The 72,089-nt window shown below is 45.7% G+C and overlaps 1 long non-coding RNA gene across 1 annotated transcript; it reads left to right on the top strand.

The window, feature by feature from the left end:
- The first annotated feature begins 19,382 nt into the window (after positions 1-19,382).
- LOC122231833 lies at positions 19,383-49,431 on the top strand. The gene is made up of 7 exons (XR_006209086.1): positions 19,383-19,696; positions 21,900-22,153; positions 22,285-22,391; positions 22,628-22,759; positions 23,863-24,040; positions 33,950-34,119; positions 49,335-49,431. It is a non-coding gene; the product is annotated as an uncharacterized LOC122231833 (long non-coding RNA).
- The last annotated feature ends 22,658 nt before the right edge of the window (positions 49,432-72,089 follow it).

The raw sequence follows: 72,089 nt of genomic DNA, 5'->3' as shown, positions 1-72,089 counted from the left end.
TTGAGTAGATTACAAATTTCTGAGCCCAGATTCCTCATCTGTAAAATGGAGGTTAATGATTGTACCTACCTCACAGAGCTGTGAGGAGACATAAATAATCCAGGTATACTGCTAACCAGTACTTACAAAACTTAGCAGGTGGTAGTGAAAGAAAGTTTTCCTAAAGGGAGTCTTTTCCCTGAAAAGATCAGTCTATTAGAAGATCCTGCCTGTTGTTACGATGAAGGGACTCACCAACGGACTGCCTCTTGCTGAGGTTAAATGCTAAGTCATTTTCTGGATATTCCAGTTGCCAAGTGCCTAAGGAAGGCTGGTTGGTAAACTAAATTCTTTATTTTCTAAGTCTGCTTTGAATACAACAAGCTGCTCAAAACTGTTTCCGTATAAGCACCTGATAAGACACATTCTCCTAATAAGATAGCATGTTTCATGTCAGTGACATTTTGGATAGCGAGAATGATATTGTTCGGAAGACGCTGAATATTTTTAGAATCTAGTCTTCAGGATCATCAACCACGGTGCCCCAAACGGGGTCATGGGTTTTAGCATGAATAAGTCCGACCCAGCTGACATCTTTTAAACACTCTGTCTGCCCCTAGCCTTCAACTGGAGCTGAGGTTGAAAAAGACATTTTGTTTCACATATTAACGTATACATAAAAGTGGATTTACACATAGGATGAGAATCTGAACTATTTGGAAGAAAGGCGCTATTTACATTGAAAGTATTCTTATACTTCCTTGCTATTCTTTTGAGAATAGCAAACATATACATGTCTATATTGAACAATAGTCTAAGGGAAACCACAACTTAAACTATTTTGGAATAAGTCATTCTCAAGGCTCACACTTAGAGGGTGTGGATGTTTCATGAAGCATCATGGAAAGCATACATTGGGATAATTTATTTTAATGACAAATATCACTGAAGATGTGCTGTGCTGAGTGGCATAGGCCGAGCACAAAGCGTGCATCGAGGGAAGTTGGTGCCATCAGAGGATACACGTACACACACACGCTCTCTCTCTATGCAAATTTTGTGCAAAAAATATCTCGTGTGTATATATAACTCAGACAGTGGCGTAACTGCATACACATCCCAGACAGTTACTGACCCCCGAAAAAATATCAATGGACTGTTGTCATATATTTCTAACTCGGTAATGGGATTTTCATTAGGTGAAACAATTCTCTTCCTCCTCCCCCTCTTTATTTATTTTTAAGCTCCTGCTGTGATTATTTTAAAGCTTATACATTTTGTGGGTTTTGGTATCATGCTAAAGTTGAATTATCACGAACCCTGAAGGCCAGCTAAATCTATGAGCTAGTTAATTTCTACCACCATTGTAAAGATGACATTGTATTGCTATGAATTTTAATTAAAATGGCAGACTTTGTTTAATCCTTTTATTAAAAAAGCTCCCTACAATGCAAGTCAAAAGTTTATGGAAGAAAGCAGTTAATTTTGAGGATGTTTGAATATCTTTTCTGTTCAAATCTCATAAACGTAGCCCTCCATCCATCCACTTTTCCTTTCCGAGACAGTTTTCCAGCTATTTTGTACAAAAAGTAGAGCCTGGAATTTGCTTTGGATATAATTAGGGCCCTAAAATGTATGGTTGCTCTCTGAAAACTCTATCTCCGAGCTCTTTTGCAATACAAGTTAATTAACTGGATTTAGATATTTGCAAGATGATATATTTAATGGGATTACTGCTCATATAATGTTCTCAGTGACTGATTTGCAATCTAAGCTCACAGAACGGAGTGCTGAATTTCCAGCTCTTTGAGAGTTAATGTTGTGTTAAAGAAAAGTACAATTTGAACCTCATTGTTCATGAATAGGTGAGTTATTCCCGTGAAATGGAGCCGGGCCCTACAAGGGCTGCAGCAGGGCAGATGCGTGTTCAGGAGCTCGCAAACCATCACATTCCAGCCACGGCCCCGGGGAGCTCGATCCCCACACCTGAACTCCTGACAAGTTCAAGGCAATTGTGTGTCTCGTCAAAATATAATGGCCCATTATTCAGCGTCCGTCTCCCAAGTGGGATCAATTAGACGCTTCTGCTCCACAGGCTTAAAGATGAACACCCGTGTTTTGGTTGGTTGAGGGTTAAAATGAAACCATACATAACCATCCTGCCCCCCCAGGTCTGACCACTGTGAGCTCCGAGCGTTCCAAATCCATCTTTCAGTGCAGTCATTCCAAATATTTGTGATTATTTTATTCGACTGTGCGGAGAGGTAAGTAATAATTCGCTCTGAAGGAAGATCAATAGGAAAATGTCAGCCTTTCAAAGGAAAAATCCCTTTCCACGCATGTCCGCCTTTGTCTTACTCTCGCTCTTTTTCTTAAGCAAATATACTTCTGCCCATGAGTTGCGTTCACTCCAATGTGATGCCTTCAGCCATTGAACGTGACATCACTAATGAATATAATTCAAATCTCTCTGATCAGAGAACTACTGTAAAAATAGCATTTTAGCTAAAATGTTGAGACTTTTATTAAATGTATAAATATTAGCTCAGTCAAGAACTATTAAGAGAAAATTTAAATTCTCCCTTAGTTGGAAGGCTACATAATAGTATATCCAGCTTCTCATTTTCGTTGGAACTTAGTAAGTGAAATGGTTCTTTGTACTTGACCTAACGAGATAATTTCCAGGGATCCGTAGACACAGTCTGCGCCTGGTATCTGAGCCCTGGATTGCCGCTGAACTCTCTCAAACAAAAGAATGTCTTTAAAAGGAAACACCTTTCTAGAATAGAGACAGGACAGCTTCCCTCGGTTTTTAGCTAGGTATTCATGAAGGGGAGCTGTTGGGCAAAAATAAAAGTATAATTTGAACACGGGTGCCAAAAAGTCAAGAGACCAGAATCACCTAATGCAAGAGCTGAGTCAGCAGAGACATAATTTGGTCTAAATTTACTCTATGAAGGAGAAGGCTGTAGTCCAAAGAGGGGAAGCGATTTCCTGGATGGGGTCGTTGGAGCCTGGACATCATTGAGCTTTGGAGAGCCCCTGGGTAGATGGCTTAGGCTGAGGGGGTGGGGGTGATATGGGAAAGGCAAGGCACATGAGTCAGGGGAGGAGTCTGACTTTTACTTTTGTTGCTTCCCGAACACTCCACGGAGTCAGAAGCCACTCACGGGGACACACACCAGTCACGTGGCTCCCTTGTACTCGTCTCAAACACTCGTGGATGGGAAGTCCCTTCCCCCGTAGCGGATGGGCTCACAGGAATTAGTACATAAGTCAGTAGTCCTGCAGTGATTCTGGGTCTGGCTCCCAGGGCTCCTGACATGACCCCTTGGGAGGCACCTCACCCCCTCCCATCCCCCTGCTCTCCCAGCCCACTTCAGATGAGTCAGTCCCTGATTTTCCCTCTTTTCCTATTCCTTTCCTCTTTGGAGGTTCATAGAAAGAACTATTTTCCTACCTTATTGAACTTTTCCTAAGTAAAGGGAGTTGGATTCAATCTTCCAGCCCCTTTCACCTTTCTTTCAGACCTCCGCTCATTTTCCAGCCTTTTCTGACCTTCACAACCAGGTCAATCCCTCCAACGTGGCTTTCGTAACGTCACGGATGTCTCCTCCGTGGCCCTTCGTATAATTGTCATTTTATGGGCATTTGTGTGCTGTTGCTAATAGAACTTTTTATTTTGAAATAGTTAAGACTCAAAAAAATTTGGAAAATTAGCACTGATAATTCCTGCATACTCTTTACTTAGTTGCCCCTGTGGTAGCCTCAGTGAGAATCTTGGCGATAACCACAGTAAATTGTCAAAAGTGGAAATTGACATTGGTACAAATACTATTAATTCAGACGAAAGCCTTACTATGATTTCAACAGCCCTTATATGAATATTGTGTGTGTGGTTTTATGAAATTTAGGGGCACCTAGGTGGCTCAGTGGGTTGAGCGTCTGACTCTCGATTTAGGCTCAGGTCATGACCTCAGGGTTGTGGGATTGAGCCCCACACAGGGCTCCGTGCTGAGTGTGGAGCCTGCTTAATAATCTCTCTGCCCCGGGACACCTGGGTGGCTCAGTCGGGTTAAGCGTCCGACTTCAGCTCAGGTCATGATCTCATGGTTTGTGAGTTCAAGCCCCGCGTGGGGCTCTGGGCAGATGGCTCGGAGCCTGGAGCCTGTTTCCGATTCTGTGTCTCCCTCTCTCTCTGCCCCTCCCCCGTTCATGCTCTGTCTCTCTCTGTCCCAAAAATAAATAAAAAACGTTGAAAAAAAAAAATTAAAAAAAAAAAAAAAAAAGATTAAAATAAAATCCAGTTATGAAATTTTAGATTCGAGTAGCTATTGTTACAGTCCAGAGACAGAGCTATTCCTTGACCCCCAAGACCCCCTCACGTTGTCTCTTAATAGCTGCACCCTATGCTACCTCTAACCCCCGGCAATCACTGACCTGTCCTCCATCACTATTTTCTCCATCACAGTTTTACAACACCGGAAATGTTATAGAAATGAAATCCTATGGTATGTGATCCTTTGACGGCGGCTTTTTGCACTGAGCCATTCAAGAGATCCATCCAAGCTGCTTGCATGCATCGGCCATCCGATCCCTTTTATTACGGAGTCACATTCCCTGGTGTGGATGTTCCACAATTGCTCTTCCATTTGGGACTCTTGCAAATAAAGCTTCTATAAACATTCGTCTGTAGGTTTACGCGTGAACATACCTTTTCATTTCTGCTGGACAAACACCCAGGAGGGCATTGCCGGTTTGTATGATAAGCGTATAAGAAGCAGCCTACCCGTTTTCTAGGGCGGCTGTACCATTTACATCCCCCCCACCCCCAGCAAAGTATGAGAGACCAGCTGTCCCACCTCCTCGTCAGCACTTGGTATCGTCCGTTTTCTTCACTTTGGCAATTGTAACAGGTATGCAGCGGTCCCTCATTGCACCTTTCATTTGCACACCCGCGGTGGCTAATGGTGTTGCACACCTTTGCACGTGCCCATTCGCCAGCCGTAGCTTCTGTGGCGAAGATCCGTGGCAGTCTTGCCCATTTTCTAACTGCCTTGCCTGTTTTCTTCCTGTTGCATTCAGAGTGTCCTTTCTACATTCTGGATACAAGTCCTTCGTCGGATATTGTGATGTGCAAATATTTTGTTCCGGTCTGAGGCTGATCATTTTCTCTTCTGGAGAAGGTATTTTGCCGAGGAAGAGTTCTTAATTGTGGTTGAGTCCAATCTGTCTAATGTTTTCTTTTATGGATCATGTCTTTGATAACATGTCTAAGACACCATGCCTAAGAAAACTTTGCCCCATCCTGGGTCACAGAGTCTGACTTGGGAACACTAGCTGGTATGGTGTGTGAGATTGTTCTCAGACTGGGGTGGGGGAAGAATGCTCGTTCTACAATAGCCCAGGTAACCAACCCTTTCTTTGCTACTTTTGGGGGATGGTTACTGACTCGGTACCACTTCGTGGAAAGAGGAAGAATTCACGTAAGGCTTGAAAATTAAATGCTCCTAATAACCATTTGTTATGCGAATGAAAGATGTGTTTCTCAAAATAGATTTGTATCTGTCCAAATTATCAGTTATCCAAACAGGGTTTTGAGCAAGAAGAAAACTTGTGCGTGTGTTATAATGCCATTTGAGCTCGCTTAGCAAAACAACAACAACAACAAATGATGCATAATACATGCAAAAAGAGATTGGCTTACCACCGAAGACCCTTAATTGTACAGCATATCCCAACTATGTAAAAGCCTCCACATAGAAGAGCTAATTCTATTTCCCCTCCCCACTTTCAAAACCAGAACAATATGGCTTTTCCAGAAACTGAAGGAGTTTATACTTGAGATGAGATCACATTCTGTTTAGGGGAAAGGTGGCTACGTGTATGTTATAAAGAGCGTAGTCCCTTCTGGTGATCTTGGCAAAGGGTGAAAGTAGCCCATAGGAACTTCGGCATGACTCACACCAAGTTGAACTGCAGCCAAGATCATTGGATGAGGAATCTTTTTCACGATTTGAAATCTAGGAAATTACTGAAATCCAAAGACAAAATTCTGAATTTAGTTTCTAAGAAAAAAAAGAAGGAAAGAAGAAAAGGAAGGAAGGAAGGAGGGAGGGAGGGGAGGAGAGAGGGAAGGAAGGAGGGAAGGAGGGAGGAAGGAAAGAAGGAAGGACGGAAAGATACCATTAGGCTCATATATTTCAATAAATTGTATCTGTACTCTACCAAAGTTCACATGCTTGGATGGCTTTAATGAAAAGTATGTACTTATTCATCTGGTTACTTGTGGGAAGTCAATTGAGTTGTGCTCACCACTTGCTGAGAGGCTCACACAACCACACATATCTGAGCAGTGCTGTCTTCACTCTCTGGCCATGTTTGCTTCATGACTCGAAGCGAATTCCGTATCTTAATTCCGAAGAATCTAAAACACTGGTTCCTGTATGATTCCCCCCCCCCCCAAATCTCATACCACTGAGCTTTCCTACCTGTGAGAAAGATGCTGATTCCCAACATCATCAGAGATGAGGATTCCCGGCCTCTTAATGGACCAGGAGAGGGGACTCGAGCGTGGGGACTTTTAGGAAACCAACTCATGAGAAACAAAATAACCCATTAAATGTCAACACAATACCCTGAATTCCTGTTAGTCATTTTTGAAAAGAGAAACGGGCATTGGTTACACCAAGATAAGGCTAAGATGCTTAACAGCAGGTAACTGAGATGCTCTGTAGCAAGTGGAAGGAGGAAATGGGGGCCCCGTAAAGATGCCTTTAGATTTTGCCCGGGGAAACATGTCATACCCATCCAGCGTGCATTCCGGCCTGTCTCTCTGTCGCCACCAGTTTAAACAAACTCTTAAGTGTCCTTGTGAATTTGTATCATGAGATGTGAGGGCAGAACAGTCCTTCAGTGTATTAATGAGCCAGTGGTCAGGTCACCTCTGCAAGCAAATACTTTAAAAAATAAGGCTCCCGGAGCTCTGTCTCTGCCGGAAGCAGGCACGCGTTAACTCCTTCAGAGAAGGGGCTGAAAAGCTTACATTCAGGACACGTTAGCCTGAAAACAAGTGTACTTTTGTGTCCGGGAGGATTCTTTACATCGCTGTCAATTTAGTACATCGATAGACAGAGATCGTACTCCATTCGGGTTGCCCTCCAAGTTGAGACCCCTCCGCAGGCCACGCTGAGTGGAACCGTGGACCCTCTCTGATTTCCTCCCTCTCGCCACAGACACTCTTAGTTCCCTTTCCCCAACGGTGACCCCCTCCAAGTGTCTAGGGAGGAGAAATGACCTCTAGGCCACGCAAATAGTTATTCGGGTCTGTTGATAGCATGTAAACTGGGGGCAAAAGAAATGCACGCGTGTGGGGCACCTGGGTGGCTCCGTCAGTCGGGCGTCTGACTTCCGCTCAGGTCATGATCTCGCGGTCTGTGAGTTCGAGCCCCGCGTCTGGCTCTCTGCTGACAGCTCGGAGCCTGGAGCCTGCTCCGGATTCTGTGTCTTCCTCTCTCTCTCTGCCTCTCCCCAGCTCATGCTCTGTCTCTGTCTCTCTCTCTCTGAAAAAATAAACATTAAAACATTTTTATAAAGAAGTGCACGCGTGTGCGCACACACAGACACACACATCCCCATAACAATAAAAAGTTAGCCCTGGTACACCAATACACCACGGTATGGTGTCACCGATTTTGGCACTCTAGGAGTGACCCCTAGGTCCCTGCCAGCCCACCGGTCTTTTCTACTCTGCTGTGAGTTTTCGGATGATGCTACTGTGCTTTGAGCTATTGAAGTTGGGGAAAGAGATGATTTTCTTTTGGCGATGTACTTGTTGGGTTCCCAAAAATCTGCATGGACATCAGGTGTTTTTGTTTGTTTTAATGCCTTTGATTTCTTAGTAGTTAGAGGAGGTAGGGGTTGGACATACCTCCGGTAGATTCCCACCTTTTTACTTTTGGAATATTCTGGAGGCAAACGTCTCCCTCCTCAGGAGGAAGAAATGGAGGAAGAGGCAGCGTGCACTCCTCTGCTGCTGTGTTCTGAGTGTCCTGGCCTTTCTTCTCTTGGTACCTCCAGGTTCCCCACGTTGTGCTAGGGTCTGTCCCCTGGAGGGTCAGAAGGTGGCCGGGGAGTAGACTCCTTCCCATTGCTTTAGTTCATTCACAGATTTAATAAATATTTGCAAAGCGTCTTCCAAGTTCAGAGCATCGTGGCAAGTGCTGGGGAACAGACCGACATGTTCATTACCCTCATGTGTTCTAGAAAACTCCTCCCAGAACTTCGGCTACCTATCCCTTCATTAATTCTAGTCCTTTGGTTTGCTCTCCAATCACTCCTTGGGCACCTAATCTTTGATTTTCAGAGAGGGCGAAGGAAATGGAGGTACATTTTTATTTTTCCCCACACACTGCCTCCAGTGCTGGGATGTATTTTCAGTGTCAGGGAAGGAGCCCCTCTATCCCCCTCCAAAATCATTTTGCTTGACTGCTATGGATAAATGTTTATGTCCTTTCCAAATATATATGTTGAAACCGAATCTCCAGTGTGATGATATTTGGAGGTGAAGCCTCTGGGAGGTGACTAGGTCATGAATGGGATTAATGCGCTGATAGAAAGGATTCCAGAGAGTTCCCTTGGTCCTTCTGCCATGTGAGGACACAACATGGCCATCTATGACTTAGGAAGTGGGTTCTCACCAGACACTGAATCTGACAGCGCCTTGTTCCTGGACTTCCTAGACTCCAGAAGGGTAAGGAATAACTTTCTGTTGTTTCTAAGCCACCCAGTCTACGGCATTCTGTCAGAGCAGCCCAAACAGGCTAACACACTGCCATTCCCTGATCATTCCCTGCCATTTGGTTTAATCCAGCCAACATTAAGTACTTTCTGTATGCAAGCCAGCTCTGTGCAAGGCATTCTTCTGCTCAGCCCTGTGGTTCAAAGCAAGGTCGTGCTGCGCACAGAGCCCTGAAGCCTTATCCAAGTGTTCCGTGTCAGGTGACAAACGGGCAATGACTGAGCACCTAGATGTGTCCCAGGCACAGAGGGTATGGCAGCGAATAAGACAGACACAGTCCCTATCATGGTCTAGCTCAGTTCCCAGGTAAAGTCCAGGCCTCCATAATCTTTTTGCTCAATGGAATCCATGTAACCCAGTGGAATCCATTTGCCCAATGGAATCCGTGTAACCCAGTGGAATCCATTTGCCCAATGGAATCCATTTACCCAATGGAATCCATCTGCCCAATGGAATCCATTTACCCAATGGAATCCATTTGCCCAATGGAATAACCAAGAAATGGGCAGCATTTCAGAAGCATCTTTTCTTAAAATTTTTTTTTTAAGTTTCCCAGTACAAAAGTAATAGATTTTTGGTGGGGGTGGGGGAAGGTAGAAGGAACCCTCATCAGCTCTAATATACCTCTTTTCTGTCCAGTCTCTTTTCTTTGTATTTTCATGTAGCACGCTCAGAATAGCAACAACTTTCATTTTCAACGCTGCATTTTTAGAGAACGTTGTAGCGTGAACATTTTTCATGTGATTACAAAGTCTTGTTGAATATTTTTAGTGACCACACAATATGGTAGGAAATATCTCAAGGCTCTTATGGAAATACGAGTTTCCTGTTGCTGCTCTAACTCATTTCACCCAACTCAGTGGTCTGAAAAACAGAAATTTCTTCCCTTACGGTTCTGGAGGCCAGAAGTCTAGAATCGGCACCAGCAGGCCCAAATCAACGTGTCAGCAGGACTGTGCTCCCTCCAGAGCCCCAAGGGGAGAATCCGTTCTTTGCCTCCTCTAGCTTTGGCTGCTGCCAGTGTTCCTTGGCTTGTGGCCACATCACGCCAGTGTTCAAGGCCAACATCTCCAAATCTCTCTCTCTTCTGTTGTCACACTGCTTTCTCCTTTTCTGCATGTCAAATCTCCCTCTGCCTCTCTCTCATAGGAGACAAACCAAGAAATAGAGCCTTCACTCTAGAGAACAAACTGATTGTTACCAGAACGGAGGCTGGGGCGGGGGGAGGGGCGGGATGAGTGAAATAGATGATGGGAGTTAAGGAGGGCACTTGTCGTGAGGAGTACTGGGTGATATATGGATGAATCACCATATCGGACACCTGAAACTATTGTAACACTGTATGGTGACTAACTGAATTTAAATAAAAACTTAAAATCAATATTTCCCTCCGTGTGTATATAAAATATAATATATATTAGAAAGAATTATTTATGATGCATTTTATTTTTGTATTTATTATATATTTACACACACATACATGTGTATATATACATATATATATGCACACACACACACATATATATATACATATATATATATACATATATATATGTATGTATATATATATATATATATATATATATATATATATAGGTTCTGTTTCTCTGGAGAATGCTGAGTACCACAGGAAGAAATAGAAAATATGTGAACTGGGAGTAATTCCTGACTCCATATATATATATATAATTCCTAATCCATATATATATAATTCCTAATCCATATATATATAATTCCTAATCCATATATATATATAATTCCTAATCCATATATATATATAATTCCTAATCCATATATATATATAATTCCTAACTTCCTAATAACCAATCAATATATAAAAATAGTAAGAGGGGCACCTGGGTGGCTCAGTAGGTTAAGCAACCGACTCTTGGCTTCAGCTCAGGTCAAGATCTCATGGTTCGTGAGTTTAAGCCCCGCATCGGGCTCTGCCCTGACAATGTGAAGCCTACTGGGGATTCTCTCTCCCTCTTTCTGCACTCCTTTCTCTCTCTCTCTCTCTCTCTCCCTCCCTCTCTCTCTCTCTCAAAAATAAGTAAGTAAAGAAAACTTAAAAAAATAGTAAGAAATGCAAGGAGTTCTTAAGAATGAAAACGCACACAATTGAACAAAAGTGAACAAAGACCCACGACTCGTGATTTGTCCATCATTGCTGAAGAAGAAAACTTTCATTAATGTCACTGATTAAAACTAAGCCGACAGAAGCACCCATTGAGGGAGGTCCCAGGGCGGTGACGGAGGAATTTCCCTGCAGTTTGACCTCTGTGTTTCTATTTTTGCCGCAACCGGAGGCATGACGAGAACAGAGTAAATTCCAGTTTATCCCAAGTGTTTTGCTAATGGGCGCATTATCCAGTGACTAATAGAACATGGTTCCACCCAGTGCTCGTGGTGAAGCCACTCATGGGTTTCCCTGCGAATTCACCACCATATAAACCCTGATAATTTTAGGCTCGTTTTAATGTTAATGACCACTTACAAGACCAGGGCTAAAAGTTTGCAGCGTGAAGCATGGTTCCCGAGCAGGCAGGAACCACAGAGTGTCAGCCTTCCCTTAAGTCAGCATGAATGGTGACTGTAAAAAGTCCATTTCTCTGGCAGGGCTAATTTAGGGTGTATACGATACAGAAGGTGCATTTAAAAAAATAACAACTTCCACTCTGTATAAAGGCTTAATGGCTTTCTCTGGTCTTTGGATTCAGTCTTCACCATGCAATTTAAAATGCAGTCATAACTTTAATAAGATACATATTAGAAATCGGTTGAGGGTTTTTTTCCCCCCACTCCATATGCACATGAGCTCTCATACGCCAGGATGTATTTTCTTTCAAACACTTTCCCCAGGTTGCTCATTTTGGTGAAAAGAGAGAGTGAGGTTTAGCAAAACTACTTAGGTAAACTTGCCCTGGGTGCCAGCTCCGTGCCCAGGGCCGGGATGGGACAGAGGAGCCGCCCCCTGGCAACTCAGAGTCCAGCAGGTGAGCTGCAGAGGCAGGTCAAGGCCGGCAGAAGCACTGGGAAGGGAGGGCTTTCGCTTTCCCAGCATGAAGATAGCATTTGTGTTTTTTTCTTTTAAAATTTTTTAATATTTTTATTTATTTTTGAGGGACAGAGCTTCAGTGGGGGAGAGGCATAGACAGAGGGAGACACAGAATCCAAAGCAGGCTCTTGGCTCTGAGCTGTCAGCACAGAGCCCGACGCGAGGCTCGAATCCATGAACCGGGAGATCATGACCTGAGCTGAAGTCGGAGGCTTAACCGACTGAACCACCCAGGCGCCCCATTCGGGCCTCTTTCTAATAAGTGAGGCCGTTTTGCCTGATGATGAAGTGTGGATCCAGACTGGCATTGCCACTTGAGTCTGGCAAGTTAAGGGCTAGTCTGTGCTTCTGTCCCTCATTTGAAGACTGGGGGTGGCAATAGAACTGATGTTACACTGTATTCGTTGTGAGGCTCAGATGCTAGCTTCCTAGCTGGAAAGCATCTGGAACATGGAGGAGACGCCCCTCAGGCTTTAGCATCACTTTTGCTCTAAAAGCAACCAATGAACACTCATCAAATAGGTGAGCCGATCAGAACAGGGTAAGGGTGCAAAGGGAAAACTGCCTGCACCCCGCCACCTTGAGCTATCCACCGTCCCGAGTTTGGTGGCCATACTTTCACTCGTCTCTTATAGAAGAGAAACATGCCCTGAAATATTGTTTTAAGTAGGTGGTTATTATATGCTTAAAAAAACCCAGTGTCCCTTTTTTGGTAACCTTTATTTTTGCTTCTTTTTTTCCTAGCCTCCTCCTCCTGGGTTGTTAATGTGAACATTGACGTGCCACCTTCTACACCTTCCTTGATGCTTTTACGATTGATGCAAAGCTGAGATTGAGAGGCTCGTTTCTTTTCTAAAATTTAGTCATATTTTTTTTTTTTGCATTTCTCTGCAAGTATGTGGGCTTTGTTTCCTCTGAACTGAACAATATAAACCAGAAATATCTCTAAATCAACTTGCAATAGACTTAACTCATTCTTTTTTTAGTGATTGCATGATATTCCATGGTTCTAATATTCATTCAACCATTCTGCCATTGATCAGCACTCACTTTGTTTCTGTGTGTGTGTGTGTGCGCGCGCGCGCGCGCGCGCGCGCACACAAAGACCTCATAATAAGAATACTGGGGCTTTGATTTCTAGGGATAGTTTTGCCAGAACGGGGTTGTGAAGTGTTTGGGATGGTGGATTGAAGGGCCTTGGAAAATAATCAAAGGTGAGGACACTATCCCATACAGGAGCCAGATCACTCCTATGCAGCTTTCCAAACCAATAAATATTGAAACGGGCCCAGATATATCCAGAGGATGGCAGAGAAGGACTCAAAGCGGGGCTTCTGGCTCATGGTCCACTGCTCTTTCCCCGTTTCCACTTGGACAGAGGATGTGATATTTGCACTCAGTCTTGAAGGATGACCAGAATATAGAAGGTAGAAAAGAGGGCAAAGGCTTTGCAGGTAAGGTAAATAGCACGGACAAAGTCCACGTTGATGTAAAGGTTCATGGTATATGAAGGAACAGTAAATTTTTCTTACTAAGCCTCGAGTTTTAGTCGTGTGCTTAAGATGGGGGTTGTGAGCAGGTGAGACCAGATGGGTAGGAGGGAGGGACCACGGTCAGGGGTTTTGACATTCTTGGGCAGACTACGGGGACGTGTCAGACTTTAAGCCAACTTTTATCCTGTGGTTGTTTTCGGAGAGATCCCTCGGGTAACAGGTGGCAGAGCACTTGGAGGTGGAAACCAAGGAGACGAGGTAGATATCTACAGGCGGAGACATGGGGACATCCCAGGGGAGAGACCCAGCACTTGATGATCAAATGCTCAAGATATTGACCATCTTGAGCACTTGGTAGGATCTCAACAAATACTGAAAGAAGGACTCTCACAAGGGAAACTAGTAATGAATGGGCAGGAGTCAAGTATGAATATTGATGCTGAGTCATTGCCAAGTTCCAATGCCACTGCCTGGGGCAATCACCCAAGAAGGAGATACCATGGTGGCCCTTCGCCCCACTGCTTTGGAAATGTCTCCTCAGACTCCCAAGGATTACCCTGATCTCACATTTATGAAGTAGGATCTGTTACATGAGGGACTATCTTTTATAGCCCTGTGCTCTTGGCAATGAACAACCATCTCAAATTCCCAAGAAGAAAGCTGTGGTTCTATTATGAAATTAATTTTCCACTGACCCAGGTCCAGAAGGCTGTTTGAAAGATAAGTGTTGATTGATGTGCATATGAAGGCTTCCATCCAGCTTTGCAAAGTACAAAATCTGCAAATCTGTAAGTAGAAAGAGTCCTTCTGGAAAAAATATTAATACTGTACCTTGGTGTTACTGGGTGATTGCTTTTCGGCACCTGGGAGGACTTTTAAATGAACAATTCCTATTTATATCTTGCCCCAAATAGCACTGGAACTCCCAGGCATCTTATAAAAGTTTGGAACAGGCCTGCATTGCTGGGGTCATAACTTGATTAATCATACAGAACGTGCAAGCCCAGGCATATTACAATTATAGAGGGATCATGTCCCAGATGGGCCAGGCACCTGAAATGAGTGAATGTTGAAATCCCAGGGGTGATTCTGAAAACAAAAATGTAAGGGATGAATGCAGAGGACAATATTGGAATCTACGGCATGAGGTGAGCTTGAGAAAGAATTGAGAAATGAAAGACGAGAAGAGAAGGCCGGTGGCTGGACCCTGAGGACGCGTTTCCATAGCAGCAGGCAACTGGGAGGAGAGGTAGGGGAGAGAACAGAGCCGTGAGATGAGAACAGAAGCAGAAATGCACACGTCAGAGACTCTGGCGGAAGTGAAGACTGGAGAGGGCCTTGGAGGTACTGAGTAAACTCTTTCTGCCTCCTACTCTTACAAACTAGGAAATCCAACCATCAAGCCCGAAAGTCGCCCCAAAGCCCACGTCCCAGGATCTGCCGCACGCGTCCTGGTTCGCTCTGTGCCCGTGAGAGACCGTGTGGGGTGCTAAGCGCACCTGCTTTCTGCCTCTATTTGCCACAAACGTGGCAATGGGACTAGATGTTCTGTGGAACATTGAGGCACAAATACCGATTGGAGGGAAGAAGTACGTGTTTGGAGACAGATGCGGGAAGTTCTTTCTTGGTCTGTTGTGTTTTTGTTTGGTTTTGCAAACTGGCTTAGGGAGGCGTGTGCGTGTGTACAGCCTCACAGCCATGGGAGACATGAGAGCTACAGCCCCAAGATGTCCGTGTCCTAAACCTTATAACCTGTGAACGTGTTACCTCACATGGCAAAAGGGACGTGGCTGCCGATGTGGTTAAAGTCTAGGACCTGCGAGGGGGAGATTATCTCAGGTTATCAGGCTGGGTCTCATCTAACCCTATGAGTTCTTAAGAGAACCTTTCTTGGTTACAGAGAGCCAGAGAACTAAAGCCCAAGAAGGACTCGGCTCAACATTGCTGGCTTTGGCTTTGAGCATGGAGGAAGGGGCCATAAACCTAGGAAAGTAGGCAGCCTCTAGAAGGTGGAAAAAGCCAGGAAGCAGACCCTTCCCAGAGCCTCCAGAAGAAACACAACCCTGCTAACGTTCTGGCTTTATCTCAATGAGATCTTTGTAGGACTCTGAAGTCCAGAACTGCAAGATGATAAACTTGTATGGCTTAAGCCACCAAATATGTGATAATTGCCTATAGCAGCCACAGAAGACTAGTAATTCACCGACTGGCAGAGACAGTTCACTGAGATGAGACTATCCACTAAGACATAAGTCCACCACCTGAGAACAGAGTGAATCAGAGTTCTGCCAAGATGTCATCTTAAAATTTGTCATGGTCAGCTCAGGTGGCTATAACAAAATACTATATAGACTGGATGGCTTAAACATCAGACAATTATTTCTCATAGCCCAGACTGGAGGCTGAGGAGTCCAAGATCAAGGTGATGGCAGATTTGGCTCCTGGTGAGAGGCCTCTTCTTGGCTTGCACATGGTTGCTCTATCACTGTTTTCGCATAGTAGACACACACACACACACACACACACACACACACACACAGAGGGATCTGGTCTCCTTCTCTTCTTATAAGGACACTAATCCTGTCATGGGGTCCTACTCTCACGACCTCATCCAAACCTAATCTCCTTCCAAAGTCCCCATCTACACATACCATCGCACTGGGGGTTAAGTCTTCAACATATGAATTTGGGGGTGGCATACACAAACATTCAGTCCACAGCAAGATTTTTGAAGCATTGATGGCAAAAATGAAAAGCAAAACAAAATAGAACCATTATTTAAATCTATAGGCAGGCTAATTTCCCTCATAGGTAGGCATTAAATGTTGACTACAGCTGGTCTGGTAAAATTTCTCTGAGACAGGTTGCTTTTCACAGGATGGGGGTACGCCCTTAGCTGACCTCTTGTTCTTGGGAAATGTACGTATCCTGGGAAACTCACAGGCTGTCGTGGGTGAAGACATGCACAAGCACATGAAGGATGCGTGGGCTGGTCACCATGATGAGAGGAGGACCAAGAAAAGAAACTGGATCCCACCTGATCACGTTCCACCCGGATGGTCCTATTGGTGGCTGTGTTCATTAAAATACGCAATAGTGGATGCAACTAACACAATCCTGAATCTCAGCAGCTTAACTCAATTCGCGTTGATTTCTTAGTTATGTAATGAGTCGCCAATTAACCTACTGTCAGTGTGGCATTGACCCTCTGCATGATGATTCAGGGGCCTAGACTCCTTCCATCTGGTGATTCTCTTCTTACCCAGGGCCTTGGAGGGCTTCATGTTCGACCCGTCAATGGGGAAAGATGGCGGAGAAGACACACCGCTCCTAAACCTTAACGATCATGGCCTCACGGCCCCAAGAGATATGTCACTTCCACTCACATTCCACTGGTGACCATCAGTCATGTTGCCTTATCTTGGTACAAAGGAGGTTGGGATATGTCTCTGTCCTAAGGAAGGGAGAACGGAAACCTTCGGGGGGACAGCCGGCCATTTCTGCCACTGTGTCCAGCACGCTACATGCTTTTCAGAGCCAGGAGTCTAGACTTGGGGAAGTGTCCTGATATCGGACTATTGTGTTCTGATAAAACGGTCCGGCTGGGAGCTGCAGGGGAAAAAAAAGACCATTTTCTGGGTGGAGTGTGTGTTTTTCCCATCAAATAATGGATATTCATACTCTCAGTCGCCCTGAAAGAGGCTGCTAGCGGGAGAGGATTGGCCTCAGACCAAAGACACAGAGAAACATCTTTCTCCCTCTGGGTCTGGACCTTGTACAGATGCGATTTTTATTTTAATGGTATAAGAGTGGTCACTGTCGAGTACAGACAGGTTGGGGGTTAAGCAAGCTGATGTCTTTCAAGCGGCCGGGGAATTTGATGTGGACGTGCAAGTTTTGAGAGGTGCTCCCGTGCACGAGTGGTTAGGGCTGTGTGCTTCCTTCCATTTTTTCCAAACCATTAGTAAAGTCACATTAAAAGTTGCGAAATGGGGGGCGCCCGGGGGGCTCAGTTAAGGGTCCGATTTTGGGCTCAGGTCACGATCTTGCAGTTTGTGAGTTTGAGCCCCGCGTCGGGCTCTGTGCTGGCAGCGTGGAGCCCACGTCGGATCCTCTGTCTCCCTCTCTCTCCCCCTCCCTCCCTTGCGCACACACTCTCTCTCTCTCTCTCAAAAATAAATAGATATTAAAAACACGTTTTAAGTTGTGAAATGGTAGCAGCTCCATTGTGTAAATTAAAGGAAGGGCTCTTGCTTATGCGCTGAACTGTGCTTCTCCAAAATTCATATGTTAAAGTCCTAACCCTCAATATCTCAGTATGTGCCCTTATTTAGAAACGGGGTCTTTGAAGAGGCAGTTAAGTTAAAATGGGGTCACTAGGATGAACCCTAATCCTCTATAACTGGTGTCCTTATAAGAAGACGAGGTTAGGACACGGACATGCACAGAGAGAAGAGCTTGTGTAGACACAGGAAGAAGACGAGGCATCTATAAGCCAAGGAGAGGAGCCTCAGCAGAAATAAACTCTGGCAGCACCTTGACCTCGGGCCTCCAGCCTCTAGAACTGGGAGACCATCACTTTTTGTTGGTCAAGCCCCCTACGCTTTGTTACATCAGGTGCTCGGAAACTAACGCAGCCTGGTTCATACTTGTAGCAGAAGGCAGTGGGGAGGGCAGGGCATACTCCCAAGAGCCGCAGCGCCGGTGTTAGGGCGACCACTGGCAGGGACAAGTGACACGCAGTGAGCAGTGACAATGTCGTAAGTGGCAGAAGGAACCTCACGACGCTGGATCAGGAGGCCAGGGAGGTGTGCAGGAGCACCCCGCTTCTGAGAACACATAAAACTCGTGGCACTTTCTGGGAGACCGACTTCTTCGATGGCGTAGTGGCCCAGAAGTCTTCCTGATACGTCATTTCATTGGACATACATAAGACTCCTTTTGGAAGTTCAGGCTGGTGAGGCCAAGCCTCATGCGAGTTGAGAATGAATGTCCTTGAGCTAACTGCTTCAAGGGAACTGACAGTATAGTCTGAATCCTGAACTCCCCCCTCTTCCTATGGTCCTTTACTTCACCTCCACGAACTTGGCTTTCTCATCTGTAAATGTTGACAATCACAGTTCTTGCTTGAATATGATATAATAAGATAATATTATATCCAAGCAAGAACCGAGTCCTCTCATTAGCCTTAAATGCAACGTAATGCCGTGAGGCTTTCATACTGGGCTTGGCATAAATTACGGGCTCAATACATGGCAACTGCTGTGTTTATTACAGAAAAAAACACTCCCTATTGAGAGGGACACAGTCCCCCGGCCCTGGGTCCGTTTTCTGAGGGTCAGAACAGATTTATATGAAGGACATTGGCCACTTGTGTGTTGGGGAGAGATTTGGCTGGCTCTTTGACAGATTTGGCCCTGACTGGACCCCCTGTGGAATGAGAATGACTTCGGAAAGGGAGCAAGAAGGCAAATACCAACTCTCCTGCTACAAGTCCAAATCTGGGCAGGAGCACTCAATAGAGTCATGTGCCAGTGCCCTCCTGTCTTCTGTTTCGCAAGGTTTACACCGTTTCTGAAGGAGACGCTATGCCCTGGAGCATAAGTGTATTAGCCCTGACCAGAAAGAGGATTCTTGAAGCCAGACCACAGAAAGAGAGTTGCCCAGCATGGTTAGCCGTCTATACCATTTACCGTGCATTTCTGTGGGGGCAGGGGGGGAAGAGTATCCAGTCTCCGAGCACAGAACAGTTATTCAGTAAGGATTGAATTTCTTGTTTGAGTTCCCTGTCATCTCCTCCCACCATCTCAAACCTCAAGCCTTTCAGTGTTGTTGCCTTTTGCTCTTTAAGCTGATGGCATTCAGGAAACTTTTAGAAAATTTGGAACAGAATCCCCGACATGCACACTGAACTGGTCTGTGCCTGATTATGCACAGGCAGCCGCACCTCGCAGATGCCACTGGGATCACAACATTCTATTATGAAGTCAGACTTTCAAAGAGTTGAAGTCAAGTGGCCAAGTCAGTGGCTGTCAGCAGCCCGAGTCAAGACCTGAGCCAGCATGGTTTAAGTGGGGGAGGTGGCTCTGGGTAGTCTCTAATGGCTTCATCTGGGATTGGGGAGGAGGGTGAGGGAGGAGAAGGAGCCAGGAGGCCAGGAAAGTGGGAAACCAGCACCCGGGGCTGAGGCTTTAAGTCACACACCTTGTGGTCCTGGCTCTGCCCCCTGGCTCGGTCTGATGGCTCAGCTTCCTTCTTGTTCCCGGAGTCTCTGGCTCGGTCACGTGCTCTGTCTCCTTAGTCCTGGGACCCTCCCTCATCCTCTTCAAGATATGTTCCTGAACTTCCACCCAGAGACGTGGGTCGGTAGGTGGGGTCGATAAATGAGTTGAGGATCAAAGGGGCCACACAGCAGGCATCTTACAAATGTCCAATTTCATCAGCTTTGAGAGCGGACAATATTCTTAATCCTCATTCTCTAGACAGGTAAACTGAGGCTGAGAGAATCCAAATGACCTGCGGTCACACAGCCCCTGCAGGGCGGAAATTCAAATTCAGGACTGTCTGCGTCCAAAGCTTGTTTCCTTTGTCATAGCGCCGCGGTCCTCCGTTCCGAAAGGGGAGAGCATGAGAATCTCTGGGGGAGGTAGCTCAGGAAATTTACGTGTGTGCGTGCACGCGCGGGGTCCTATGTGTGCATACGCGCACACGCCTGTGCGTGCAGGTGTGCGCACGCACATGCCTCTACGTTTCAGGGACAAAAAGAAGGAAATAAGCGATGAGGCTAGAAAGACAAGCAGAGGTGCAACTGAAAGGGATTTTTAGTGTCCTTTTCACTGAGTGAAAGGTGAAGCGTTTGAATTTCATCCTGTGTGAGATGCCCGCGTAGGGGGGAGTCATGAACCCTGTGAGGAGTGGGGAGGAGCAGAAGACTCCCCGGCTTGGGATTCTCTCTCCGGAGGACCCTGCTGTTTCGCTCATCGGGGATGGAGAGAGAGGGAGGGGAGGCTTGAGATGCCATGGTGGATGTTCCCAGAAGCCCCGCTTGTTATCTAACCACTGGCCTCCCCAGCCAGTATACTCTAAGCTGAGTCTCCGCTCATCAAGATTGTCAATTCCTTGATGGCAGAAACTGCCGAATACTCTTGCAAATCCTCTGCGAAACTCAAGCTGATGCCGAGCACACAGCAGGGACCCAAGGAGCACTTGTTGTCAAAATAATGCCTGTGTTAATTATTCTTCCCTTATGAGCACATCATAAGCGATTGTCATACATATACACGTTACATATGAATCCTGAAAGCAGGAAGGTGATAAATCTTTTATAAGAAAAAATTTCCTTCTGTGCACTGACAGTTGTTAATCCTTTAGCAAATGTGTCCTAAGTAAGCTTGGAGATTTCCCAGCCCTCAAAATTAGAAATATCAGAAAAGTCTTGTTCTATTTTTTTTTCATTTGTTTTGCTTTTATTTCATTGTTTTATTTTTTCTGTTTCATACTAAAGGAAGCTCTTCAATAAGTGCCATAAAAACCCAGTGAAATCTTGTCTCCTTACCCTACCTCGGTTGCTTTCAAATAGAATTTTATATCAAACACACTGCACAATTCATGCATAAGTGCCAAATTCCAGAATCTGCTTACTATCTCTAAATTTTCAACACCGAAATTCAACTTACCGGGAACTAGGTTATCTCAAACACACTTAGAGAGAAAATGTGGTGTTTATTTTATTTATTAATGTAATTCAACTTATTTATATCCCAAATCGTCCCATCAAGGATTTGAGGGCTTATGCAGAAACACTTTGGATGAACTGGGCACCTAAAAGTCAAATTTAAAAATCAGAACCAGGGTAAGTAGAAATTAAACAGGAAATCATCCTCAGGAGAAAAATGGAATGCAAATATCTGGGCTCCAAGAAACTACATCAGAGACTGCAAAATGGCAGCCTTTGGGACAAACCCAATGGAAGTTGCATCAGGTCCTGTCCACGGAGTGTTTGAAGTCAGTGGGGGAGAGGATTAGCTCAGTAGAGAATCTCTCTCCCCCTCTCTCTCTGCCCCCCCCCATTCGCACTCTTTCTCTCTAAATAAATAAATAAATAAATTATGGTAGCAAAACTTTAAAAAAAAATAAAGGTAGGTAAATAAGATCAACAAAATGTTGACAAGTTAAAAAAATTTTTTTAACATTTATTTCTTTTCAAGAGACAGAGACAGAGTGTGAGTGGGGGGAGGGGCAGAGAGAGAGGGAGACACAGAATCCGAAGCAGGCTCCAGGCTCCGAGCTGTCAGCGCAGAGCCCGACGCGGGGCTCGAACCCACGGACCGCGAGATCGTGACCTGGGCCGAAGTCGGACGCTTAACCGACTGAGCCACCCAGGTGCCCCATCATGTTGACAATTTTGGAGCCTGAGTGATGGGAATATGAAGGTTCATTATATCTATTTTTGCACGATTGAAATTTTCCATAATTAATGTTTCTCAAAAATTGAACCTGCGCGACTGCCTTGGGATAAGTTGTGTGCTTTCTAGCTTAACACAGTCTCCACCCCTCACTCTCCCTACAGCTTCTACAGAGCTTCACGTGGGCCAGAGTAATGTTGACAGTGTTTTGTGCAATATTTCTCACCCGGCGTCCAGGAGGGAGCAGCCCCTCACCCCCCCCCCACTTTGGGGACCAGTGAGCACCCAGTTCCAGGACTGACACCCGTGCGTTCCACTCCTCTACTCCAGCACCGCTCAGCAAGGATCATCAGTAGGAAGTGACCAAATCGCATCTCAGGAAAGCACGTCTGTGTGGGCCCAAAGCCACAGGATCTGGGTACGCAGATTTTCGATGGGCCGGCTGGGTCTAAAGAAAGAACGTGGAATACCGGGGAATCGAGAAGAGTGGATCGGGGGGGGGGGCACATTCATCAAACAACCCCCTGTAAGCATCACTTGCCATTGTAGGATGAAGAGTGGCCCCCAAAAGACGCGCTCAAGTCCTCAGGCTATATCTCTGCATGTGATGTCATTTGGAAACTGGGTCTTTGCAGATACAGTCAAGTTAGGATGAGGTCATACCGGAGTGCGTGCGTGTGTGTGCGTGTGTGTGTGTGGGGGAGGGGGGGGTGCTAACCAAACACTGGTGTCCTCGTTAGATGAGGGAAATTTGGACACAGGGATACACACACAGGGAGGACAGAGGCCGAGACTGGAGTGATGGGCCTACAAGCCAAGGGTTGCCAACAGCCACCCGGAAGCCAGGAGAGAGCGTGCCTGAAAATAACCTGGAAACGTATTTAAAATTCAGATTCCTGCAGCTTTCTCTACACACGGATTCAGAGGCCTGGGGTGCGGTGCCAGAACCTGTGACTTTCCAAAGGCTCCAGGGGATGCCCAGGAAGGTGGCTGGGCAGTGGCTTGTTCGGCAACGTGGACCCAGGTGAGCTGTCGTAGCTGGAAACCGTTGCTCCTGGACAGACGGCTGGTGTCCCCTTTTAAAGAGACGGCTCCATATTTTGGCTTCACTTCCTCGTGGCCAGCCTGAGAGTAATCAAACGTACGGAATGAAAATGGCACTCCCTGCATTCTCCGAGCAAATGCGGGGCTCATGCAGCTTGATTTTTTCCCTACGCCCTGCAAAAAATGTTGAATGACATGTGAAAAGGATAGAGGGAGGCTCTGCAGGGTTGAGGGGTTTTTTTTTTTCTTCTTCTTCTTTTTTTTAAATCTGTCACTTAGCAACGACATATGTATGGCTGACAGTTGGAGTAATCTTTGAGTTGGCAACGTGGAATTGTTAGAAAGTTTAAATTTGTGTTTTATCATTGTTAGCGGTGTTGTAGCAAATCGTGTAAGGTACAATATGTGCATTCTGCTGTTTTGGAAGGGAGACATTTTAAGTCAGAAGTATTTGACTGTAAACATATTTTGCACTGAACCCTATTTTCCTTCTACATGGAAGAAAAACCAAAGCTTACCTAAGCACCGTTAAGAAACCTAGTTAATCAGCACTATAGGATTAAGGGGAAAATGTTCTTCAGAAATAGTTGATGAAAGTTTTAATTACACACACAATCGTGAAATGCTCAGTAATTTCTGCATATTGATTCCCCCCCCCTTTTTTTTTTCTGGAAATGCTAAAACTATTTCAATATACACAGAATCAATAAACATAATTAAAATATGAGCTCATCAAAACAGTAATTAAATGTACTTAACAGCTTTTGTGGCTTTTCCCCATATGGTTACTGTGGGAGTGTGAATCTGGCGCGCTAGATAAATGTAACAAAATAAAGTGAAAGCCTCGGAAAAGATTACTGTCGTATCATAATACAATAAAACCCGGCTCCGCAGCAAGTTGCGCTAAATCAAAAAGTTGACAAAAGGAGGGATGTATGCAATTATTATACATTTTGGGGCTGTTTTCTATTTATATGAGATTAACACTATCATGGTCTGCATTCAGAAGGAACGGCGAAATCCTCCAACATGAAAGGAATTGGGGGCGAGCGCCCTGAATTCTTATGTCAGCTCCCCTTTTAGGGTATTTCTGGAAGAGAGTTCGATGCCGGCGCCCCACCCCCTAACACCACCATCTGCGCAGCGCGGGGAGGCCAAGTCACGTGACTCCAGAGCCCTAGCCCTCGGGTCTGAGTTAGCGGTTTGTGAAGCTGGGTTTTGCCCCGCCAGCACCTCATCTCAGTGGCCCGTTAGTAGAAAGGTAAGTGCAATCTGACTCTGGCCCTCCCATGCTGCCCGGAGGTGGTGTTCAAGCCCCAGGCAGGACCTGAGCTCTGTCTTCAGTGGGTTTCCTCCAGAAGCCAGGACCCTGACTTGACTGCAGGAGTTTATATGGGATCCCATCCTAGGAAGCATGAGCAGGGGAGGGGAAGCGAGACAGGAAGCGAGGAAGTCGGTGGAAGGTGCCTTACCCTGGGGGGCAGCTGGTGCTCAGTGTCACTGAGAAAGAGGAGAGTTTAGAAAATCTGCGAGGTGTCCCATCCGAGGAGCGAGGAAGTTGGAGAGTTGGTCCTCTGGCCTCCATCTGGATTTGCCCAACGGCATTAACCCCCTGGTCCTTCTAAGCTGGCCCCGGGGCTGGCTGGGGGAGAGCACCCAGGGGCCGATTCTCGAACACTTGCAGGCAGATACCACGGGCATGTACGAGAATAGCCACCACCAAGTTCTCAGGGAAACCCGGGGCTTCTGCCATTCAGTCTGTGGGAGGCTGAAATTGCCCCCGGATAAAGATCGCGTCCGAATCCCCGGAATCTGTGAGTCTTACCTTACAGGTGGTAAAAACTTTGCAGTTGTGATGACATGAAGACTCTTGAGGTCGAGGTCTTATTCTGGGTCAGCTGAGCGAGACCCAAACGCAAATCCAAGTGTCTGTATGAGGGAGGCAGAGGGAGAGACCCAACAGAAGAGAAGGAGGCACGGTGATCTCAGGGGCAGAGCTGGGAGTGATGGGGACGCCAAGGAATGCTGGCGGCACCAGAAGCTGCCAGAGACAGGGATGGAACTTTCCCGAGAGCCTCTGCAGAGAGCGTGGCCTCTGGGACACCTTGATTTCAGCCCAGGGAACGCTGATTTCCGACTTCCTGTCTCCAAATCGGGGAGAGAAAAAAAATCCTGTTGTTTTAAACCACCAAACGGGGATCGTTTGTTACAGCAGCGACAGGAAACTAACAGAGGGTCCTGGGAAGACGGGGTTCTTTCAAGAGGAAGGATGATGGTGGAGAAGAAACAGAGCCAGTGAGCATGTGGGGTCATCTCATCTGAAACTGAGATTCATTTCAACACCACTCTGACTTCCTGTTTCCTTCCTCTCTCCTTTCCTTACTTTCTGCTAATTCTCTTGCAGAATGTGTGTGTGTGTGTGTGTGTGTGTGTGTGTGTGTGTTTTCTTCCTCAGCACGTCCATCTGCCCTAGATGACTGGCCTTAGTTCTTTCCTTAGTTGCAATTTCTAAGAGCACCTGTTCTTAAACTGCATTTTCCTATACCTTGTCTGGATTCCCGTGAGGCTTTCTTTCTTTTTTTATTTTTATTTTTTTTTAATTTAAAGTTTATTTTTGAGAGAGAGGGGGATGGGTGGGACGGAAAGAAGGGGACACAGAATCTGAAGCAGGCTCCAGGCTCCCAGCTGTCAGCACAGAGTCCGATGCGGGGCTCGAACTCACGAACTGTGATATCATGACTTGAGCCGAAGTTGGACGCTTAACCGACTGAGCCCTCCAGGCGCCCCTCTCGAGGCTTCCATGGGCACACTTGGGCATGTGCCACATGCTGTCTTCCCTCTCTGGACATACCTGTTATAGAATCCCACCCGGGGTATGGCTGTGGTCCCTGGACCCGGAACCCCTCTATCTCTCTATACCGTATGGAGGAAATATACTGGGTTGCCTCCAAAGAGCCAATGATTAGATTTGGCTCTTAAAGTTGAAGAACTACCTCATCTTTGAAAATTAAAGACAACTAAGGAAGGAAAATGCATGAAAAAACTAAACTCTGAAACTTCTCGATGATTTTGGACTTGGGACACAGATGGGAGTTCCTCTTGTGCCAAAAAATCCATTGAACAGCACCAGCTGTGGGGTGAAGAGAATTGGAAAGACTCACACATCGCATTCACGGGAGGAGCTGTGTTAAGGAAGGAGGGGAAAGTTTTGCAGATCGGTTGATTCCTCAGTGAATCATGCGGCCAGATGAAAAGCCCAAGACTACATCTGCGGGCGTATTGTACTAGTATTAATATTCATGCAGGAATGATCTAGAACACTGTTTCCTCTGATTTTTTTTAGCAGTGTGGTAGGTCTGGGGGAGAAACGTTTCTTTTGTGTTAAGGAGCATGTGCTGCGTTACTTTTGAGCTTTATGAGGATTCATTTTAAAGGAGCACAGGGAGTGAAGATATTAGGCCTTGCGCAAGGGTAGTATTCCTAATATTATACAATCGGTAGGGCCAGAACTGACCAATGTGAACAGCCGAGGACCTGGAGCCCCTGCTGGGCCAGGTGTTAACCTGTTACTGGCTGGATCATGGAGAGGTCTGGGATTTCTGGGGGATGTTGGGGTGGCTGGAAGTGCTGGGGGGCCAGGGGCGTGGCTGTGTGCAGCATGGCCATAGCCCTCACCATATGATATATAAAAACAACCAAGCCCTCCTCTTGTCTCTTCCCAACGAGGGAAGTAAAACAACACTATAGAGATTCATTTATTTGATGCACGCTCTATGAGCCTACTATGTGCCAGGCATCGTGCTAACCCAGTGCCAGACATAGGGAGATGTTGTCAACTGAACAACCCAAGAGCGGGTGGGAAAGTGTCATTGTAATTATTTGTGCGAGATGTCCAAGAGCTTGTCTTGTCGGGGACTTCTGTAGCTGCGAGTGGTGAAAAACGAATGCCAACTGCCTTAAGGAAAACAGAAAGAGGGAAGGGGGTTCGTTGGCTCAAATGGCAGAGATGTTTAGGCGTAGATGCTGCTGGGTCCAGGGGACCGTGCGCGCGTCGTGCGTGCGTGCGCGTGCCTCTCCGTGTGCGTGTGTGTGTATGCGCGCGGGAGGGTGCATATGTGGGCGCGCGCGTGTGCGTGCTGAGGGTGTGCCCGCGCGTGCGTGTTCATGCGTGTGTGTTTTCCCACTTGCCCTCTTTTGGCTGCTCTCCTGTGTGGGTTCCCTTGAAAGCAGAGCCTGACACAAGGACTGGATTGCCAGTAGGTAAGTTGGTGGGAGGGTCCCCAGAAAGAAGTGGGGGAGAGGGAAATGATACAGGGAGAAAAGCCGGCATGTGTCGCGGTAATGAGCTGAATGGTGCTGTGGGTAGGGAGGCCTCAGTCCTGCCGGGGGGTGGGTGGGGCCCTCGGATGAACCAGGAAGAAGTCGGAATTTCTACACAATTTTCCAAAATGGGAGATGGGGAGAGCTAGGACGTTCATCCACAGATTTCCCCATCTCCCAAAGGTTGAGGTTTGCTCCCAGGGACATTCGGACCCCCATACTTCTGGATTGTGCCTTCTTGTGTCTGAGTGGCCTTCCAGGACACATGAGACACTGCCACAGGTGTGTGACTGTCCACTACAGTTGCACTAGAAACTTGGGGGGGGGGGGCGGGGGCAGGGAGATGGGGCCTGATGCGTGATCCGTATCTGCTAAGCTGGGCTTTCCTGAGGTGGGCTCCAGTCGAAGGGTCCATGTGACAGGGCAGGGCTCCTGGCACCACATATCCACTGGGAACAGGAGAGTTCCCATGGGAAGGCCAACTGAGCCAGGGCCCCTCTCGCTCATGAGCGTAGAATCTAAATCCTGAGCTGTTAAGTAATCATTTAAGAATGGCATCCAGATTTTAAATCGACAGTCATCCACCCTCTAAACCCAGTCCTGGATTTGTTTTAGTCTATTTTATTTTATTTATTTTTTAATTTTTTTTTAACGTTTATTTATTTATTTATTTAAAAAAATTTTTTTTTAACGTTTATTTGAGACAGAGAGAGACAGAGCATGAACAGGGGAGGGGCAGAGAGGGAGGGAGACACAGAATCTGAAACAGGCTCCAGGCTCCGAGCTGTCAGCACAGAGCCCGACGCGGGGCTCGAACTCACCGACCGTGAGATCATGACCTGAGCCGAAGTCGGACGCTTAACCGACCAAGCCACCCAGGCGCCCCGAACGTTTATTTATTTTTGAGACAGAGAGAGACAGCATGAACGAGGGAGGGTCAGAGAGAGAGGGAGACACAGAATCCGAAGCAGGCTTCAGGCTCTGAGCCGTCAGCACAGAGCCCGACGCGGGGCTCGAACTCACGAACCTTGAGATCATGACCTGAGCCGAAGTCGGAGGCTTAACCGACTGAGCCACCCAGGCGCCCCTGTTTTAGTCTATTTTAAACGTGGGCGACCTTTCGTAGGCCCTTACTGATTGTCCATGATGCACCTGAGAGCTCCAGTGAATTCTCTCAGACTTGAATCTAGCCCAGTCGTGGGCTCGAGGAATAGCGATTGGGATTTCTTTCTGTAATTAGGTAACTGTAAGCCAACTTGACTCTAAAACTCCAAAGTTAAACTGTTAGTGGCCCCCTTCGAAGAAATCCTTGCTGTGCTGCATTTGCGTTCCCGTAAGGTGTATTGTAAGGTTTAAATGTCAGGTCAGGTTGGAACATTTGTTATGTCTTGGAAAGGAATGAAGTGAAAATTGCTGGGTTTTGCCTCTCATTGAAGCTTTGTTTGTTCGTTGGGGTCACCTGCCTGGCTTCAAGGTATAACGTGACTCTTCCGGCCTGGTTCGATTTTAATGTCAGCCTTACTCACAGTGAAGGTCCCTGTGGGGCCTCGACCACCTCCGCTGGCTTCGTCCCCACCACTCCGAGCTGCAATTCTAGTAACCTTTAGATCCCCGGACCAGGAATCCCTGAGGCTGTTCGGCCCTAGAGTTTCCAGTGAAGTCAACCAATGCACATGATGTCAGTTACGCTGGTCAACATGTATATTTTGCGTTTTGGGGAGAAAGGGAGGGGGGCGTCAGTCAGAATTCAGGGAGGAGTCGTTGCTTTTGGCTGGAACGATCCAGGCAGTCGTCTCAAGTCCTCCCTGCAGTTGGTCTCTGTTGACAGAATCTGCTAATATTCTTCAGGCCTCTAAGGTCAGAATAGTTGCTCTGGGCCTCTTAGCTTTGTGTGCCCGACTGTGTGTGAGAAATCGATTTTCCAGATGGACTGCAGGTTGCCGAGCCTCGTTGGTGGTGTAAGGGACACTTCAGCTGCGTTTTACCCGCTGCCAAGACCCAGTAACAGAGTGCGGCTCCCCTCCCCCGCCCCGCACCTTCTTTTTCTTCTTTTCTTTTCCTCCCGTGGGAGAAGGCGGTGGTGCTCAACGTTCTGGGCTCTTAACGCTGCGTCCGGGCATTCCTGAAGACCGGATGTGCCATGACACTCCTCTCTGATCCCCAAATCATTCAAGGTGGAGGGTACTTTCTCAAAAAAAAAAAAAAAACCCCAAAAAACCCAAACCCTGAATTAATCTCTTGGTACCCATACCTCTTCAAATTTGTTTCTGGACTTTTATTAACTTTTACTTCAAACGTAATAGTCTACGGGCTATGAAAGCCCACGGAGAAACTTGAGTGAACACCTACTATATCTTGGAGCGGTTATAATTTATATCCTGTGAGGAATGGCTCGTTGAAAGTGCATATTCATTTCCATTTCTGGGTCGGCTTTTTGGCTGATCTAATTCTTTATCACCATTTAGCTTATGAAACACCTATTGGTGCAGTCTGACTTGACCTTTTGCATTCCTACTGACAGTTGATAGATAGATACGCATAAATTAGGATACGGAAGGTTTCTTTTTGAAAACCAGTGGCTTTTAACCCTCTGAGGGTTAAGTAAGCAACTCAGATACATAACCTTTACTTAATTTTTTTCTCTCAAGTCGTAGCATGGTATTTATTGACGTTGGGAGCAGGAGTTTGATGCCGTATAATGTCGATGAATGGTTTCTCCTATTGTGATCTACGACTGTCGGTTAGTAAATAGAGCAGACACGACAGCTGTCTCATTCTCAAAGGATGATGTCACGAGGAGAGATGACCGACTCGTATGTTGCCAACCTTTCTTTCACGTATTTCTTTAAAACGACTTTTTTAACGTTTATTCATTTTTTGATGGAGACAGAGCACGAGTGGGGGAAGGGCAGAGAGAGAGGGAGGCACAGGATCCGAAGCAGGTTCCAGGCTCTGAGCCGTCAGCACGGAGCCCGACGCAGGGCTCGAACCCACGAACTGTGAGATCAGGACCTGAGCCGAAGTCGGACGCTTAACCAACCGAGCCACCCAGGCGCCCCTCTTTCGTGTATTTAAGTGGTTGAATTTAGCCCACCTGGCTTTGAATCCTAATGGCTCCACTTACTATATATGTACTGGGAGCAACTTAGCCTGTCTTTACTTTACTTTCCTAATCTGTGAATTGGGATAATGACAGTACCGACCCCGTAGGGCTGTCGTGAGGTCTAAATAATAGCATCTAGCCCCAGCCGAGAGCGGTGGCCTTCGCGTGGCAAGAGCTAGCTGATCTTACTGTTTCACTATTACTATTTTACTATTTACTATTTTCAAATTACTATTATTATCACTGTGCGCCACATGCTTATTTGGGGCTCTAAGGGTACAATGGTAAGCGAGACACACACTTATTAACTAAACAGATGTATTTCCAGCCCCATACTGGGGCCCTAGACTCAGGGGACACGGTATTTCTCCCTGCAGTCTAGCAGAATAGACGGCGAATAAACAAATCAGCTGAAATAGAAGTGGTAAAGCCAAGGAGGATAAAGCTAGAGAGTGAAGAGTGTAGGAACCATAGGCTTCCCTGATGCAGTCACATTTGAGCAGAAGAAATGTGGGAAGCCACTCTACGGGGACCTGGGGGAAGAGTTTTCTAGGTGGGGGAACAGCACAGGCAGACTAAACAGCCATAAGCGGCCAGCAGACCAGGTTCTGGGAGCACGGCGATCAAGGGGAGATGGCAGGGGGTGAGGTCAGGAAGGGCACGGGGGCTGGACAGAGCAGAACTTGTACCTGGTTATAAAGACTCAGGTATTGACTCTGGGCGCGGTGGGAGCCACAAGGCAGTGAGTGGGGAAGGGGCCGTGGGGCGGAGAAGCGGCATGAGCTAACTCATACTTTCACGGGGTCCCTCTGCATTCTCTGAGCAGAACAGGGGACAGCGGTGGAAGCAGAGAGAACAAGGAAGCAGAGAGAACAGTCATCCCAGGCGAAGGGCAGGGTGGCTCGGGCTCAGATGAACGCCGGGATGCTGGGAAGAAGTGTGGACCCCCAGGATACATTCAGAGCGGACCTGAAGGATCTGCTGAGGTTGGGTGCGAAGCTCACGTTCTAGAGGAACATGCCAGAGACTAAACGTGAGCTAACTAACCAAGTAAGACAATTCCGACAGTGACGAGGGGCATGGAGAAAATGAGAGAGCATAGCGGGACAGGGGGTAGTCGCGAGAGACCTCTAAAGAAGAAAACCTTTAAACTGAGATTTCTGTGACCACCACGTGTTTTAATCACCTCTTCTTTGCACCATTGGGGAAGAAGGGCGTCCTACCCTAGAGTGACAAGGATAGCCAACATACGGCACTGAACATTGGGCAGAGAGAGAAGTTTACTAGTCACAGGCACTCACAGCCTTGGAGAGGAGGACACCGCCTGCCTTGTAAGGTGTCACAGCGCTATGGGAGGCAGGTTTAGGGGTACCAAGAGGGCAGGGTGCCCCCTAATTCCTGTGGAGGGATGTGACTGGAATAATTAGAATAATTCTGTGGGATGGAGGGGACCGACACCCACTACTCTGGGGGTAAGCAGGAACTGCCTGGTCCCCTCAGTAAGGAGAACTGTTTGGATAGTTCTTATCCACAGGAGCAGAGCTGGCAGGGGAACTTGTGGTTATTCCATTGGAGGCCCTTCTGGTTTCATCAGATGTCAAGGCAGCCCATGATATTGGGCCTTCCTTTAGGCTTTAAACAAATCAAGCCAGGAGAGAGTGATATTGACCTGAACACAAGGGTTGGCACTGGCTATGAGGCGAGGCAGGGATTCATGTGACATTTTAGAGGCGGAGCTAAAAGAATTGGCTGGTGAGCTAACGTGATTGGGGGTGAAGAACAGAGAGAAATCAAGGATGTCATCCAGATGTTTTGCTTGAGCAACTTGTGAATTGTGTCAATTACCCAGCAAGACGCAGGCTCTTGAGTAGATTCTGACTGGGAGTAGTCACGCGTTCATTTTGGATAGTTACATTTGAAATGCCTGTTCCACCTTCGAGGGGAGATATTTAGTAGGATGATGGATAGATCCATCTAGAGTTCAGGGGAAAGTGGGGGGGTGGGCAGAAGAAAGAAATGTAGGAGTCCTCGGCATAGAGACAGTGTATAAAGCCAGCGGACTGGATGAAGTCAACTTGGAGCATAGAACAGAACCTTAAGTGCTTCAGCATCTAGAGACTGAGCAGAAGGAAAGACTGAGAAGCAGACGAAGGGGGGCTCAGTAAGGTTGGGGGACAACCCGGAAAATAGGATGCCTTGGAGTTCTGGAGAAGGAAGCATTTCAAGAAGAAAGGAGTGGTCAAAGCTGTCAACTGCTTGCCCCTGAGGGGTCAAGGAAGATGAGAATAGAAAAGCATTGGATTTGGAAAAATGGCAGCCATTCGTGCTCGTCAACGCTGGAGATGAGAGAAGACAAAGTGAGGAAATGGAGATCAAATTTAGACAGCTCCTCACGGGAGCATGGCTGAGGGGAAACTATGGAGGGATAATAATGAGAAAAAAAGTCTTTGAAAAATCCATATAAGCTGGTAAAAGGGTAAGGACATGATAGTCGGGATGCAGAAGAGATCAGAACTGCAAATCTAGGAAAACCCTTGGGTAGCTGTTACGGTGCTTAACAAAGAGAGGGGTACTCTTGCTACTATCTTCAGGCTCGTGAGTTGGAACGGCAGACGGTGCTTGTGAAATTAAGAACATCTGGGATGTGGATGGTCCTAAAGAGAACAGGATTCCTGGGGGGACAGGTGGGTCCCAAATAGGAAGATGGGGATGAGTTCCTCTGAATGCATAGGTCAGAGGTCTACGGCATAGCTCTCATAGCATTTCAGATAAGGAGATGTTGTCGGATAATTATGGGAGTATAGACAGTCTACAGTGACCATGTAAATGACAAATGTTGAAGTACCTACTTCGTGCACTTTCCCATCCTTACTTAATCAATAACTCTATACCATTAAAGAAGGCCACCACGGTTGAGGGTCACAGCAGTGCACTTGCAGTCAGAACGACGATGCAGGTGTGAATCCTGGATGCGTCCATTCCCAGCCAAAGGTCTCGGGCACTTCTTAGCGCTTACGTTTTTTCATCTGTGCAATGGAAGGTACCGCTACTAGCTTACAAAGTGGGGCCAACTAGAAAAGGCCCAAGTGATATAGTTGTCATTCGTCTGTCTGTACCTGGTGTTGAAGGAGTCATAAGAGGGTGTCACTGCTACCCCATGTAAGAAGCAGAGACAATAGAAGATCCAGAAGAACTCTTGATGGAAGCCTCCGCCTGCTACCCTGGGGGCAGTGAGACTTGTATTAGAGTCCGCCATTTTGCCTATGGAGGCTCTCATAGCCTTCCTCAACTTCGTCAACTTGCTGGGTGGGATAAGGGTCTCGGTCTCCTCAGTGAAACCTCCCTCTTGCTGCCCACAGCACGCTGAGTGCCTGCCGCCAAGGGTTCTCTCTTTTAAGCCCCCACACTGTTGTTCCCAGCAGTTGTGATGACCCAGAGTCGGCCATGTGTGTTCCCACCCCTGTTTATGCTACTTACGCCAGTAACGGTTCATGCAAATATTATATGCCTATTATATGCAAATATTATATGCCTAACGGTTCATGCAAATATTATATTATATATAGGCATATAATACCGACATAACTATTATGTAAACCGATGAAAGATTTGGTAATGACAAGTTGCTACCATAATTGCTATCAAATAAAGTATGTGTAAGACACACGTAGAAGACTGAGGGGAAGGGTAAAAATGAAGAAAAATTGCTTTACACATGTCTTTATAAATGTCTCCCTCTGCCTTAAGGAAACCAAAACGGGAACTTCTGGATGATGCATTATGGGTGGTTTTGAAGAAAGACCGCTTAGAACTCAGATCAGCAGACCCCGACACAAAGAAAGGGCCTTGGCTCAACATCAAAAGAGTGGCAAGTGAATGAACATCCATATGTTTTAAGTTAAAATTAAATCTTTAAGGTACGTATGTATCACATTTTATGATTCACTGCTTTAATTAACTTTTCCAGTTGACTTGCCAACTGCGAGTTCCAACTCCATGGAGTAACAGTAAAGCTGTAATGTTTACTTTTCAGTTATTGTAAGTGTATACTCATTGTTTAAGCCATGATAAAACGTGAAAATATGTAAAGAGGAAACTAAAAGCTACTAATCCAGAATCAAACAATAGCAATAATTTAAAGTAGTTCCTTCTAGTCATTTTTTCCCATAAAGCCACTTTTAGAAATAAAATTGGGTGTGTTATTTTTGACCCTTTGTCTTTTTTTTCGTGAAACATTATATCACAAGCATTCTGCATGTTAATATTCACCTATAACCCTATTTGTTTCTTTTTTTAAATCTTGGAATACTAATATCATTTGTAATAAAAGTGATATTCATCTATTGTTAACATCAGATAATACAAAAAAGTTTACAAAAGACAAAACAAAACAAAACAAAAACCCAGCAAATCACCCTGAGGATGACTTAGAAATAGCTATTGTTGGGGCACCCGGGGGGCTCAGTCGGTGAAGCGTCTGACTTTGGCTCAGGTCATGATCTCACAGTTGGTGGATTCAAGCCCTGCTCCGGGCTCTGTGCTGACAGCTCGGAGCCTGGAGCCTGCTTCAGATTCTGTGTCTCATCCTCTCTCTGCCCCTCCCCTGCTTATGCTCTGTGTCTCAGTAATAAATAAAAACGTTAAAAAAAATTAAGAAATAGCCATTGTTAAATTTGATAAACACTATCCTAACCTTCATTCTTCAAAAAGATGTAAGGATATATGGATATAAGGTGTATTTTAAAGAAACATTTTATATTGGAATTGTTTTTTTAATTTAATTTTATTGGAGAGAGAGAAAGAGAGACAGAGTGTAGGGTGGGGCGGGGGGAGAGGGAGAGAGAGAATCTTAAGCAGGCTCAGCACAGGGTCGGATCCCACAACCCTGAGATTATGACCTGAGCTGAAATCAGGAGTCGGATGCTCAACCGACTGAGCCACCCAGGTGCCCCCTTATATTGGAATTATTTAAGATTTGGGTAGCAAAAGCAGCACAGGAAGTTCCCACCTGCCCCTCACCCAAACTCCTCTAATATTAACCTTTTATGTTACCATGGGACGTTTGTCACGTCTAAAAAATCAACATGGGAACATTATTGCTATTTAACCTCCAGATTTTATTTCAATTTTACCAGTCTTTCCACTACTGTCCTTTATTTACTTTCCATCATCTGATCTAAGATATATTGGAATTAGCATACTGCAGATAAATGTTACTTCTTTTAACACACAAAAAAGAAAGTGAATAAACATAGATGTTAAGTCACAGATGAATGTTTTTCTACCGTAGGAGATATTGTTTCCTAAATGATCAGGCTAAGTTTTGAAACAAGTATTTGAAGAATATTAAGAGATTGGAGTCATTGGGTTGTTTAGTCAACATTTTATTCATCTACTATATAAATTAGTTCTTTTATATTTTTTCCCATCTCTCTTCCCACCCCTCCCAATATCGTTGGTTATTTTGCTTTGTAGACGTTTTCAAGGTTAATAAATGTACATTCTATCATGAAATTAAGTTCTCCCTCTGGATTTTAGACCCTGTGTAGTTGGATTCATGATTTGTCTCCTGTCTTTTTAACCATAGCTTCTTCTGCGCCTAAATTCTATAACTGTTATTCTCTTGGTTGGCTGGCTCCTTCTGTTGGAAATTCTTTTCAAAAATGGGGTATGGACGCTGTATTTCACTGATTTTTTCATGTTTTGAGAGTATCTGTCCATGACCTTTATAGTCAAACAATAGATTATCTTGGTTTAACATTTTAGAAAATGACTTTCTTTTCCTTAGAATCTTACAAAAATTCTTCATCTTCTGACATTGATAATTTAGAACATGTCTGAGACAAACCTCGTAGTTCCTTTTGCTGGGGGCTTCTTTTCACTCCTTGACTGCTTAAGCGATTCTTTATTCTTGAGTTTTCTGTTTTAATTCAGACACATCTCCATGTGGACTCGTCCAGCAACTCTTTTCTTAGGACATAGTATGCCCTTTCGATATGTAGATCTAGGTTTTTCTTTCAAAGACTTTTGTTTTTCACTATTACATCTTGAAAGAACTTTTTCTGCCCTTGCGGAGTATCACTTCAGGGATACCAATTATCCTTATGTTGGATTAACTTCCATCTTCTTTCTAATTGCTTTACTGTCTCTGGTTTTTCCTCCAAGTTCACAGTAATGATCTCCAGATTTTCTCCATTCCAGCAATTTAATTTTTATTTACAAGTATTCTTTCCCTTGCTGCTCGAATTTATCGTAATGTTGCTGTTTCCATTCTCAATGTTTTACTTATCACTCCAAACTTTCTATTCTCATTTATCTTATTATTTTCATTTTGCTGTTTGGCTCTATTTACTTTCTATCTATTTTCTTCTACAGCATGAAACCTGTAATCCCTTGGAATGCATTGTTTTCTTCCACACTGGATTTCTCATTGATGATCTTTTGTTTTATTCTCTGTTTTTTTCTTTGCTTTGCTCTCCCTCCTCCTCTTTCCCTCTCTCCCTCTCTCCCTCTGCCCCTCCCCCCTCCTTCTTCTTCCTTTTCCTCTTCCTCTCCCTCCTCCTCCTTTTGGTGAGAACATTTAAGTTCCACTCTCAGTAAATTTTGACCATGTAATACAGTGTTATCCACTACACTCACTATGTTTTATAGTCGGTCCTTGGAACATATTCATGTTGTAGCTGAAAATGTGTCCCCTCTCTTTTCTAATGGGCATTTGCGTGGTTGCCCAGACCTTGTCTTTGCCATGGTACCAAGGGGGTGATTTCCCCTTTAGAACCTTCTCAGCTTTTGGGGGGCCCTTTGTGTTCTTCTAGGAGTTTGTGGGTACCTTCTTTTTTTCCTCAGGCTAACAGTGTCGACCAGCAGAATGAGGAGGTGCAGGCAGCTCTCGTCAGGGCAAACTTAGCTCCTCTCTCCCTTCTCAGTTCTGGTTAAGTGCCCTATGCCCCAGCTTGTTTCCCAGCTGCCAAAGCGGGTGCGGTAGGCCCTGCCTACTCCCCTCCCCTCCCCCGCTGCCGGGCCTGTGGTAAGTACAGGGGATTCAATTTGAGATCCATTTTCTCCACGTCATCTCCTCATTCCCTCAGGCTTCTCTTCGAATTGAAAGGTATTAATGAGACATCTCAGTATTTAACTAACACGCTCGCTTTCTTCAGGGCTGTGTGGGAGCATGGTCCATCTGGGCACCCCAGATTTATTTGTGTTCTTCTTTGGCTGCCACCTTTAGGAGTTTGTGGCCCGAGTTTATACCCCTTTCTTGGTTTCATTGCTGCTGCTGAATTTTTAGCCTTTTATACAATGTATTTGTGTACGTTTTGCTGGGCACTAGAGTTGGATACTCTAGTAATTCAGCTTATTATTATTATTATTATTATTATCTTGTAGCCTGCAAATGATTTGTAATGGGTCTTCAACATTTATTTAACCACCTTCCATTTTGAGGGCACTTAAATTTTGGTTTTTTTTTTTTGTTATAATAAATAATACTATTATGAACATCCTTGATAATAACTTTCTCTTCACATATTAAATTGCTTCCTGATGGGAGCTTTCTAAAACAGGAGTTACTAGGTCAAAAGGCACAGCCTTTTTAAAAAAGATTCTTGCTACAAGTTGCCAATTTGCTTTCCATATTTATGTTCCAAAACACACTTCACATCGCTCATGTCAGAATTCTCGGAATGAATTTCTCGCAGCGGGTTTCGGAAGCAATGGAAGCGAATCAGTCCAAGAAACAAAGACAATTGTTCCTCTGAAAACGTAAGCTACCAAGGACGAGAGGTTTTCTGTATGAAAGCGGTGCTCAGCCAGGACTGTGGGACGTGAGAAAGACGGTGTCGCAGCCATCCAGGGGGAACGCAGGACCAAAGTCACCGAGAAGAAAACACGCGGTGTCAAAAAACACTTCAAGTTTACAACATGTTAATTGGGTCTCTAAAAAATGCCTGGAGAGAGCGCTCTTTTTTTAAATTCGCACAAACTATCTGCTATGCTTCCAGCGTCTGCTGCCACAACAAAATAGTTTATTTTTACTCATTTTTTTTCTCTCCCATAAAGCAAAATCAACAGAGTATTATTATGTTCCTTAAATACAACTGAACTCATCTTATTAGGGAAAAGCAAAGAAGAATGTGTCATCTTATTAAAAATGACATGATGTATATACAGCCATATGTTTTCAAAGGGTTTCCTGTCAGTGTTAATCAAAACTCTTCCAAATTTACGAACCTACAGAGCAGCATGTCAACCATATGGGAAATATCTCCCCTTCAATATTGAGAATTTGAATTAATAATAAACATTACTGAGTGAACCTAAATGAGAAAAACATATCAATGTTGAAGCTGAGGAAAGTCGAAACTTACAAAAAAAATTCTCCCAGGTGTTAATTTTTTTTTTTTAGCATTCTGTCTAATATCTCGATCACGCTGTTCTATCTTTTTTCTCACGCTGCCTGCTCATTTACTGGACGCCGAAGTGACTGCCATCGATTTCATGGTTGCTACTAAAGTATCAGATTAACCAGTATCCCACGTTTCCCACCTTTGCTTTGTACTCTGTTGGAAAACTTGGACTTGAAAAGAAACCAGGAAGAATATCCTTCTTACTGCTTAGTACCTTAGTACCTGAAACCGTTGAGATCTTTCCTAATCTTCCTCCATGGCCTTCCCACGGCAAATTTCTAATATCTTTGCCCAGTACTCACCATCGCCCCTTCACGGTTGTAGGAGATAAGATCATTTTAGGATCTGTGTTCTTTAACTTTGGAGAAGTGTCGAACATCAGTTGGATGTGGGAGTCTGTTGGGGTCCCGTCAGGCAAGCAAATTCTTCTTAGTTGGAGGAAACAACTTTGATTCTTGCACATGGATCTGAAATGGGAACTTGCAGAAGAGTGGAGAGTGGTGGTCATAATTGGGAACAGGCTGAAAACGAGCCAGAAATGTACAGCTGTTGACCATAAACCCAGTGCAATGGGCAGGGGCTAGGAACCAGACCAGGGACAGGAAGGAGGAGTTGGTCTATCTCTATAGTACTTTTCCATCATTCAGAGGATTATTTGGACAAAGATGAAAATGAAAATGAAAATAGTGTTGATGATGTTGATGATAATGAGAGTGGCTAGTTCAAGCCAACGCAATATCAAGAAAATGCGCCAAAACTACAGTGATTTCCAGAGATGATGTGGCATACACGTGCTAAAATGACCCCCAGTGAGCCAACCCATCTGTAATCCCTTCCCAACGAGCCTGAGTAGGACCCATGATTTGCATCTAGTCCAGAGAATATAGCAGAGGTGAAGGGAATTACCAGATGTAGTTAAAACTCCTCATCACCTGATTTTGAGTTAATGGAAGGCAAGACTATCCTGGGTGGGCCTGACTTAATCAGGCAAATGCCTTAAAAGAAAGATTCTCCTCCTGGTCTTGAAGAAATCACCTGCCATGTTGTGGGAAGGTCTGGAAGGGGGATAAATGTCAAGGCACTGTGGTAGTCTGTAGGAGCTGAGAGCAGTCCTTGGAGGAGAGCTGGCAAGAGATGGGGACCTCAACCCTACAGGAGCAAGAAACTGAATTCTGCCATTAAAACATGGGCTTGGAGGAAGGCTCTGAGCTCCACAAAGGAAAACAACTCAACCAACACCTTGACTGCATTCTTTTGGCACCCTGGACACAGGACCCACATACCCGACCCATAGAAACTGTGAAATAATAAACACATGTTGCTTTAAGCCTCTAAGTTTGTGATAATTTGTTGTGTGGGAATACTTGATAATACACAAGGCAACCAAAATAAGATACATGTGAGAGATTTAGTCCAGGAAGTTGGTGATGAATTTGGGATAACACTTGAGAGAGAAACTGAGGGAGAGTTCTTCCAACAACCCCAGTTATAAATCTGGGAAAGTTGTAGGAACAGAACTCATGTCAGTTATTTTCTAAGATTACAGATGTTGATTTCACTGTTTGTTTTTTCCAGAAACTTCTACTCCTAGAGAGGCTGGTCTAATTGATTTCGGGTGGAATGTAGGCATCGGTAGTTTTCAAAGTTGCCTGGGAGATTCTACTGCGCGGTGCTGGGTGGACAGCCCCTGGCTTCTCTGTGGGAAGAAATATGCCCCCCCACCCCCCCACCCCCCCAACCCCCCCCACCCCGCCTTGCCTCCTCAGTCTGTTGTGAATAGTATTAGAAGTGTCTTAAGTAAAAGTGGGCTTTAGAAATGCTAATGTCATTGCTGAGTGAATGGGGAGAGACTGCCAGGCCTGCCAGGATAGATCTAGAAGTTTTAACCAAGTGGAAAATGGGAGTAAAGGGTGAAAGGAAGGAGCCTAGAGAAATTCTAAGAAGTCCAGGGGCTGTTGATTAAACTTGGAGGGCCGGCGCTGCTCAGACCCTTCTGGATAAAACCTGATTGCGGGTCAAGCTCTTCCCCTCCAACTTGCCTGAGTCCCATCTAAGTTGTCTGGGCATTATCTTCTTCCCTCTGGCCTCCTTATTCTGCCCAGCATGTTTTATTATTGTGGCGAATTATTTGTTCCCCGCACCCTTTCTGTCCCCTAGAAAAAATTTCCTTAAGTTGGCAGCTGGAAACCCTTCTGGCTCAGGTGAAAGGTTTCTAAAGACAAAAAAGGTCCTGAGCCGTACATAGGAAATGGTAGTGTATCAGGGTCTAGAAATACATTTGGGGATCTTCTATGAGCCCATAGGAGATTACAGGGAGCATCTTAGGCTAACTGGGTAAGTCATACATAGTACTTTGGAATAAGCCGTTGAGATGCTAGGTGAGAGGAACTATCCGTGAAGAACAAATAACCAGTCGTCCCAAAGGGCTTTGCAAGCCAGGGTCAACCAGGTTATGCTGCGGTAACAAACAGTTTTGACGTCTCCATTACTTTAAAAAAAAAAGACGGTTCTATTTCTCACTGAAACTCCATAATTATCATAGTTCGGCCACAGTGGTTGGAGGCTCTCCTCCATGTTATTCTGTCAGAGACTGGTTGATGGGACCTCTACCGTCCAGAGTTGTACTAGTAAGTGTCAGATGCAAGGGGGAGGTACCCCACATGCTGGCTCTTAAAGGCTTCTGCCTGGAAGTTGCACCTGTCCCCTCCAACTCACATCTGATTGGCCAAGATAAGTCGTAGAGCTCTCCATAACTCAAAGGGTCGGCTAAGTGCCGTCCTACCCTCTGCCCAGGAGAGGAGAATCAGGTATTTGGGGAATGTAGCCCTAATAACTCTCACAAGGATTTAGCCCAGAGTTTCCCGGAGGCCACGGACGTTTGCAGGCTCACAGGAGCCCTACAAGGGGTCCGTGAACCCACGCCGGCTAAAAGTACTGTCTACAGACCTCACAACTACTCTATATTGGACAGATGCGGTTCTTTTGAAATAGCTAAAGATGTGCTCGCACTGAATTTCAAATTACGATCAAACACAGAGTAGCTTTTCCTGTCGTCGTGTTCCTCTTCAAAGAACTTGTGTTAAAATTACAACTATGTACTATTACACCGAAGAAGGTCTCTGAGGTTCAAAACGATGCCCTCGTGTCTGGGAAGGGAGGGGACCACTGAACTGACGATTTGCCTGAGTCAGTTGCAACTGACGATGGGGGGGGACAAACATCGCATGAGTGTTGAGGGGCTTGATTGAGACAGACCTGAGGCCAACGCACCGCACAGTGAAGGACGAGACATTTCCTTGTACTATTTAGCTGTAATCGCTTGCAGTTAAATAACTAATATACCTAAATTGCTGTGGCCAGCTTGGTGGCAATTAATTTGAATTAAGAAGTTATTACTTTCTGAATGTCCACCTATAATTGATGGTTCCTGCTTGGGAGGAGCAAGGAGGGAGAACCTTTGTTCTGAAATCTTTTGAGAAATATTCTATCGTGTTATTTTCTTCCCGCTTTTGAATTCACCCTGCATCCAGTTCCTTTCACTGGTGCTGGGTGAAACGTTGTTGAAGACAGCCAGCATATTCTGAGGGGCCACGCCCCCTGCACCTGTTCTTTTCTTCTGATAAAGACTGGCCACAAAGGAACCGAGTATGAGGAGGAGAATTCTCAGTCGTTCTTTCCCCTACTTACCATTTCCTCAGTCTCTGGAATTTTCTTACACTATTGGTTATGCCATATGATATCCTGCAGAACTCCTTCACCCACGAGAATTGTCCCTGGGCTTGGACCTCGGCATCCACCTGCCTGCTGCCTGAGGACTCAAAAACGGTGGTCCTCTTTTGGAGAGCCGTTTACAGTTTCGAAAAATTCTGCCTGGGATAGAGACAGAGAAAGCTGTCCCATGAAATTGGCATCTTTGAGTGATTTCTGCATCAAAGTGAACAATTTCCCAAGTACAACTGGACATGCCACGAAGAGAAAAATAACCTGGAAAACAACTTAAGCCCCTCCGGTGCAGGTGTGTTGGCGGAAATTTCCATACGACTTTCACACGATTCCTGGTGCTGCAAGAGAAAAGTTACGGAGGGCTCTTGAATGGAGAGGAAGGATATTGAAGGATGTCTTCCCTAACAGTTTGTGGAAACCTAGTTTTTATTTCTGATCGTAAACGTGATAAAAAGTGTAAAAAGACTTGACAAATGAGGAAAATGCTAAAAAGAAAACGTTTCCTCCGTAAGCACATTCCTCAGAGATCATACCTATTAGCATCTTGTTGTGTGTTTTCCCAGCACGTTTTCTATGCATCAGAACATATATATTTTAAATTAAATTTGATTATGCTGATTTCTGTGGTTAAGATACTAGACTTATGGCTGTGGATTCCACTTTAGTTTATTATTTAAATACTCTTTTATTGTCTTATTTTATTTAAAGAATTTTTTTAACGTTTATTATTGAGACAATAATTGAGACAGAGACAGAGACAATACATTGAGACAGAGACAGAGCATGAGCATGGGAGGGGCCGAGAGACGGGGAGACACAGAAAATCCGAAGCAGACTCCATGCTCCAAGCCGTCAGCACAGAGCCCGACGCGGGGCTCGAACTCACAGACCGCGAGATCATGACCTGAGCCGAAGTCGGACGCTCAACCTACTGAGCCACCCAGGCGCCCCTCTTGTATTGGTTTTTAATGTGCTTTTATTGGACAAGGACCAAGAGTGTCCCAAACACAACAAGAATGTCCCCAAAGTGCTGGGCAGGCGGGGAGACGACAGGTGTGGGGTAGAAACTCCATTGGTATGTGATGTAGCATCTATAGCAAAATTCGAATGAAACACAGAAGAATTTTTTAGGTTCCTATTCAACTCTTGAAACTCAGACAAAATACCACCTATGTGTTTTACTATCCGCACCTTCTTTTCCCCCAAAGTCCTCCTTTACCTCGGGGGCGGGGGGTGGGGTGGGGAGTGGTAATGTTAAAAACACCCAACCCAAAAATTAGTCTATCGATTTCTTATGGAATTTTTAATATATTGTCTTATGTATATTTTAAGTTTTTAGCATTTAAAGGTGCACAACTGATACACCTTCGCTGCGTGCTATCACTTTAAAGAAATCGTGAAGATATTTTGCAAAATACAAAGGCTTTACAAATTATTTTTCTTATTTATCTGGTAAAGGACGCTGATTTGGAGGGGAAAAAATTGAATTCAGAAGATACATTGAGGATTGGGACATGGAATGACCTCTTCTGACTCGTTTAACTTTTTTGGTTGGAACTGTACTTTAAGAGTAAAATTTCTATCCTTGCTTTATTACATTTTATATTTGCTCGCTACAAACACTGTAATTTTTTGCGGGGGAAGAAAAATGATGGTATGCATGTCATAAAAGGAGAGAGTTGGATTTTTCTTAACCCAGAGACTTTATCTTTCATAAAGGTGCTATTCATTGTTACTGATTTGGGTTGCATGATACATACCTGCACCAACTATTGTTGTTTTCTCACGAAGCTGCTTTTTGCTCTTTTCCTATGTGAACTGTTTCGGCTGGTCTTTTTGCCTCCAGGACAGGGGTTCTCAATCTTAGTTCGAAGAGACCCCTGGATGTCAGGGATTCTGAGGATTTTCTCAAATAGCGCAAAACGCTGTGTGTGTGTGTGTGTGTGTGTGTGTGCGCACGAGTGCGCACGCATGGGCCTAAATACGTGTCAGATGAGCATTTATTTGGGAAGAAGATCCACACCTCTCATTACACTCTCCCCTTCTCAAACCTCTCATACGCCCCTCTTTCTGCTGAGAGAGAATAGAAGCAATCAGAAGGGCGTGTCCCCCCCTCCCCACCCCGTCTGCCAACCTGCCTGTTTAAGGGCGACTGGTCTGAAGGCTGTGGAAGAAGGAGTCCCTAATGGAGAGGATGCGGGAGATCTGTGTCCTCTGCACGAGCCGTCCCAGAGCAAGAAAGTCAAAGGAAGGTATTCGGGGGCACATCAAGCATGCAGAGGGGTGCTGAGGATGGCCGCCTGTGAGTTCCAAAGGGCACAACAGAAGCGGGAGCACTGAGGAGGGGCAGGAGGGATGACGTCAGCCAGGGCACGTACTGGATCGGCAGGGTACGGTTGTGGGAGGGGAAGGGAAACCTGGGAGGCTGGGTTCCCGTGGCAAATGAGTAAGCAGGAGAACAGGTCCCAGAGAGACTAGTCGCAAAGGTTCCAGGGCAGACAATGGTACCCAGGCTGAGATGCTGGCAAGGGAGGAGGGGCACGCAGGGGTGTGGGCTAAGGGAGGGGTGGTCTTTAAATCGGTTTTCTTTTTTTAATTAAAAATAGAGCCTCCACGGGTCGACTATGTCAAGAGAGCTAATTTCTTATCTTGAAAGACACCTTCCTAGATCACCTTTTGCATGTTATGAGATAGGGCACCTATTATTGTCCTAGTAAATTTACCGTATTGCTACCATTGAGGCACCTTTTCTTTTGTTTAAAAAAATTTTTTTTTAATCTTCATTTATTCTTGAGAGAGAGAGAGACAGGGTGTGAGCAGGGGCGGAGCATAGAGAGAGGGAGACACAGAATCCAAAGCAGGCTCCAGGCTCCGAGCTGTCAGCACAGAGCCCAACGCGGGGCTTGAACTCAGGAACCGAGAGATCATGACCTGAGCGGAAGTTGGACGCTCAACCGACTGAGCCACCCAGGCGACCCTGAGGCACTTTTTCTGTACTTCGACCCGGTTTTCAAAATTCAATAGCTCTTTTAAGACCCCATTATATTGACGGACCATAATTTCCTGGGACGTTCCCAAACACTGGGCAGTCATTTTAATTTGCTTGGCATTTTCGTGCAGCTTCTCAGGCATCAGGACCCCTCCTGCAGGGGGACCAGTGCCACCCCCCGCCCCGCCAGCAACAAGGATGTGCAGGCTTCCAGCCTCAGTCGCTCAGTTTCGGGGACTGGTCAGAACCAGGCTCAACTCTGCAGGGGAATCAGAGTGAGATGGGGGCGAAGCGTCTGGCGTCTGCTTAGGGAAACAAGTCCCGTGAGCTGAGAATTTCCCAAACACAATAAGAATGTCCCCAAAGCGCTGGGCGGTCAGGGAGAAGGCTCCCCTGGTACTTGAGGCAGCTGGGAAGGAAAGAGTGCACAGGTCGGGTACGGCCTGGGCGGCATCAGGGTGGTGCCATTTGGAACATTTTAAAAGATTACCCAAATAGCTAGAAAATGGTATCTCAAGATGAATATAATTTGCGTTTCTTTAATCACTAGAGAGAAACTACTTTCTTAAAAAAAAATTTTTTTTTATTTATTTGCTTTTGAAAGAGCAAGTGGGGCAGGGACAGAGAGAGAGAGGAGAGAGAGAATCCCAAGCAGGCTCTGCACTGTCATTGCAGGGCCCGAGGTGGGGCTCAAACCCACAAACTGTGAGAGCGTGACCTGAGCTAAAACTGACAGTCAGATGCTTAACCGACTGAGCCACCCAGGCGCTCAAGAGAGAAACTGCTTTCTGCTTTAGTTTTTCTGGATTTCCTTTGGGCTTCATGAGTATTCATTCATTATTCATCTTGGAACCCCCTGTGCCTGCAGAACGCCGGGCACTGACTGGGTGCCAGCCAAATATTTGTTGAATGGGTAGGATGGAGGTCAAGGAGACACTGGTGGACCAGGCTGAGCCCGTCCCTGCTGAGTTCCGGAGCCGTGGGTCTCTGCTTGCTGGACGTGGGGCCTAAATCCCCTTGGGCAGACGAACCTCGTCGTGTCCCAGGTTCAAATCCATCATGTCTCCGTCTCTACCCGGGTCTCTTCCTACCTGCTTCCTACAGGCTGGAGGACTGGGTGGCCCATTGGCTCCCAGCCTCTCCCTACTCTGCCAGCCTCCACTCTTTGGAGTCGTCTTTCAAACACACTGTTCCGATCCTATCACATTTCTGTTCTGAGGTCTTTCCTGATTCTCCATCACCTGAAGGAAAGAGCCTGAAATCCGTAGTTTTTCATAAAGAGCCCTTCACAAGCCATATTCGTTTCCCTTCTCTGGTTTCTTATCAAACCACCCCCCTCCCGGTTGCTCACCTGCGGTCTTGCCCCGTGCACCCCACACCCCAGCCACACGGAGGACTCCTAACACTTGAGAATGTCATGTACTTCCAGCCTTTTTGGCTTGCTTGTGCATTTCCCTCTGTGTAGAATGTTTCCACTTGCTTTGCCCAAGTAATTGATTTTATAATACCTGTGAGATACAGATAGAACACTCCTCTGAATGTTTTCTCCCTCAATTCTATTCTGGCCTCAATCCTGCAGAATCCTTGGCCCTTCATTCAAATCTACCCAATCCCTAAAACTACCACATACTGTGCACATGTTATCTGTGTGTGTGTGTGTGTGTGTGTGTGTGTCTGTCTCAGAACTCCCTTAGGGTCAAATAGGTAAACAATCCTTCTTTGCATCCCTAGAGCCTAGTTCAGTGCCAGAAACACAATCTGCGCTGAGTTTAGCATGACTTTTTGGAATTAAATGTAATCTCCCCGGGACACTATTTTACCTGTTGCAATGCTCACTGGCCTTTCTTCACCCATACGTATGTTGTCGTCTTCCACAGACCCCAAATCGAGCAAAAAGCAAATGCAAAGTCAAATCTTTCCCACATATGAGGCCCTGAATTTTATTTTCACAAAGAAGGACATTTCTGATGATTCTGTCTTTGAGTGCAGATGACCTCTCGGAAAAAAATGATGCCGTTGTGTGGCAAAAGTCAGGAAGGCTGAATGCTGTCGGAATGCTAACCAGGCTCTCCACGTTCACAGTCAGACCTGCCATCCCCACGCACAGGACGATGTTGGTTTGACCTCAGCAGAAATCAGATCTGCTCTACATGGTGATGATGATAGCAAACATATGGAATTGATTAAATGAATAAATAACCCTACTTAGTTTTGCATAAGAATATGTGGTACCCAGGTCAAAGATAATCCCTAATTTTTCTATGCATAATAGATTCCAAAGTGTAAACATCACCAGTAGCCTGAACCAAACTAGATGCTTTGAGTCAACAGTCAAAGGAGTGATTGTAAACTCGGAAATATTGACAATGTTTGTGAATATCACTTCTCTAAATTAGGTGAGAGGTCCAAAGCTGATGTGGGTGCCTAATTTATCTGACATCTCAGTCTCCAGTCTTGGTCAGCCTCAGAAATTTGATCACAGTCTTCTTCCTACTTCTCAACTGTAGATAATTCTCTAGATTTGGTCTCCTCCCTTTTAACTTCCAAATGTAGCACAAAATCAAATAAGCCACCTGAAACCAGTCATTCCCTGGTAAAATGTCTGGAGTTATTTCTCTCCTCTGAAGCCGCAGCGTTTAACATTGGGTAAGGTCTCCGGGTGATTTCTGCCAATGGAAATTTTATTTCACTCTCTCGTTTTGCAAATGTTTAAGAGGCATTCGCTCAGTAATGCTGGCCTCAGATCACTGGGGTCTCTTTCTTTGGTCTGAACCTGGCCAGACCAGGGCACCAGGACCCAGAGCCAAGGCGGCTGGTGTGTGTGTGAGGTCGAGAAGGTCTGAGCGTCAGGCCAGGGGAGGAAGGAGGCCAGGAAAGGCATAATGTCAGAAAACAGTCATAGGGCCCTTGGACAAAGGATCAACTTTAGAAGGAAGCGTGGTGACATTCAGCGTGATTCCCTATAACGGGTTGAATAGTCCTCCCCAAAAGATATGTCCAAATCCTAACACCAGCTCTCTGCAAAGGTGACCTCATTTGGAGATAGGGTCTTTGCAGGTGTAATTAAGTGAATGATCTCAAAATGAGACCATCCTGGATTGGAGTGGGCCTTAAATGCAATGACCAGCATCATGGAGGAAAGGAGAAGGAGATCAGAGACACAGAGACTCAGAAGGGAAGACTATGTGAAGACAGAGGCAAAGTGGAAATATGTTCCAACAAGCCAAGGGACATCAAGGGTTGCTGGTAGACACAAGAAGCTAAAGTGTGGAACAAATCCTGCCTCAGAGGTTCCAGAGGGAATGACCCCAACGACACCTTGATTTCAGACTTCTGGTCTCCAGGACTGTAAGAGGATAAAGTTACAGAGGTTTTGGTCATTTGTTAATGGCAGTCCTATGAAACTAACCACACGCCCTCCTGTTGCCATGTGCATACTGCACAATTCTCATGCACACAACGCTCCAAAATTCTAAGCTGTGAGAGCAAGGCCTTGGTGTTGTTCACTCCGTATCTCCAGTCCCAGGGCAGTGGCTGGCATTCAGTAAGTGCCCAATCAAGGTTGGCTCAATGAACGAATAAAATCTATTCTTCCTATCCCCCCTAAAATAGATAAAAAACCTGAGAGGTAGAGAATTGTAGGGTAGGTCCTTTCCTAAAGACTCTAATAATATAAATGTTTAGGACTGACCACCTTGAATGTAAGAATCAGCATTTAGAGAAGGTTGAGTAAACTTTTATTATCTATATGTCAATAATTAAAGAGGGGCACTTGGGCGGCTCAGTTGGTTAAGCGACCAACTCTTGATTTCGGCTCAGGTCATGATCCCAGCATCACGGGATTGAGCCCCATGTTGGGCTCAAGGCTGAGTGTGGAGCCTGCTTGAGATTCTCTCTCTCCCACTCTGCCCCTTTCTCCCACTTGTGCTCTGTCTCTCTCTCTCTTAAAATAAATAAAGTGAAAAAAATTTAAAAATTAATGACAGAAAAACTATCCTGTTGTATTTCCTCTCAGGTACAATGTCGGGGGTGAATAGGATATGTTCATGATTCACCTGGGATGAGACATTGATTCATCGAATCAACAAATATTTTAAATATTTCTGAAGCACCATCACAGAGGTAAGCATTTTGCTCACAGTAAGGATCCAAGGCTACGACAAATAGGGATTACGAAACAGCCTAACAGAAGAAACCACAGTTAATCAAATAATGCACTGTATATCATTAATGCAGCATATAATCATTGCAAACCAAGTAAATGCAGTGATAGGGAAGTTCAGAGTGCTGTTCACAGGTAACTTGATCAGTGTATGTTCTTGCAATCCACCTGTAAGGTCCCTGGGGCGGGGACCAACTCTCTTTTTGCTCACCTCTATTTTCCTAGCACCTATCTCAGTTCATAGTCCAGATATGTTGTATTAAAGAAGAAATAAAAGGGGGGCACCCGGGTAGCTCAGTCGGTTAAGTGTCCAACTCTTGATTTTGGCTCAGGTTTATGATCTCACGGTTTGTGGATTCAAGCCCCGCATTGGGCTCTGTGCTGCCAGCCTGGGATTCTCACTCTCTCTTCTTTTCTCTCCCTCTCTCTCTCTCTCTCTCTCTCTCTCTCAATAAACTTAATAATAAATAAACTTGAAAAAAAAGAAGGAGAAACAAGATATATTGTTCTATCATCTAGAATCCCAGTGAAAGTACTTCCTCCCGCGCATCCTGGCCCTTTCTAACGCGTTTTCACTATAGGGAGAGAAATGCATCCTTCTACTAAAATCAGAGGTAATGAAGAAGCCAGTATCCCCAGCAATCGAAAATCAATATGAAGCCAGACAAAGTCCATTCGCAAGGACATGGAAAACTTCGTGCAGTAAAAAGAAACTTCCTTCAGGGAACCGCCAGCATCCTGCCAGACCATCTGCTTTGGCGGCTTCAGGCACCTGTTAAAACATGTGGCAACTGCACAGAGTCTGTGTCTACAGTCACAACCACTGCGAGCTGGATGGCGTCTGCCAGCCAAAAGAAAAAAAGTCACCAAGGCAAAGGTTTGAGTAGCCACAGTTTAAATTTTTTTTTTTAAAGTTTATTTATTTTTGAGAGAGACAGAGACAGAATGTGAGTGGGTTAGGGGCAGAGAGAGAGGGAGACCCAGAATCTGAAGCAGGCTCCAGGCTCTGAGCCATCAGTACAGAGCCCGACGCGGGGCTCGAACCCATGAACCATGAGATCATGACCCGAGCTGAAGTCTGGCTCTTAACTGACGGAGCCACCCAGGCGCCAGGAGTAGCCGCAGTTTGAAAAATGTTTATTATTCCTGACTTTGGTGACATCATTCAAAAAGTTTATGTGGGTAGTTGTCAGTCGACTGATACCCTCACGAAGCACTATTAAATGTACAATACAGCGCTCGGCCCTGGGGAAAGCACCGGATGGAAGCCGAGACTTCTGTCCTCAAGGTTGCTGCTAACTGGGTAAGGAGACAAGCCTCTAGGACACATGGGCATCTTTGCGAACAGTATCCATGCTTCCTTCTCCTTCTGAGAAGTCACTTCTCCCCTGCCCTTCAGTCCTTGTGCTTCTGGGAGATTTTGCCTCCGCCCCTACCCAAGGTGTGAACCCAAGTCAATCCACTCCCCGCACTGTCCTATCCATGGGCTGTGAGACCTTGACCGGAAGCATGGTACCGGGATCTTCCTGTCTCCTACTGCATTAGAAGCCGGAAGAACAGAGTCCTGGGAGCTGCTGGCGGTCACCTCATGCCCGGGTGAGGCCACAGAATGAATTCCACACTGAAGACACGGAACTGAGAAATGGAGAGAGGAAAACTGGATTTCAGGCACGGCATTTGAACCCTGGACCAAGACTTGCCTGAGACGAATAATTCTCCTGGACTCTGTTCAGTTACAAGGTACAACTTTTTTTTTTTTTTTTTTTTTTTTTCGCCCAAGTCAGTTTGGTTTGCGTTTTTTGCCACTTGCAACCCAAAGAATCGTAACGGACGTGGAGACACTGTCTATAGAGAGGGTGTTAGCAATAAATGCTGAAAGTCAGGAGAGCGGCCATTAGGGGCGGTGGGTGGAGTCACAGTGGGGGCAGGAAGAGAATGTCTGGGCTCCGTGGCCCGTGCCCCTGACTGGCACAGGGTGCCTTTGGGGCATCTTGAAGGGGCAAAGGTGGGAAGCAATATGAAGTAGGCTGATGCCAGTTCATTGAGAGGCTGGAGAATGAGTTTGGAATCTAACCTGCGGGTCCCTGAATCTTCTGGGCTGAGTAATGACCTGATGAGGAGGAAACTGATCCTCAAGGATCACCAGTTTCGTCGTCAGCTCTCCACACCATTAGGGAAGGTCTGGTCAGCTTGAAAGGCAACCTAATGCTTTGTTTGCTCAACCGTCCTTTGTGCAGGCTTTTAGCACGTTACAGGAGACTTTCGGTTGTGCTGTTCTCTGTGGTGGCAGGACGGCAAACACAACAAGGGGGCCTCATCCTGCCCACGGGGACGAAGAGCCAGGAGAATGTACTAGGAGCACCCAAGAAAGATGGCGGGTGGCCTGTCCATAACCGAATAACCATCTAGGCTGCTTTGGGGGACGTAAGGCCTGATCGTCAACCGCTATGCTGACTCTGGATAAACCTCCGCCTCAAACGTGCGTCTAAGACCAGATGGCCTTCTTTGTTTCTTTTTTGTAGCAACCGGGGGAGCTACCCAGCTCAGAGTCTCAAGTCTAATAATTAAAGAATCCTTAAACAAGAGCTTCTCAGCGCCGCTTTCCCAGAAGAACACAGAGGGTGTACAGGAGGCATCTGACGTGGCTCAAACACATTCGACTGAAACCAGGCCTGCAACTTGTCTCTAGAATATTCCTAAGTGAATCTACAATCACTGCAGAGTCCTGCTTATGAATTGGGGGCAGAAGTGGGAAAATCAAAAGGAATGTTTGTATTCTCTTTTGGTAGCTATGCAGACTCTCTGACTCCAGCATTGGGGCAATTATCTTTCCACGGCAATTCATTCCTAAGTTATAAAACGTATGAGCAAACAGTTCCTTTTCTACATAGCTTTCTTTGTAATACGCCATTACAAATAGTGAGAAAAAGGCCTCGTTGAGGACAAAATTCCAAACGAGGAGGAAATTCTTTCAGAGGGACCGACAGAAATTTTGGAGGGTTTTCAGGATAACATGAGCCTCGCAGCGGTATTATTGTGCAAACACGCCAGAACATCTGTTACGTGAAGTATAACAACAGCAAAACCAGAATCCATCTCTGGTGAAGAAGGAAGCTCGAAATAGATGATCGAGGGGCTTCCGCCCTCTCTAACGGGAAATTGGCAGAAGCTTCGCAGTGGGAACGGGGTGGGGCACAAGCAATGATATACGAAGGCGGTGATGCCAACCTCCAGCTCGGCTAGCCCGGTCCTCTCATGCCTGGCATATTTGTGCAACCAGTCCTAAGTCACGCCAGCCAGCTCACAGGGAAACCAGCTGTCAGTCACATACAGGTTTGGTCTTTCTTGTTTTCTTCATTGTTTTCAACGCAAGCGTTCTTCTATTAATAAGAAAAGTGTGATCTGACCGGTGACAAAAAAAAAAAAAAAAGCCATACGCACATTGTCAAGTCTGTTTCCTTCCATTCATTTTCATGCATAGCCATTGGAGGTGAAGAGACTTTAGTCTAATCTGGCTAGCTATTAAGAAATAAACAGACGAAATGCTAAAATCATAGCAGGTGTTCAAAATCCAGATTGGCTCAATCTGACTTACAAAGTTTTTGAATGATTTTCTAAATACAGCTGATCCAGACAAACCCCCACATCCTTGGGAAAGAAAATGCTCCTATTCTGGTTGAACCTGAGAAATCTAAGCAGCATGTAGTACATTTAGAATTTTTGTGCAGATGTAAAAGTTTGCATGTCTAAATTGGACGCAACAGTAATAGCCTGAGGTAATCTTTACATCTTAAAGCCAGAAGCTTCCTAAATAATTGGTTAATGAGCACTGAGCATCTCCAAGTCAACCATGATGATGCGATGGTTTGCGTCTTTTAAGGTAAAGAGTCTGTCCCTTTTGGAACAGAGTGGCTGAAATCTAAAAATTTAGTAAATCCAAATAAGAGGAGATCTCCGAAGAAATTTGTCACACATTATATAAAAGAGGAGTCATAATGGGTTCTGTGCGCTTGGCCTAGAATGTTCCAATGATCTAACCCCTGCTGACTTCTCCAAAGTCATTTCAAGTCCCTGATGCCTGGCTCACCACCCTTGAGGCACAATGACCTTCTATTAGTTTCCTTCAAGCGTCAATTTTTCCTGCAGCTCCCTCTGTCTGGAATGTTCCTTCTCACGTGGCTAGATTTTCTCACTGGATTTCGGATTGTCGTCTCTTTCAGTGGACCTCTGTTGTGTATGCCTTCTGAGCATCTCTCCCCACATTTTTTGGTAGCAAAACACAGATTTTCCTTTGGGGGAATCAATCTGTCCTTCCCTCGGCCAATGAGATTTTAGAGAAAGAGCCTGAACCTTTTCTAGGAAGTTTCAAGGCATGTAATTTAGCTCTGGCCACAGAGGCTGGTTCTGGGATTGACATGTGACTTACGACAGGCCAATGCGGGCCAGCCTCTGAAGTCTTTCTGGAACCGATGAGAAAGAGATACTTTCTTTCCACCGGATCAGCTAAACTGATAGGATGTGACCTTGGAGTTGGGTTGCAATGGCTGTCTTTCACAGCACAGGGAGAGACTGGGTGGTGTTGGGGGGTGGGGGTGATACTAGAGAGGAAGGGGGAGGCAAGAAATAGAAAGCAGAGAAGTAGGTCTCTCCCAGTGACATTGATTAAGCTCTCAAGTACAGTTATGCCTTTTTTTTCCCCTCCTTCCTTCCTTTCCCTCCTTCCTCCCTCATTCATTCTCTTCCTTCCTTCCTTCCTTCCTTCCTTCTTTCCTTCCTTTCTTTTTCTTTCTTTCTTTCTTTCTTTCTTTCTTTCTTTCTTTCTTTCTTTCTTTCTTTCTTTCTCTTTCTTCCTCCCTCCCTCCCTCCCTCTCTCCCTCTCTCTCTTTCTTTCTTTCCTTTAACTGGTTTGAGTCAGTTTGGGCACTTACAAGCCAAAGAATATGGACTGATGGGCTTCCTCAAAGAGGACACCTCTGCCCACAGGATCTAGAACTTGCCCCTTTCTCATCATTCTCGTGGCACACTGGGTTTTTAAAAATAGCTCAAATCACAATTTGCAATTATTTTGTGGTTCGCATGCTTATGGCCTATCTCCTTCTATAAGGTATATGCTGCAGGAGATCCGAAATGCTAAGGACACAGGGTAGCGGTCAGATCTGAGCTTTGTGCTAAAAAACGAGTACAAAAGCCATGAGTGTTAAAAGTCAGGCATGGCTGAGTAGTAAGAGAAACACTTGGGTATCTTAGATGTCTGTATCTGCTGCTTCTATAGCAGAAGACACGTAACTTGTTAGTAACCGAAGTGTTTATCATGGGAGCAGTTCATGGATTCCACACCAGTTTGGGATTCCAAGCCTTGTGGAGCAAGGAGCCTCGGATGGGTGGTGGGTGAATGGCTTCAGTGGTGGTGGCTGTACTGGATAGTCCATGAGACGAGCCTTAGAAGCTGGGGTCTAAAGAAGTGTCCACTGAACTGCGAGCTTTATTGAGTTTGGTGTTTAGTTAGGTCACCGGGTGAGTCAGGAAGCAGGGAGGATCTCATGGAAATGGCCATGAGTTTCCCATGTCATCAACTTGGGGATATTTAAGGGAGAGGTGAGATTTCAGAGATTGTGTAAGGCTGCGGGGAGCTCTGGCAGGGCGTGGAGGTCTGACAGGGTGCTGGGTGAGGCTGGGGGATTTCAGGGCCACAACACTATGTCAGAGGGGGTAGGGAATTTGCCTGACACTGCCCTCTCTCCTCCCTACCACCCCTACGTGGGATGGATGGAAGAACTGAGTAATCTCACCTCCGTCTTTCTGGCTGATGTTTCAGTTCAGGATTCTAACCCTTTAGTACATATCAGAATAACCTGGGGATGGGGCCAGCTTCCTCTTAGGAGGACTCTCTAGTTTAATGCTCTGCTGTTGATGTCTTAAAATTCTTTTACATCTTTGGTTAGGTTTATTCCTAGGTAGCTGATGATTCTTCGTGCAGTTGTGAATGGATTCAGTTTCTTTATTCGTCTTTCTGTTGCTTCATTGTTAGTGTGTAAGAATGCAACTGATTTCTAAACCACACTGAGATACCACCTCACGCCAGTCAGAGTGGGTAAAATGAACAAACTCGGAGACTCTAGGTGCCGGAGAGGATGTGGAGAAGCGGGAACCCTCTTGCACTGTTGGTGGGAAGGCAAACTGGTGCAGACGCTCTGGAAAACAGCGTGGAGGTTCCTCAAAAAGTTAAAAATAGAGCTACCCTATGACCCAGCAACAGCACTGCTAGGAATTCACCCAAGGGATACAGGAGTGCTGATGCCTAGGGGCACTTGTACCCCAATGTTTATAGCAGCACTTTCAACAATAGCCAAATTATGCAAAGAGCCTAAATGTCCATCAAATGATGAATGGATAAAAAAGTCGTGGTTTATATATACAATGGAATACTACTTGGATACAATGGAATAATACTATGTATAACACTATGTATAATGTATACTATGTATAATACAATGGAATAATACTATGAGAAAGAATGAAATCTGGCCTTTTGTAGCAACGTGGATGGAACTGGAGAGTGTTATGCTCAGTGAAATAAGCCATACAGAGAAAGACAGATACCATATGTCTTCACTCGTATGTGGATCCTGAGAAACTTAACAGAAGACCATGGGGGGAGAGGGAGGAAAAAAAAAAGTTAGAGAGGGAGGCAAACCATAAGAGACTCTTGAATACTGAGAATAAACTGAGGTTGATGGGGGGTGGGAGGGAGAGAAGGGTGGGTAATGGGCATTGAGGAGGGCACCTGTTGGGATGAGCACTGGGTATTTTATGGAAACCAATTTGACAATAAATTTCATATTAAAAAATAAAAAATAAAGCAAATGTAGATGAGTTAAAAAAATCTTAATAATGTTTTAACAAGGGCTCCAAATTCTCATTTTGTCCTGGGCCTCATAAATTATGTAATTGGTCCTGCCTGGGAGATTTTGTAAATGCAGATCTCCAGGCGTGATTCCAAAGGTCTTTGTGGTCCTCAGAAAGTCATTTCTAGCCCATAACACCCACGTGATTCCTTTGCCCACCATCTTTGGGATGATATTTGCACTGATGCTAATGATAGATCCACTTAGCACACGCAGGGAGTTCAAAGAAGCTTCCCTAAGAATAGCTGAGGTCTGAGAGCGTAGAAAGGTCAGGCCCCACCATTTCTGATAAATGAAAGAGAACCTTGTTCCCACTTGCCCTGGACACAACTTCTTTCTGTCTTAGCTCTGTCCTTTCTCCAAAGATCACTGCAGTGCCCAAAATCCTTGCATGCCTCTATTTTTAAGAGGTCCCCTCCAGAGAAATTCAGGAATGACAGGATCACTGTCGCCCATTGACCAAAAAGGAGAAGAGTTCAAAGGTGCCTAAATCTGTGAACTAGAAGAATCTCGTGGTGACTAGCAGCAATGGCTAATATAAAGGAGCAGCCCTTTTAGGGCTTTCCTTAGCTGGCTTCACCCATCATGGCCCCAGACATCATTAATCAATCACATCACTTGTTTCCACTGAGCCCCTGGGTGGCCCCAGATCCCCTCCCAACCCAGGGAGCCCCCACCAGACTTGACGATGCAGGTGAGAACTATTCCCCAGTCCGTCAACTGGAACAGGGAATGAGGGTAAAAGAGTTACTTTTTTTCGGTTAAGGTAGAACCGTTAAAAGGATCACTCCTTTTGAGGATAAATTTGCTTACCAGCTGCCTGTGTTGAAAATGAACAGAAACCCAACCCTTCCAGGGGAATGATATTATCACTGACCCTCCTTCCCTTGGGGTAGTTAAAACTCTGGGGCCCTCGAAGTAACTTGACCACCTTTGGTAGGAAACGTGCTGGGTAATTTTTATGAACATGCTTAGTTTAACCAATGGTATGGGGTTCCCTTGGAGTTTGGACGTTGAGGTGGCAGGGGGTGGGGGGGACTTCTCCATTTAGCTACTTTTATTAACAAACTATGCTTCCGAAGTCGCATTCTTAAACAGAGGTAGTAGCTACGCCGTTACCTCTGAGATCAGGATCGCATCGAGACACGACAACACATCTTGAGAACTCTCTCACCAAACTGACATTCCTCTGAACTTAGCTTTTAGTTCAAAAATGTCACACATACTAAAACTCACTTGAAAGTATATTAAATTCCAAGACCCTGCTGTTGGTTAGAGAGGCCAGCCGATTCTGGGATCCAGAGCTCTGGTTCCAACCACGGCGTTATTGAGCACTTCATCAGGGCACGAGTGATTTCTCTCAAACACAAGCTTATTTGGCCACTTCTTAAAATATGTCGGGGAGTGAGGGGGACGGTGAGGTGGTGGCAAGGCCCGCAGTCAATCCAGCCTGCGCAGAGGCGTCCTTGGAGCCTTCCAGATCCTACAGTGATGGTGTGTGAAATGGAAAAACAACCCCTCGAAACAAGCAAACAACAACAAAAATCCCTTCGCCATTTTCTATAATGTCCTGTGTATTTCTCTAACGTTCTGAGCATTATAAGGTCTTATACCGGGATGTGTGTTGTATTAGGAGCAAAGCCAGAGAGGGAAGGTCACGGGGGACAAAGACACGTGAGCCACATTTAGCAAATTTCAGGCAGGAAACTTCTCAAGGTGTGAAATCCCTCACCTCGACGCAGTTTAACTGTAGTAGAAAGAGTAGACATTTACTCCATCAGCTGCACCAAAAACCTGTGTGCTCTATATACACATGCAATTGGATAGAGGAAGGCCTGGAAGGAAACACAGCTCCCAGCCCCATCAAGCACACAAATACGGAGGCGGCCATCTTGGCAGGGCGGCCTGGGTTAGGAAGGATGCCTCAAGAGGGCTTTGGTCTTTCTTGTTCACATTTCCGTCTTTCTCAAGGCAAATGGACTCGGGTACAAGCTGCGAAATTAAAAATTCCCCTCAGAAAATATTTTCTAGGATCTTCAGACGGACATTTTAGGTCTAAACCTGCCATCTACCCAGCATCATGCTGGCTTTTATGGAAAATACAAACAGTGGTAGTGCCTACAAGTGACAACACAGGACAAAGAGCGGAGCCACTGTGGTAGGGCTGGATGTCATGGAGGCAGCTTGAAAACCAAGCCGGGACACCTGGGGGGCTCAGTCGGTTAAATGTCCAATTTCAGCTCAGGTCACGATCTCATGGTTCATGAGTTATAGCCCCACATGAGGATCTTTGTTATCAGTACAGAGCCCACTTCGGATGCTTTGTCCCCCTCTCTCTCTGCCCCTTTCCTGCTGGTTCTCTCTCTCTCTCTCTCTCTCTCTCTCTCTCTCTCTCTCTCTCAATAAATAAATAACTTAAAAAAATAATAAAGAAAGAAAACCAAGCAGACATTTTAGTTCCAGCCACTTAAACTGTGTGGGTTCCCAGTGGAGGAGACAGGAATAGCCCAATGGAGGTGGTATGTGGGATTAGGGACTCTAAAAGTAGCTATAGGCAGCAGCTGGAATCAGAGAACCCACCCCTGTTAAGGCAGCAGGACAGAGGTGAGAGAGAGAGGGACTGAGGGAGACGTATGTTCAAGGAGCTGTCTGGGTGTGGACTCAGAGATGATATCCTGGTTTTAACTCGAGGAAACCTGGCAATGCCACCTCCACCACCAGGTCAGTAAGGGGAACATCTGGGAGATGCAGGGGAAGGGAAGCCAATGAGAAAACCAGAAGGAGCCTCTAGGAAGCCAGGAGAAGATTGAGACAGGAGACAGGAGACTCTCGCAGGCAGGAGTCACGGAAGGGGGGATTTTCAAGGGTGTGCATCAGCGATGTTCTCCCGAGAGACCACGGGGAAAAGACAAAAGGGGTTTTCATCTTCAAGTGCGAGGGTCTAAACTCATGCTGCCAGGTGCCTGGTACCATAGCTCCGAACAAGGAATGCCAGTACCGAGTTCATTTGCCTCTCTGTCAATTTCCCACAGCTTCGTGGGTCAATTCCTCAAAATTAAGGTGGGTCTAACCTTCTCAGAAGTTAGTAGAACTTCCTGCTACAGCCATGTTTCCGTCTGTCAGGAGAGTCCGCTGTCAATTGGTTGGGAGTGGATGGGAATACACTCATGCGTGCACACACACACACACACACACGTCCTAACAAACATTGTGCAGGTTAATCACAGATAGCCATAAAAATGGACACATTTTCCTCCCCACAAAGTACTAATACGGTACATATCTGGTATTCGTTTAAAATGTTCTCACACGTCTTCGTTAAGATGCCATTTCCAGTTAGGAAGAGGAAGTAAGGGAAATAGGGCAAAAGCCAGATAAAGGCAATTTCTGCATGATCCTTGGACAATTGAGATATCGGAGAGCTTCTTCAGATATTTCACCCTTGTGACATCAGTTGAGCTCTTTGCTCAAACTGCCGTGTCTGCTGGCTCTGTCTATACTTAAGAGACGTAAGTATTTACCAGTATTGTTATTGGGTCATTCGAATGATTGGCTTTTGCAGCAGTATGCCGTTTGGGGCAGAGTCCTGGGTAAAGCTGTCACTCCAGTGAAACTGGGAATAACCAGGTGACAAGGCAGATTAACACCTCTCCCATTTAGCCATCACTGCATTTAACGCAAAGCTTACAGTGATTTTGAAGGTCCACATGTTTGTGTGAGAACGTATGCGTGCACTTAAGGGTAAAATATTAGGGGCGCCTGGGTGGCTCGGTCGCTTAAGCATCCGACTTCAACTGAGGTCATGATCTCATCAGCTGAGGTTCACGAGTTCAAGCCCCGCATCAGGCTCTGTGCTGACGGCTCAGAGCCTGGAGCCTGCTTCGGATTCTGTGTGTCCCTCTCTCGCTGCCCCTCCCCTACTTGTGCTCTGTGTGTGTGTGTGTGTGTGTGTGTGTGTGAAAAATAAGTAAAATGTAAAAAAAATATTTTAAGGTAAAATATTAATAAAGCAATAATAATAATAATAATATGAAATAATAGAAAAGTCACATGGCATAATAAAAAGAGGTGACGTCTCTTCAGTACCTTCTATGTGCCAGGTGCTGTATGAGATATTTTATATCCATTATCTCATTTTGTCTCACAGCTGTTTGAAGGTAGATGCTGTCTCCCCCCCCCCCCTTTCCATAGATGAGTCAACAAAGACTCAGAATGGTTGACTGGCCCAAGATCACCCAGCTAGTGTCACAGGGCAATTTGGGCACCAAAAATCATGTTCCTTCTATTCCATCTTCCTAGCCCTCTCCACCGTAGAGGAATTTCCCAGGCACCAATGGGCTTTTTACTCCCTGCATTTGATTGTCTAACATTTCCAAATGTGTTTCCAGTGGGAACATCCCAAGAACACACATGTGTGCCTTGATCAATAGTTTTGGACCACACTCCCCAGAGTTTGTTCAGCAAGGCGCCTTCCCCATTGAAATGTTCTTAATTTGGGGCTGACTGGAGAGCCTAAGTCATCATCAGGTCGGGAAGGCTTATAGATATTCTGTCCTCACACCTGTTCACAGATGCGCTTCGTCCTTCAGCCCCTTCCATAAGCCTAGAGAGGCCATCTCCACCAACAGTGCCCACCTCATTCTGCTTACTCCAGAAGAAATCGAACATACCCATTTCCAGTTGCTGTCAATTTTCCTAGACCTGAGCATATTTGTAAAAGCACATAGCACCATACAGATGGCCCACAAACAAGGAAAATCTCTGTCCTTTATGGCATTTGCTTAGTGATCAAAGATTCCTAACTAGACCTTTCTTCCGACATTGATTGTTTGCCTGGAATGTGCAAATCTTCCCTCTTGCCGGGCCAGTCTTGAATATATTTACAAGGATATTGATGCTCATTACTTCAGTTAAATATAGATTATGAATAATGACAAATACTTCCATTCAAAGATTTTGATCATTTTCAGATTATACTTCATACCAGGACTTAACCTCAGTCGACTTCCTACAACTTTCGAGTATATGTTCTCACACACTCCAAGTTTCATAAAAATGTACTAAATAACCTTAAAGCCCTTTATGAATAATTATGAGTTTTTAAGTTTTTGTGAATCTGCATATTAATTCTGTCCCATAAATAAAACATGAAGCGAAAATCCAGTGTGTTGAGTATCAGGGGGATAGCAGAAGAGAAGGAAAGATAATTATCAGTTTAATGTGGGAACATACTTAACCTAAAAGATTACCTCCAAACTTGGTGACATCCTAAGTATATATAATATACGAGGATGTTTTCATTTTAATAAAAGGGGAAAGAGATTTATGTTGAGTCTCTGTCATTTTCACAACTCTCTCGGCTGCCCGTGGTTGAAAAAGCAGTTGTCAGAATTTTTATTTGCTACAGATTAGTCCTCACGTATTTAGCTTCCTTTTCCCCCAAGCACTGTGTGCTTTGATGTCATATAATTCACACTTCCCTATTTGGTGTGTATCATTTGGTGATCCATCCACTTGTTCTGGAAGTTCCTGGGGGAGAGGAGAGGGCAGCACATGAACAGCGGCAGCCATGATGGGGATCCATTGAGTATCGCTTCTAGAGGAAGGTGATCCCGGATGCCATGTTTATGTCTTTAGCCGGTTTGCAAAATAAGAGAGACAAGGGATGCCAAATACAAGTCTCCGTGGGTACTCTGTGCTTCTCTCATCACTAAAATTGCTCCTTTAAAACGGACTCAAATGTTGTCACGTGCCTCCCAAGTCCATCATGTTTCCAGGTGTCATCTGTGAAGGGCTCAAAGCCGTCTACAATTTGCCACCCACACCTGCCTCTGTGCTTAATCCTGGCTTAGTCGCCAAACTCAGACTGTCACCCGAGGTGGCTTCTGTCTCAGGACTCCAAGCTGCCTTCCCCAGGATGTGTGATCACCCGCGGTATGTGTAGTGGAAACGGAGTTTGTACAAAGCATTCTGCTGCCCAGTGGGTTGAAAACAGTGCCAAAGACTTTTTAAAGCTTTCAAGAGGTGTACCCAAGTAACGATAATGCTACTATGGACCCCCTAGAGAATGTTCATAGCAATTTCTACTGAAAATGTCATTTTTCCCTCACTTCTTGATTCCCACAGAGCTGTGTGGGGCAGATGCCAGAAAGGCCTTATTGTAGATGGGGACAATGAGACAGACTTTCCCAAAGCCATAGAATTTGATCGAGTTACAAGGGCCTCCAATGACCACACAAAGGTGTGCAATTACCACTTTACCATGAGCAACCTTTCTTTTCTCTTTCATTTTTTTTTCTCTCTTCCCCTTCTATTTTTTCTGTCCTACCTGCCCAATTATAAGGAGTTGGAGTGCACACACGTTTATGGAAAGAATAGTTTAAAATAATACACATCCCAATGACTCCTTTTCACCAACTCTGCCTGCTCCTAGCAGTGAAACATGCTCTCTGTTCATTTGCCCAACTAATGTAGAACCAATACCCTCAGGAAAGTTCCTGAGGGAAGAAGCCAACAGAATAGTGATTTACTGTTAAAGTTCACCAAAATAGGGGCGCCTGGGTGGCTCAGTCGGTTAAGCATCCGACTTTGGCTCAGGTCATGATCTCGCGGTCTGTGGGTTCAAGCCCCACGTGAGGCTCTGTGCTGACAGCTCAGAGCCTGGAGCCTGCTTCCGATGCTGTGTCTTCCTCTCTCTCTTTCTCTGCCCCTCCCCTGCTTATGCTCTCGTTCTCGCTCTCTCTCTCAAAAATAAATAAACATTAAACATAAATAAATAAATAAAATCTAAAAATCAACAGAATATACTCATGTTTGGGATAAAAGGAGCCTGGTATTTGGGTTCATTTCAAAATGGGTTCTAATCCCACCACTACTCCATGCTCCCTGAGTTCTGTGGGCATGTTACTTGATCTCCCGAGGCCTCAGTTTCCTTATCCGTAAAATGTGGGTGCCTGGAGGGACTCAAGATGAAGTATGCCATGACCTCTGAGTAGTCACAGCCCCGAAAGGTTCTCTGTTATCGTTACTTAGGCTAGAGTTCCCTAATGAAAGACAAGTCTTCCTCCTCAAAATAGGAGGATAGCTTCATTGTTCGATCCCTTTCTTTTTGCAAACCTTCGTACTTCCTAGCACTGTGCTTGTGGTGAGAGTTTCAGCAGAGAATTAGATAAGACTGCTGGCCTTCACGAGCTCACAGGACAGCCAAAGAGACAGAAAGACGTGCAACCCATCACCAGTCAGTGAACTAGAGGGTCCAACCCATTGGGGGAGAGAGAGCTCAAGTCTTGTTTTAGGGATGGCGGAAAGCTAGAAGAAGAAAGCCCCTCGTGCTGAATCTTGAAGCGTCAGCAGGGCTTCCCTAGGAGGGAAGAGGGGAGAGGGCCGCCGGGCAGAGAAAACAGAGCAGCCATGGTATGGAGGAAAGTCCTGGTGCTCTGGAGGACACATCTGATGTTGCCTTGTTCCCACCTTCATCATGTAGACGGGCACTGAGCACCGTTCCATCTTCTGGGAGCACAGCCACAGGCAAGGTTCCTGCTCTCTGGGAGCTTATGGTCCAGTGGGGGTGGCAGACAATGAACAACAAACAGAAGAGAGAAGGAGGCAGGTAATGAACCAATGCTGGCCGATGGTACAGGAGTGATGGCGGTGGTGGGGGTGTGGAGGGGGTGGTGCTTCAGGTGACGTTTCAGCTGAGACCTGCCTGAATGATAATCGGGGGCCGGTAGAAGATCCAGAACAGAAGGTTCCAGGAGGAAGGAGTGGCTCCTACAAAGGCCTTCAGGCCTTTCCTAAAGAATGGAAAGAAGGATATATATATTCACCCCTTTCAAGACTGGGTTCAACCGAAATTCCATACAGAGGGAGCCATAAGGATATCCTTAATGGATTCTGAGATTCAAAAGGGGTTAGATGTTTGCAATTTTGGAGAAATCACCTTTCCAGAAACTCCTTACAAATGTCAAGCAACAGTTAATAATTTTGACTACCATGATTTCCTCTCTTCCACTGGATCTCCCCCATTAGAGAGCGAAAAACTGTTTGCCATTAAACTTGAAAGTTTATAGGAGGCATAAATTCAAACCGCTCCTATGCACCAATAGGTTCTAGTTGTTGAAAAAAGAAAAAACCAACAACACGCATGAGTGGGATGGGTCTGGGTAAATGTCCGAATTCAGAGAGTGTCTTTAATAGCACGAGAATTCTTCTGAATTTGACAATAATCATTCTGCACGTTGTGTCTTTCGGCCAGACCTTAGAGTGGACCGGTGCTAGTTCATGCTAGGTCTTCTCATTGAGTGAGCTGCTCATTCACTTTATTAGACAAGTGCAAGGTTCTTAAAGATCTGAGTTGAAGAGAGACCTTGGAATTGTAACCGAAGAGAGTCTTTCCCCGCCCAGGTGACCGAGCTGGTGGTGGGTAGAATAAGGAAGCGCGCATCTTAATGAAAACCGTAAAATTTACGCTCATGTTTATGTCTGTCACTTAATTATCACTAAGAGATATACAATAGACAATAACATTCCTTCTTTGAGCTACATTATTGACCTCACTACCGAACCGCCCCCTTAATGGAATCAACATTTTACTGACAGCACACAGATCCTATTTGGGCTGATTTTCTACTTGGATTCTCAGAGAAATCTTCGACGATGAACATTTGGTTTCTGCAGCCAACCCTTTGAAACTACGCGAAACTGCAAAGGCTAGGCTCAGGATCAACAACGACAACAAGCAATGTTTGGGCAACATGCGTTCCACCGTCAGGCAGAAACATCCAGAATGCATCACATAACATGACCAACAAATACCGTGCTTCATCTGGAAAGGCCCGGAGCTATGTTTTCCCCCCTCGAAATTATGGTATTTTCAGCTAACCCTTGTCGTTAACAGCTTCAGTTAATTCTGCCATGTGTAGGACTTACATAAATGCGTGGACTTTATATTACAAACTCAGCTGCAGTTTAAATTATTAGGCAAGCTCTTTTCAGGGCGCTCCAACACTTTGAAACCCACAGCTGCCCACGCTCTTAGGGGGACCCTCATTAGATGTCATTTGCATGCCATTAACCACCAAGCAGTGGGTCAGTCGTTGCCTGTCGGGCGTTCAGCTCCCTCTTTTTGTGTTAATTAGCAGAGAAATAAGGAGTTAATGAAGATCTTCTGATCTGTGATGACTCATCTGGTTGTTTCTGAGGCTCGACACTCTGGACCACTTCAGCGCACCCTGCCCGGATGCTCGGAGCAGAGCCGGAGGGGCGTTCTCAGGGGCCTGTGGCCTGGCGGGCTTTGTTAGCTCAAGATTAGAAGGAGTTAATTGCTTCAAGATTGCTGGGAGATTAGGTTACTGGGTGGGATGTATCTATGTAAGCATATGTCAGCGCGAGTTAGAAGATAGGAGACGCTTATTTTAATAAACTTATGAAAAGAAGAATTAATTTGTCATTACATTGGAAATCTTATTTTATTAACTTAATTTGAAAATGTAAAGCTGTCTGAAACGCCGGTTTTTCACTCACTTTCCTTCTGAATATGTATGAATCACAGATTAGTTGATGTGCAACACTGTTCATTCACGGCGCTTTCTCCTGGAGGTTTTTTTTTTTTTTTTAATCCCTAACTCGCTTTGCTGATGGTGCCTGGCTCCAGTGGAGTGGGCGAGTGACCGTGACCTCTGGGTTCTCTTCTTGCGCTGGGTGGAGCACGGCCGCTCAGAGACCCACCTGCAGTCCTGTTGAGAGAAGAAGACTCAATCGGCCTCCGCCTGTCCTGCCTCCTCCTCTCTGAGTGCTAGTTGTAGACAAATGCTACTTGTGTTTGGTCCCCGTGGAATAGAATGAGAAAGAGTAAGGGGCCGGGCTGCAAATTAAAGCCATCAAAGATGTTTGTAAAACATGCTTGCTTTACCCTTTATGGCTGTTTGAGGACAAGGTCCAAATTGTCCTAGTGTTCTGTGTTTTCAGGGGCAGGCGTGTTTATTGAACACTTACTATGTGCCAGGAAGTGCTCTGTGCACTTTCTTCTTATTCTCTCTTTTTAATCTTACAATAGTCTTACAACAACTGAGACAAGGAGGACTATGTTAGCCACATTTTTCAGGTGAAGAAACTGAGGCACAGGGAGATTCAGTAACTTGTCCAAAGGGACACAGTGACAAGAGTCAGCTGTCTACCCCAGAGCCTTCCCTCCCCACCAGTGCCCCACACATTTCTGTGACATTAGTGAGGCAACTTGGCTATGTCGTAGTTGGGAGGAGTGACGTTGTGATGTCTCATTCTACGGCTGCCCCAGTGGACAGCAGTCAGGGGCAAGTGTGGCCTCAACGTCATCAAGAGCTCCTGAGGTTTTGGGGTTTTGCCCCCCAAAAACTTGGGAATCTCGAGTTTAAAATAAAGTCGATTTTTAAATAATCAAGTTGGGCTTTTTTTTTTTTTTTTAATACTGTGCAGTTCAAGCAAACAAACAAGGAAATCCGTGGACAACTGTTGGCGCCCCTGCAAAAGGCGGGCAGATTTTCAAGCCCGTTTTCCCCCTAAAGTGCCTCGCACACAGCAGGTACTCAGCACATAGTTGAATGAATCAACGTACGGTTGCATGAATCCAGAGGCGGATCCCTGGTCTCATCGACACAACGAAACACTGATTTATAGAGCGTGGTCATTTGGAGAGTCCAGCCCCCTGCACTAAATGTCCCCTCCCCCCCCTTTTTAATGTTTACCTATTTATTTTGAGAGAGAGAGAGACAGAGACAGCAAGTGAGCACCAGGGAGGGACAGAAAGAGAGGGGGAGAGAGAATCCCAAGCAGGTTCTGCACTCAGTGCAGGAGCTCCTTCCATGCACCATGGGATCACGACCTGAGCAGAAATCAAGAGTCAGACACTTAAACGACTGAGCCACCCAGGTGCCCCCCCCCCCCGCCAAGTGTCCTTTTATCCGATCAGCGAAAGGACCCATCACTATTGTGACTTTTCTAAGGGAGGAAGTTTGTTGGAACTCTGGTGATTATTCTTTCAGCAGAAACCATTTGAACCCTCTTCCCACGGAGCTTACTGGGTCCCCCTTCCTGTCTGGGGTTGATACGAATTTGACCAAAAATAATCCTCAGAATATTTAACAACCATATAGTCACAGAAGGGTTAACTTCTGGCTCAGCAGCGCCCCTGAGACCCAGCCACAGTATTGCAGCCTTTAGGGTGGGCAGGTGCCCTGCTATTTGGCTGTGAAATATTTTACTACTACCTCTGCGAAAAAGGTCGAAACGTAAAGAAAACAGAACTCCTCCTCTCTCGCTTCTCCCTCCCGTCCTCCTTCCTCCCTTCCTCCCTCCCTTCCTTCTTTCCTTCCTTCCTTCTAAACAGCTCCTAGCTAGATGCTACCCACCTTGGCATCAAGGGAATCTCAAAAGTTTTAGTCAAGCCCAAGGCAGGTAGGCAGTTGAAGGCAATGACACCCTGCAGAGGACACGAAGTCAAGAACAAACCTGTGTTTGGACCGGACCTTGCACCTCCCTCTCCCGGGATCCATGACGATCTGGGTAAGCTGCACGGGCATTCTAAAACTTGCCTGCCCGGTGTTTTATAACTCAGACAAAACCTGGGCATTTGCCAATGTCAAAATTGCCTTTTCTTATTACTTCTTATTGGCAATATATTAAAAAGTTCCGATTATCTCTTTAGCCTGCACTCCAAAGGTTAGCAGAAGCAGGAGGCAGGCTCTCGGCATTAAAAAACAAAAAACAAAAAAAGTGAGTAGGGAAAGGGAAGGAGCGAGACAGTTGCCCATCGCCTGAGCACGATGTACTGGAGGCTGAGACAAGGGAAGTGGGCTCCTCATTTGCAAATGAATCCACGGCAAAGAGCAAACGGGGAAATTGTGAACTAGACTTTTTTTTTTTTTAATTTTGAAGTAGAGAATAGGTCTCCTTGGAATTAGAATGTTTCGGTCACATTTAATCGCTTATGTATACAATAACTGGATGTAGATCTGGATCATGACATCCACTGATTGCTAAGGAGCCATAAAATAATCATGGAGAAGGTAGGAGCCAGAGGCTGAAGGCAGAGAAAACGTTACTCAGTGCCCAAGCTTGAAAGACAGGTCCTAGGAAGGAGAATTGGCTTTCCAGAATAACATTTGCTTCCTGATTTCTTGACCTTTGTTGAAGAGGTAGGGCCCAAAGGAGGTTATAAAAGGCTAAAAATAAATGATGCATATGCATTTATTTATAACCCGGCGTCGCTGCTCAAACGAGGGACAGGTCCCAGCAGGGACTTCCATACTCTCCCAGCCCACACCCCATTTCCACGTATTGTTTCACTAAAGTCTGGTGTCCCGATTTTCTCCAGAAAAAAACTGCTGTGTTTCTCACCTCCCTCCCCTAAAAATAAACCTTTTCACCCAAAATATGCTGTGGGTGAACATTTTCTGAGGATTCTGGCTCCTTTCTTAAGAGAACGCATTCCATTACTCGGAGACATATTTTCTGCCCCGAACACCTGCAGGGCTCTAGGGACACGAAGTTGGCAAAGGCTGTCCATGTTGTTGAGGAAAGTGAAGCCCAGTCAGGATGCAAGGAGACAGACATGGAAACGTTAATCCGTTCATCCAGTAAGTATTTGTTAGATGTTTCCTGAGTGCTGAGCACCAGATGGACAGTCATAAAATAGTCTGGTCAGTACTGTGCACTGAGAAGTCTGCTTATTGTCTATTTGTTACAGGGAGCCCGGAGAAGGAAGGGAGAGAGGAAGGAAGGGAGGGAGGGAGGGAGGGAGGGAGGGAGGGGGGGAGGGAGGGAAGGAGGAAGGGAGGAAGGAGTGAGGGAGGGAGAAGGGAGGAAAGAAGGAAAGAAGGGAGGGAGGAAGGAAGGAAAGGAGGGGAGGAAGTAAGGAGGGAAGGGAGGAAAGACTGAAGGGAGGAAGGAAAGAGGGAAGGGAGGGGAGGAAGGAGGGAAGGGAGGAGGGAAGGGAGGAAGGGAGGAAGGAAGGAAGAAAGGAAGGAAGGACCAGGTGACATTTGACAGGGGTCGGTGATAAGCAAGAGCTAAGCAGGTAAGGCGGGAGAAGGGAATTCTGGGTAGCAGGAATGGTAGGAGAAACAAAAGTAAAGGACAGCTGAGATTCAAGGCCCTTTTTCTCTGACTTAAAGACCAAGCTCTCAAACGCTCAGCCATCACTTTGTAGATAGTAGCCTGGGGACACCTTCCAAGACCCCAAGGGGTACCTGAAACGGCGGGCAGCCCCCGCCCCCCGGCATGCTATGTTTACCCCTAAACGTATGTACCTGTGATAAAGTTGTATCGATAAATCAGGCACAGTAAGAGATGAACAAAAATAACTAGACAATAACAGTAGCAGTTGATTGTGTTGCATCCCTCTCCCAAAACACGTATTGCCCTGTACTCACCCTTGTCCTTCTCACGATGATGGAGGATGCTGACACGCCTACACGATGGGGTGAAGCGAGGGGAGTGATGTGGGCACCACGACGCAGCACGAGGCTACTCCTGACCTTCTCAAAGGAAGATTATCCGCTCCCTGACAACGGTTGACCGCAGGTAACTGAAACCGTGGGAAGCAAAACCGCAGTTAAAAGGGGGACCCTTGTAGAGTCCTTAGGCCATGAGGGTATGATCCAGAATGTTCCACTTGTCTCCATCAGGTGCTGGATGCCTGCTCTCCGGCTTCATGGTGGCAAGAGCTGCAGTGACCCCGGGTCCGCGGGTGACGAATGGGACCATTTCATTATTCTCTTAAGGTCTGAGCTAAAAGGGGATGCTGTCTCCTTTTAGGAAAAATATAAATGCTGTGCTGTTTCCTGGGAAGACCCAGTAAATGTGCCCTGAGCTGCCCACCCTCCACCCCCCGGGCAGGAGCCCCAGGGTGGGCGGGAAATTTCTCTGGGAGCAGCTTAACCGACGGTGAAGAGACACTTTTTAAAAGTCCGTTAAATGCTTCCTTCCAGAGAGATAAGATTGTTTCTGTTCATAATCCAGCTTACACGAAGTTGCTGGACAGATTGTCTCCGAATGTGGATGAAGGACCGCTAAAATACAGGCCGTGTGGTATAGCAAAAAAATAAAGTTCTCTGGGTCCTGGGGGCATCGCAAAGTGCCTGAACCTAACAAAGAAACCAGGGCACCTGGATGACCCCGAGACCTGTGTCATACACGTGAAGATGCCCTGGATAGAAAACCAGCAGGGTTTTCAAATAGAAGCTTCCAAAGGAAGGCCAAGGGCCACATGCCCCACAGGTGGTAGTTTGCTGCTTCTCATACGGGCAACTCTCTGCTGCGGGCTCCAGGGCAGGTAGGAACAGAGATCTCTTTATCTATTTAATGATGGTCAATGGTTCTTCTAAGCAACCCGGGTGGGGAGACAGCTGGTTCATAGAAGTTTTTACTTTACTATGAAGATGACATTTACAGCTTTCGTTGTGAAAAGTGCCATTGGCTCTTGTGGGCTCCATGATGGGAGTGGCTGCACAGCTGAATGTTCTGGGTCCTGAGGTATCATCAGTAGAAGATGATGTTAGGTCCTTCCCCTAAGACCCATTTTCTTGTCTTGCGACCATGGACACAAACGTCAATCCCTACAACCCTTTGCCACCTTTTATTCTTAAGGCTCACGGGGTTAAATGCACTTCTGTAGTCCGAGAGCTGGATATAGCATCGTATACAGAGCTTCTTCTCTGGAATGAGACAAAAATCTCACCTCCCATCGAAGCAACATGCCAGAAACTCAGAACGGATGGTCCAGATTTAGGGGGAAACTTATTATTCACCACGCCTGCCTGGTGGCATCATGAATCGGTAATGAGAACACCACTATCACGGTGGGATCAAGCCCAAAGCCCTGGGATAGCTATGAAATACAGTATTGTGTTTACACACTGTAACCTCATCCCTCGGAAGGCAACAGAAAAAGCAGGGCTTCCAATGCGGCTGCAGCTGTGATTTCCCCCGTCCCAGCAGTGCCCTGGCCTGAGCTGGCCATCCCAGAAGCAGTGACTTGGGACAAGAGTAAGAGAAAGACCAACGCAACCGAAACACTTTGAAGCAAGCTTTAGTAGAACCAGACTGTTGACATTTTATGAACTTAATGGCAAAAAGAACATGCAGTAAAAATAATTTGCATTCTCTGATTATATATGTCAGATCCCTAAATATCTTGATCATGTTATTTTGCTAAAGATATCCTGATGGCGGATCTGTGTATGATTTACATAAATGAGGCATTTGCATAAATTAAATTAACAAATATAAATACATGCTTATAAAACGCTGATACCACTTACTACTCTCATAAAAATAAATTATGAGGGATGACATATGATAGGCCATGTGGTTTCTGGGCAATCATCGAATGCCCCTGATGCATACTTGGCATTTCACTGCCAGAAGAAGGAAAAAACTCCAACTCAAAGCACTTCTGAAGGCCTGGTTCTCCCAGGGAAGCTATAGAACAGTCTTTTGGAAGACGATGTGTAAAGCGATGGAAAGCCCAGTTTAAGTGCAGGGACCAAGCACATGGGCACTAGAGTCAGATCCCCTGAGTTCAATCCTGACCACTGCTCACTCCGCGTGTCATTTAGGATAAGTCATTTCATCGGTGCCTTGGCTGTCTCATCTGTAAACTGGGGGTGGTAATGTCACCCACCTAAAGGGTTGCTTGTAAGGATGAAATGAGTTAACATCCAGCGGA

This window comes from Panthera tigris, chromosome D2 (genome assembly GCF_018350195.1).
Source record: "Panthera tigris isolate Pti1 chromosome D2, P.tigris_Pti1_mat1.1, whole genome shotgun sequence".
NCBI classification, from domain to species: Eukaryota; Metazoa; Chordata; class Mammalia; order Carnivora; family Felidae; genus Panthera; species Panthera tigris.
This window is presented reverse-complemented; position numbering and strand designations above follow the sequence as displayed.